Source organism: Rattus norvegicus, chromosome 4 (genome assembly GCF_021556685.1).
Source record: "Rattus norvegicus strain SHRSP/BbbUtx chromosome 4, alternate assembly SHRSP_T2T, whole genome shotgun sequence".
NCBI classification, from domain to species: Eukaryota; Metazoa; Chordata; class Mammalia; order Rodentia; family Muridae; genus Rattus; species Rattus norvegicus.
The window spans coordinates 53,539,714-53,611,802 of NC_141537.1; the positions used below are offsets into that span (position 1 = coordinate 53,539,714).

General features: G+C 39.3%; 1 pseudogene; it reads left to right on the forward strand.

Moving 5' to 3' along the window:
- Positions 1-19,406: 19,406 nt before the first annotated feature.
- Impdh2-ps1 (inosine monophosphate dehydrogenase 2, pseudogene 1) lies at positions 19,407-20,956 on the forward strand (annotated as a pseudogene).
- Positions 20,957-72,089: the final 51,133 nt, after the last annotated feature.

Consider the following 72,089-nt stretch of genomic DNA (forward strand, 5'->3'; position numbering starts at 1 on the left):
CTCCATTTTCTAGCCCACAACTCTGCCTGCATTTCCAGATGCCCGCCAACACTAGAGACAACCAGATGGCTAAAGGCTAGTTTAAGAAACTGTCAACAAAAGCAGGAGCAATGTGTATCACTAAAATAGAGAAACTTACTACAGCAAACCCTGGATATGCTAACAAGGTGAAAACACAAGAAAATGACCTTAAATCCAATCTTTTTATTTTTTTCGGAGCTGGGGACCGAACCCAGGGCCTTGCGCTTGCTGGGCAAGTGCTCTACCACTGAGCCAAGACCCCACCCCTTAAATCCAATCTTTTAAAGATGATACAGGCCTTTAAAGAAAAAAAATAAAGCCCTGAAAGAAATACAGGAAAATACAATCAATAGGAGAAGAAAATGAATGAAACTGTTCAAGACCCGAAAAGGAAAATAGAAGCAATGAAGAAAATGCAAAATGAAGGAATTCTGGAGATAGAAAACCTAGATAAGAGAACAAAAACTGTAGATGCAGGCATCGCCAACAGAAGATAGAGAGAGAGAATCTTAGACTTAGAAGCTACAAGAGAAAAAAATGATATATCTGTCAAAGAAAATGTTACATCTAAAAAGTTTCTGACACAAACATATAGGAAATTTGGAACATCATGTAAAGGCCAAAACTAAGAATAATAGAAATAGAAAATATTTTCATCGAAATCATAGAAGAAAATTTTCCTAACCTAAAGAGATTATGATAAATGTACAAGAAACCTAGAAAACACCAAAGAGGTTGAACCAAAAAAGAAAATCTTCTCATTACATAATAATCAAAACAACTAAATGTAGAGAACAAAGAAAGAATATTAAAAGCCACAAGGGGAAAGGCCAAGTAACACATAAAGGCTGAACAATTAGAATTTCACCTGACTCCCCAACAAACTTTAAAAACAAGAAGAGCCTGAACAGGTGTCTTGTGGTTTCTAAGAGACCACAGATGGCAGCCCAGACTACTATAACCAGGAAAACCTTTGATCAGTAGATGAAGAAAACAAGATATCCCATGACAAAATCAAATTTAAACAATATCTTTCCACATCAGAGAATACTAGAATAAAACATTCAACACAAGAAGGTTAACTACACCCAAGGAAACTCAGGAAATAAAAAACTTCACACCAGCAAAATAAAAAATGAAGGGAAGCACACACATACACACCATCATCAAACCACCACCACCAAACAAGGAGGATAAATGCACCCAAGGAAACAGGAAATAAAAAACTTCACACCAGCAAAACCAAAAGAAGGGACACACACACACACACACACACACACACACACACACACACACATCACTACTACCAACAACAACAGCATCAAAATAAGAGGAATATACAATCATTGATCATTAATGTCTCTCAATATCAATGGACTCAATTCATTCAATAAAATAATACAGACTAGTAGACAGATTGCAAAAACAGGAAAAATGATTCTGCTGCATATAAGAAACATACTTCAACAACAAAGATATATATTACCTCAGAGTAAAGAGATACAGAAGGATTTTCCAAATAAATGGACCAAAGAAGTAAGCTGGAGTAGCCATTCTAATATCTAATGAAATAGACTTTCAACCAAAAGTAATCAAAAAAGATGGGAAAGGACACTTCATACTCATCAACGAAAGTATGCACCGAGATGATATCTCAGGTCTGAAGTCTGTGCCCCAAATGCAAGGGTGCACACATTCACAAAAGAAACATTACTGAAGCTTAAATCACACATCAAACCACACACATTAATAGTGGAAGACTTCAACACCCCACTCTCGCCAACGGAGATAGAAACTAAACAGAGAAATAATGAAACTAACAAACCTTTATGCCTTCATAAAGAAGTTGGAGAGATCTCATAGTAGCAACTTAAAAGCACACCTGAAAGCTCTAGAAGAAGAAAAAAAAAAGAAAGCAAGCACACCAAAGAGAAATAAACTGCAGGAAATAATCACACTTAGGGCTGAAGTCAATCAACTAGAAACAAGGAGAACAATACAAAGAATAAAAATACCAAAAGCTGGTGCTTTGAGAAAACCAACAAAATAGGCAAAACCTTAGCAAACCTAACTAAAAGGCAGATAGACAGTATCCAAGTAAACAAAATCAGAAATGAAAAGGGAGACATAGCAGTAGAAACTGAGAAAATCTAAAGAATCATTAGGTCTTACTTCAAAAGCCTGTATTCCATAAAATTGGAAAAATCTAAATGAAATATATGATTATCTTGATAGATACCACTTATAAAAGTTAAATCCAGATCAAGCAAACTATCTAAATAGTTCTATAACCCCTAAAGAAATAGAAGCACTCATTAAAAGTCTAACAACAACAACAAAGCCCAGGGCCAGATGGTTTTAGTCCAGAATTCCTTCAGTCTTTCAAGGAAGAGCTGATATCAATACTTCTTAAACTATACACAAAATAGAAGCAAAAGGAACATTGCCAAATTCATTCTATGAGGTCACTCTGATACCCAAGCCACACAACGACTGAACAAAGAAAGAGAATATCAGACCATTTTCTCTTACACACACTGATGCAAAATTACTCAATAATATACTTGCAAACAGAATCCAAGAACACATCAAAAACATCATCCACCATGATCAAGTAGGTTACATCCCATGCATTCAGGGTTTGTTCAATATATAAAAATTCATTTGTGTAATCCACCATATTAAACAAAACTACATGATCATCTCATTAGATGCTGAAAATGCCATTGACAAGATCCAACACCTCTCCACGTTAAAAGCCTTGGAGAGATTAAGGCTATAAGATGCATACCTGAACATAATAAAGGCATTATACAGCGAGCCAATAGCCAATATATGGAGAGAAATTTAAATTAAAGCAATTCCACTAATATCAAGGCTGCTCAGTCTCCCTGTATCTATTCAACATAGTACTTGAAAGTTCTACCTAGAGCAATAAAACAACTAAAGAAAATCAAGGGATACAAGTTAGGAAGGAAGAAGTCAATGTACTGCTCACTATTCATAGATGGTATGACTGTATACGTAAGTGACTCCAAAAATTCTATCAGAGAACTTCTACAGCTGATAGACTTTCAGCAAAGTGACTGGATACAAAATGAACTAAAAAAAGATCAGTAGACTCCTTGTACAAATGATAAAAAAGATAAATGGGCTCAGAAAGAAGTTAGAGAAACAACATCCTTCATAATAGCCAAAAATAATGTAAAATACCTTGGTGTAACTCTAACCAAGCAAGTGGATCATCTGTATGACAAGAGCTTTTAGTCCCTCAAAAGAAACTAAGGAACATATCAGAAGTTGAAAACAACTCCCATGTTCATGACTCAGTAGTGTTAACAAAGTGAAGATGACCACCTTACCAAAAGCAATCTACAGATTCAGTGCAATTCCAATGAAAATTCCGACACAATTCTTTACAGACCTTGAAAGTGTAATTCTCAAGTTCTTATGAAAAAACAAAAAACAAAAAAAAAACCAGGATAGGCAAAACAATCCTGCACAATAACAACCTTCTGGAGGTGTCGTCACCCCTGATTTCAAGGTGTACTACAGAGCAATAGTAATAAAAACCACATGGTATTGGTATATGAACCAACAGGTTGATCAATAGAATAAAATCAAAGTCCCAAAAATAAACTCACACACCTACAAACACTTGGATTTTGACAAAGAAGGCAAAAACCATACAGTGGGAAAATGAAAGTAACAAATGATGCTAGTCTAACTGGATGTCTACATGTTGAAGACTGAAAATAGACCTGTGTTTATCACCCTGCACAAAACTCAAGTCTAAGTATATCAAAGGCCTCAACATAAAACCAGACAGAGTAAATCTAATCAATGAGAAAGTGGGGAATAGCCTGGGAGACAATGTCCTGAACAAAAGACCAGTAGTTTAGGCACTAAGATCAACAATTAATAAATGGGACCTGATGAAACTGAAAAGCTTCTGTAAGGCAAAGGAAACTTGTTAATAGAACAAAATATCATCCTTCAGAATTTGAAAAGATCTTCTTCACCAGCTCTGTGTCTGACAGAGGATTAATAGACAAAATAGAAAAAGAACTCAAGATATTAGACACCAACAAACCAAAATAAATAAATAAATAAATAAATAAAAATAAATAAGTAAATAAATAAATAAATAAAAACAATTAAAATGTGGGATACAGAGCTAAACAGAATTCTCAATAGAGAAATCTTAATGGCCCAGAAGCATTTAAGGAAATGTTCAACATCCATAGCCATCAAGAAAATGCAAACTAAAACAACTCTGGGGTTCCATCTTACCTCCATCAAAATGGCTAAGGTAAAAAACCAAAGGGACAGTCCATGCTGCCGAGGATGTAGAGCCAGGGGAACACTCCTCCATTGCTGGCTGGAGTACAAACTTGTACAACCACTCTGGAATTCAATTTGGCAGTTTCTCAGAAAATTGGCAATAGTTCTACCTCATGAACCAGTTATACCTGGGCATATATCCAAAAGATGCCTCACTATACCATAAGGACACTTGCTCAACTATGTTCATATCTGCTTTATTCATAACATCCTGAAACTGGAAACAACCTAGATACCCCTCAACTAAAGAAGATATAAACAAAATATGATACATTTACACAATGCAGTATTACTTAGCTACTAAAAACAAGGACACTGTGAAATTTGCAGGCAAATGCGTGGAATTAGAAAATATCATCCTGAGTGAGTTAACCTAGACCCAGAAGAACATACATGTTATGTATTAACTTATAAGCAGACATTAGCCATAGTGTACAGGATACCATGCTACAATCCACAGACCCAAAGAAACTAAGCAATAAAGAAGTCCCAAGGGAGGATGCATGACTCCAGAAGGAAAAATAAAATAAACACTGGAGATGGAGTGAGGGAGGGAACAGCAGGCTGGGAGAAGGGGATCAGGTATGGGGAAAGGAAGCTCAGGAGAGAGGGGTGGGGGAGGGAGGGATGGAGGGAGGGAGGGTGGGAGAGAGAAAATTGGTAGATGCTGTCTGTCTCTGGGGCTTGTGGGAAACCTGGGATTGGGAGGCGCCCCGCAATCTTTGGGGTGATCTACCTGAGACTTCTACCAGTAGTGGCTATGAAAACTGAAGTGGCCACCTCTGTCGCCAAGTGGAACTTCCAATGGAAGGATGGGGACATGAACCCACCCGCAAAACCTCCAAATCAAAAATTGTCCTGCCTACAAGATACTCACAAATAAAGAGCAGCACAGAGTGAGGGAACAGCCAACCAATGATTGCCCCATCTTGAGACCCATCCCATGAAAGAAAGAGAGCAAACCCCTGACACAAAGATACTCTGCTATGCTTACAGACAGGAGCCTAGTGTAACTGTCTCCTGGGAGGCTTCACACATAAGCAGGGGAAACAGTTACAGCCAAACATCAAGTGGAGCTCTGAGAGTCTTGTGAAAGAGTGGAGGACAGTATCGAGAGAACTGGAGAAGTCAAGAACACAACAAGAAAATCTACAGAATCAAATAACCTGGGCCCCTGGGGGTTCACAGAAACCGAACCACCACCCAAGAGTATACACGGGCTGTACATAGGCCCCTTACACATTTGTAGCAGATGTGAAGTTTGGTTGTCATGTGGGTCCCCTAGCAATTGGAATGAGGGCTGTCTCTGACTCTCTCACTTCGCACTGGATCCCCTTCCCCTAACTAGACTGCCTGGTTGGGCTTCAGAGGGAGAGTATGTGTTTAGTCTTGAAATCCCAGGGTGGAGTGGTAACCAAGTAGGGGTTCCCCTTCTCCGAGGAGAAGGGAAAAGGATAAAGAGGCAGGGATCTGTGAGGGTGGGACAGGGAAGTGAAGGAGGGGGACTGTGAAATAAAAAAATCTTCAGGGGTCCTATTTCATCAATAAGCTGTTCGTTGACAGGGGATGTCCTGAGATACCTTTAAACACTTGTGCAATTAAAGCAAAGCAATCAGGGCAACAATTTTGGACAACTGTAAATATTTGTGATATTAAACACTGGAGGCATCAGAAAGCAGAAAATGTACTGTAAAAGGCAAGAAGAAACCAATGCATTTGAAACACAGTAATGATCAATGTAAAAGGGAGGAGCAAAGACTGCAGTGCTCGGGGGACCTGCCTAGGACATAGGGCCTGGCTTCACTTCTCTGTTAATAGAACTAAATCTACAGACCGACTCTGGCCATTTCAATAAACAAACAGATAAAGCACTGTTAACAAAGTCCTAGGCAACAGCTGACTAGATAATTACCTCTTTAACCATGAAGTGTAAGTGGTGGTGTGGTTACTGTGGTCAAAACCATATTGGTACGCAGCTGACCTGAGATTTCAGATTCATGGGAAACTAGAAAATGTGCCTTTTCTCTCTCACAGAAGAAGCCAAACTATACAAAACGGTACTGTGGTATTTAGGAAATGTCCATGAAATTAATTCAAGTAAGACAATTTCCCGAAGAACCATCCAGAGTGGGTGTCCTGGGTTGTCCACCCTATTGCTTACTGTGGATAGATTATACATAATATTGATGAGTATTCATTAATGGCCTCTAGATTTCCACACAGCAGGGGAAAGAGCAGGGTTCACTGCACATGAATGCAGGGTGCTTCTTGACACCAAAGACTAGATAGAAGCAAGAGGAGAGGTTGTGGGGGCACAGAATTGTCCTGGGAGATGCGTTCTACTAATGTTAGCTTTAAGGTAAACACCACAGAAATCCTTTCTAACCTCAGTCAATTCCCTTCCTCGTGAGAAGGCACAAATCCTTACTAATGTAATCTGTATTTACCAGCTGCTCTTCCATTTTGCAAAATCTGCCATGTTGAACTGCAACAGCAGGGAGAGAATATTGAGGCAAGTGCGATCACTTAATAGTCAGTGTTTTCTTATGAAATTCACAGTCTGTAAGGGTTAGAGGAAGATGTAAAAACGGATGCTATTGTAAGAATAATACTACACAACGATCCGAAGGTGCTACTAGAGAGTTCGGTAATTTTGGCATTAGCGATAGTGGAAGAGAATAGTAATTCCAGGGCTGAAAACCACTCAGAAACAAGAGTATAAATTTCTGTCTTCTTAGCTATAAAATGTTTAGCATGAAGTGTTGATCTGCTCCCTTTTGTTTCTCCTCTAGTTATGAACCTAAGAGGAACCATTCCTATGAGAATATGCTAATGGAAGTTATATATGTAATGTAGTCTCCCATCTGTAGTTTAAGTGGGACATTAAAATATGAGTATGCAAAGAGCTTACCTTTAATAATTAAGGCCTCACTCCTCCAGGTCTGACTTTGATAGAAAGGAGTGCTTTGCAGAGTCAAATCCTCTTTAATTCACTGTTAGGTTGAATGAGAAAACTGTTGCCATTTGACCACTTTACATCTATGAGAACAGAAGTTCCTTGTGGTCACATCCATGTAAAAGCTAAGGAAAAACTTTAAAGAAATTCTGGTTTAAATAGAAAATTTCGGAAGTCTAATATGAATATAATTGCTCATTCTGAAAACCCTCAAATGCCTTTCCAAATCCTGCGTCTCTTTCTATTTTCTTTCTTGAGTGCATAGTGGGAAGCGTTTGTGTACTGGAGGAGATAGACAGCTTGTGGACATGGATTCGAGGTGTGTATTTCCTTCCTACGGTGTTGTCTATCTTGCCATAAGTACATGAACTTCCACAGCACAGCCAAATGCATTTTTTTTCTATGCGTATCGAATCCGTTAACCAGAGGTTTTCATATCAAACCTGATATTTTTAAAAAATCTGAATGAATGTGGAAAAGGAAAACAATGAATTAATTAAAAGGAACAATTAAATGTATAATCCATATGTGTTTCATGCCATGGTAATATATGCATTGAAAATGAGCACAATAATGCAATTAAAAGTCATGAGCTTTCTTCTGTACACTTGGATGATTGGACATGTTACAATATTGTTTTGTTTTAAATAGCATTTCCTTGGGTAGCCCTGGATATCCTGAAACTTACTCTGTAGACCAGGCTGGCCTCTAACTCAGAAACTCAGAGATCCTCCTGCCTCTGCCTCCTCAGTGCTGGGATGAAAGGCATGCACCACCACCTGGCTCACGATATTCTTAGAAGGCTGGTACCTAGCCTTGAGGTAGTTAAGAACCTAGTGTCCCAGGTACAGACACAGAGATGGCCTGATAAAGAAGCTGTTGAGAATTTAAATTTTGTATTGTTCAATTTGTAATTGGAAACCATACCGACATGTAATTTAAAAACATACTGACTCTTGGAATTGCCAACTCTCCAAAAGCACTGCTTTCTTGGGCAGCAGGGATCCTCACGTCAAAGTATCAGAAAACAGAAATAAGGCATAATTAACTGGCTGGGCTGTCTAGAGAAGATGTTAGATGTCAGGAGCCATGAGTTCGTATCATCGCTCTGAATAATTATACGTGTAACTTTCAAAGGCCACTGTCCAGCTTTGAATCACTCCACTGCTGAAATAAACATTATATGACTAGATAAATCCTTAGCACATCTTTGTTTTAGACTTGGCATTTTTGTGTCATAATCGCATGACAAGAGATTACTTATTATATCTGACAAGGTGACAGGATTAAAAAATGGACTACAAATCTCTAGTAAGTTTAGTGTGAAGGAAAAGAAACAAGGTTAAGGCATAGCTGGCCTTTAAAAATATTTCTTTTATTTTTTTGAGGTTATTATATAATATCATCATTTCCTCCTGTCACATCCTCCCTTCAAAGCCTCCCATGTACCCCTTCTTGTTCTTGTTCATATGCATGGCCTCTTTTTTTCACTAACAGTTTATATATATATATGATATATATAAACATATATATTCTTATTATATATAAACAATTATATATATTATATATATATATATATATTATGTTCCTAAATACCTAAGTAAACCTGCTTAGCCTGTGTAATGTTATTTGTATGTTTTCAGCAGGCATCTTGGGGCTGTGTTGTTCACACCAATGAACTGAATCTTAAATTTAAGTCAGCTTCTACCTCATAGGTTCCTCCATGCACAGAGGACTCTCACTCTAGTCCAAGCCTCCCTCAGCAACGCTGTCTTAAAACAAAAAATCTTGACCCAAAAGGACATCTCTGTATTCAAGAACAGACATACATAATTGTCAGCAGCCAGAAAGGCAATGAAATGTTCTCACACAAAATGTGAATGCAGAGTGGAAATTATAAGATTGTATTAAGGAATGTGGTTTCTAACCATGTAGAGCGTCTTTGCAAAACAGATACTTCTAAGGCTCTAAAAATAACCCCTAGTAACCCTGTTGCTCCTAAACAGAAAACTCTCTGGCTGGACAGTAGTCAACATAGCTTCTAGTATATTTGGAACTGGAAGAGATGGAGATAGATACATAGATAGATAGATAGATAGATAGATAGATAGATAGATAGATAGATATTTAGATAGATAGATAGATAGATAGATAGATAGATAGATAGACGCATGAATACATAATACATAATACATACATACATACACACATACACAGATAAATAACATTGTTGGATGAAAATCTGATATTTGAAAAGTAGTAAATATAATATATATGGTCATATTTATTAAAAAGTCTGGGAAAAATGTGGCCAACTATGAAAAGAAATTATCTTTCCATGAAGAGACTGTGGTGGCTCTCATTCTGTCCATTATAAATGTGTCTTCAAGGTTATTCTTAAGGTTATTCGGAATGTTGTGAATTCATTTTATAATGGGTAAATGTATATTTTCCCGTTTTACAAAACAAGTGTTCTCACATCCTCATGGAATCTTGTAGTGAATATCTCAAGCATTATTAAAGTGATGCATACTGAATAGTCAATTTCTTGTAAAAATACTAATCACTATCCTCTCATTTTTCTTTACTTGGAGGGTCTGTCCTTAATCACTAGAATCTCTAGTGTATGGATTACATTTGAGGCAGTGAAACTAGCCAAATGAAATAAAGACCACAAGTAAAAATTGCTCTTGGTCATATAAAGTAGCTCTATGTTCTAAGGTTATACACATACTAAAAGGTGATTCTTCCGTGTTAAGCAGGTAGCTAACAGGCCATTAGCTATCAAGGTCTCAGTTCCAATCTTCTCATGAGCCTTGACCCTCAGGTTCATTCTGAATGAATGTTATGGTTGTAATTAAGAAAATTTCCCTATTTTACTGCTGAAAAGCCCATACACTTTGCTTCTAAGACAAACATAAACCAAGTTAGAACTGAGCTGAACACTCCCCCCCTTCCTCCTGCCTGGCACTGCCAAAAGATGCTATGCAGACTACATGGAGAAAGTCATCAATGGTCGCACCCAATTTTGTGAACTTTATGAGCTGTGATAATACTCACCTGTCAAACAAGGTACGCCCATTAGTACTGTAGTGGCCTGACTGATATTGGTGAAACTGACTGCTTTCTCACCAAATTTGAAGCCCATTCCACAGGAAGAAATTATGCCTGATCAAAAGCTCATAGCTAAGGCCTGAAGATGACCCTAAGAGATGGATCAATTTGTAAAGTGCTTTCCAAGAAAAGTTGGATCACTAGAACCCATCTATAAGAGATGGGCACAGGGCACAAGCCTGAGAGTTCAGTGCTGGGAACAATGGGAAGCTCTATGAGTTTCTGAAATATTTCTGAACTGTATTGGCCAGCCAATCTAGCCAAACTAATGATCTTCAGGTTCACTGGGTTTCCCTGTCTTAAAAATATGTGAAGGTGGAGAGCAACCAAGGAATCCATTAAATGTCAGCTTCTGACCCCTGCACACATGCACATATGTGTGCATACCTACTTCAGTACATATCCACACACTCACCCTAACGATTCCATATACCACGTATTTACCAAATATAACACATGCCAACATCAAAGATACACATGTAGCCTATAACTTTGGAGGTCAGAGACTCTCTGAGGAATCTACTAGTGTTGTTTTACTACATAGATGTGTCAAATTGTCTCCTGAATATTTATGTTCATACCCTGAGTTAATACTACCCTCTGTCTTCATCAGAGAAACTTCCTTTTGCATTGGACAGTAGTTAATATGCAGATTCATGGGGAAAATATTGTGAATATATCACTATTGGGTGTACAGCCCTAAATGGAACCTTTGTATCATCCCTACTCGGTTCCAGGAGCATCTCGGAAGCATGGGCAGAGAACCAGAGGAAGAGGAGGAGTGCTGTGTAATGCTGTGTTCTGGACATGACATGGCTGCTGCTCTCCTAAACTCAGAGCAATGTTGGTTCCCCACACAAAACCTAGAGAAGATTGAGCTTGTCAATACTTTATCCTGGGTGAGGAGACCTCAAGGGGCCCGGCCTCTCTTTGAGGAACTATTTTCAGTTAATGCTTGCTTAGGGATGGGGACTCATTTTACACCAGTAGCACAGCCACTGGTGACTCACTCTTGCTCCACACCTATGCTCGTACAAGTCACCCTGATTAACCTCATTGGGTTAAACAAAAAAATAAAGAAATAAATGGCGTGGAAATAGAAGAACTGTTGGGGAGAAGGAAATCAGCAGGAATAAGAGATCAATAAGAGATTAATGAGATCAATAAGAGGTTAATGAAGAGATGAATACAATCAAAAATACATGTATACTGTGAGAAATTGTCAAATAATAAATTCTAAATAGCTTTTTTTTTAATTTAAAAATAGAGATTCCCTTTTAAGACAGAGGTGAGACAATAATGAGGTCAGAACCTTCAGATTACAGCACAGCTTCAGAAAGGAACAAAACTTTACACGTCCTTGCTTGGACATGGAACTTAGCCAATAATATAAATATAGATGTAAACAAATTTACAAATGGGCTTAGTGGAGCCTGCAGGGAGGGGAACAGGAAAGAGTGTATATGAGGGGATAAGAAAGGACCAAATGGAGGTAAGGGACACAAGTTGGGAAAGAGGATATAAAGCTAATTGAGTTGTTTACAAAAATAAATAACCTTCTGTCAGTTTTGTGCGTAAAAATGTATTTCATAGTTAAGGTGTGAAGTCCAACGTGAAGCTCCAAAGCTTCAGAGAAACCATTCTAGCTGTACACTTGTTCACCGAGAGATATAGACTTGGGTCTGACTTGTTTTGGTGCGTGGTATTTCCTATTTGCAATTTTTACAACAAGGTTTAAAAATATAAATTAAAAAAATAGAGACTCCTTTCCTAATATGAACGAGTCAGCCATGAGCTCATACTCTCTAGCATACTCCACTTCCTAACTGGCATTATACGAAGAGCAATTGTTCTGCAGCAATCGACTGTCACAGGGCTTCCAGCTTAGCTGTCTGCAAATTCAAGTTTCTCAGAAGGGTCTAGAAACAAGCCTGTGACTGTTACAGTCCACACTTTTAACCACTACTTCCGCAGGACCACGGTTTGCTCCTATGGTAAAGGCCCACCTGCAGCTTCACATTCAAACAATAGGATTCGTAGGGTGGGATCTGAACATGGAGAACTTGCTCTACGTTCCCGACTTCAGCAGATCATCTAAACCAGTGATTTTCAACCTTCCTGATGCTGCAACTTTTTAATACAGTTCCTTGTCTTGTGGTGACCCCCATCATAAAGCTATTTTTGTTGCTATGCCATAACTCTAATTTTGCTGCTGTTATGAATTATAGTTCAAATATCTATGCTTACTGATGGTCTTAGCTGTCCTCTGCAAAAGGCTCGTTCAACAGTTCTCCAACCACAGGTTGAGAACCACTGATCTAAAGGCCGCCCAAAGCAATTCTGTGGCCCAGCACCTGGAGCAACTACATCAAAGAAGAAAAGCAAAGTGACTCTGTGAATTTAAGGTTTTCAATGTAAACCCTCACTTCAAAGTTAAGGGGATTTTGGAGGTGATAGGTAAACATGGAGAAGAAGAACAAAAGAGGAGAATGGGGTTCTGTATAAGCAATTGAAGAGGCAGATGGTCACTGTTTAATGTGTTAGTGTTCATTCTCACTATCTATGGAAGGTATCTACTTGTCTGACTTTAATGTTCTCACAGGTATCCATGACTTGTGAGAAAAGAGGCAGGAGAAAACCCTTTAAATTGGAAATATTTAACGATGATGCATTAAAGGACTGCTACTGTTTTCTATAGAAGCACTTATTGATCTTCTTATTTTCACCAACTGTGACACACGACAAACTTTCAAACTCTATAGCATTTCCTGACATTCTCCTCTAAGTGAGAGCTTTTACCTTGTTCCCCAAATAAGCTGTGTGTGTGTGACCATGAAAAGTGCATTGTGAGAGGTGAGGGCGAGGCTATGGCTAGAGTTATCTCAGTATTTTTATAGCATCTAAGGTTAAAGGTCATGAATGATCCCTTCGATATGCCAATTATAGCATAAGTCTACCAGATGGAATAGGAGGTAATTGTGTGTATATTGATAATTAAGCTCAAAGTCTCTGCCAATAGACTCAATTTATGGTGTGGTGCCATCCTTGAATAAGGTTCTTATTTAGAAAGCAAAATAATATATATGGTTTACTGAAAATTACTTGAATAACACACTACCTGTTCAGAAGAATTATAACATTTTGAATCATTAATGCAAAACTCAGAATAATGTAGTGTTTGGTAAATTGCTTAATAAGCAAAATATTATCTTTATCAATAAGTTTAAATTTTCAGTATGAAATAGTTCAAGCCACAGAGTAAGATGAGTCCCCACTCTCACAAATCTGATTTAATAATCATCAACCAATTTCCATTTCTATTTTGAAATTACCCTTTTCCAACATTGAAGGAAAACTCAGGTGTCTCATTTGGGAATGTTTGATATGTAATCCTGAAAAATTTTATTCATATGGCCACAATATTGACATATTAAATATTTAGAGCACTGGAGACATATTCCATTGGTTAAAAGCATATACCCAAGTTTGGTTCCTAGTGGCCACACTGGTGGCTCAGAACTGTCTGAAACTTCAGCTCCAAAACTCCAGCATCTTCTTCTGGGTCTCTGTGGGCACCTAAACTCATGTGTACATACACACACTCATCCATACATGTAATGATTAACAATAAAGTAAAATCTTTAAAACATTTAGGTTACAATATTTTAACATTAAAAGAATGTCTAAGCAACAAAGAGTCAATTTTTCATTATTATCAGATGTGATATATTTTAGTTTCACACTTATATGTGGTAATTATACAATATATGTTTCCCCAGTCGTTAATTTGAGTTTTGGTCCGATAGAAAACACATTGGTTTATTACTTAAATTTCTGTTAACTTGTGAGCGCTTTACCCCATTTTTTTTCCTCTTTCAAACTTAATTACTAAAGAAGCTAAGATGTGTTTGCATTTGTGGTCTGGACTTTGTCATTGACTCATCTGTAGCCACTTGGCACCCTTCAAGTCTGGATTAATAAGTAGTCTACCTCGTTTAAATTGGCAGTTGGTTTTAAAAGCCTGAACCAAATCAGGATTCCTTTTTCCTCAGAGTATTTCACAGGTGTGGTTGTGCTATAGCATTTAAAGGCACATACTGTACAATATTACTTTTTCTATGATATAGTCATTGATTAATTGATTAATTCCAGGAAATTATTAAAAGTTGAATGATAACCCTTTAACTTCTGTCATTTCTTGTTAATTTATGATGTGAACTTCCCGTACAAGAAGAAACATTTCTTCTATCAATAACTTTAAAAGGAAATGTGGAATAAATGATTTTCTCACTGCTTTATTTACTGATTTCCAACTGCTACAAATTAAGAGGCATTTGGTTGAAAATCTGTGTGGAGCACAAAGTTGGTACTTTATGAATTGTCTCTTTTGTTTGTTTGTTTGTTTGTTTGTTTGTTTGAGTTTCTCTGTGCAATCCTAGCTGTCTTGGAACATTCTCTGCAGAGGAAGTTGGCCTCAAACTCAGATATCCACCTGCCTCTGTCTCCCGAGTGCTGGAATTAAAGGTCTGCACCACCACTGCCAGGCTGTGTACTGTCTCTTTATAAGTTTTCTTTTTTGTTGGTTTTGTTTTGTTTTCTTTTCTTTTTTTTCCCAGAGCTGGGGACCAAACCCAGGGCCTTGGGCTTGCTAGGCAAGCGCTCTACCCCTGAGCTAAATCCCCAACCTCTTTATAAGTTTTCAATTCTTCACCAACTGCATAGAGAAATGCAGTTCTGTGACTCTTTGGTGAACTACATATTAATGGCCTTTGCTGTTTTTTTTCCAGTAGTGCTCTTTGGTCTGAATAATTTTTTGTTTCTTATATATATATATATTTAAAAGATTGAGAGTAATTATGCTATATTTATATATAAACGTATGATGTATTAACAATATAGACATACATGCATACACCATATATATATATATATATACACACAACCTATTCAGTCTGTATAATGATAATATGTAAATAATATATGACTATTAGATAGCCAATTGGGAGGCTCTTCCTTGAGGAATACTATTTCCCCTTAGTTCTTTGTCTAGGGTTGAGGCACCGTGAGTGTTTCCTTCTTCGTGTTAGCATGTGTATGTCCTAATTGTTCAGATCTAGTTTAGGAAACCATGTTGATGTGACTTCATGGGCGTAGCCTCACTGACTAACCTAGGAGACGCAACCTTACAGCAAACTTCCTGTCCCTCTGTCTCTTACAATGTTTCTGCATGTGATAGATCCTGAGCCTTAGGTGAAAGAACTGTATTGTAGATGTATGCATTGGTACTCGGCACAATACCATCTCTTATTCCCAGCATTTGACCATGTGGTTTCCTTAATAGTCTCTGCTTGTTGAGAAGAGACGTTTCTTTGATGTGCGGTAAGAGCAGTTTTATGAGTGTGTTAATCCTTTTACTGTTCAATTCAGTATTCATTGTGGTTAATAGATTTTGCTTTTTGCTTTTACTTAGCTGCTTTTTTCAGCCTTCCATAACACTTTTATGAAAATGATCCTGTATTTTTTTCCTTTAGTTTTCCTTTTCATGGCATTGAAAATACAATCTGGGAATTGAATTCAGTAAACTAGTAAGTACTCACTTTAATATTTTTAATTTTAAGATATATTTTATTATATTAAAATTATTATCGGATTACTTTAGGTGCATGCCCACTTAGTGTCCCATCCACTATTGTGTGATTTCCATAATTTAGTCTGCTCCAAATTAATAAAAGGTAATCAAAGCCAAATGCAGACAAGCCAGATGTTATAGACAGAAGTGATTTTGTGTGTTTATTTTATTTTGATTAATAGTGGGTCATTCTAAGGAGCTGAGCCTGTAACAAAAGTAAAAGTTTTCTGACAGGGAGTTGAAAATGAGAGAAATAATTCTTTTATTTTTTTAACCTATAACAGAATATGTGATGATTCTTTTAAAACAAACAAACAAAAAACCCTTGTTCATCTTAAAGTTGAAACATGAGAGATACTATGGTTCAACCAAGAGGAGAATTCCATATACCCAGCACTGATTCTGTGGGGACCATGTCTGCTGCTTCACTGCCTCCCAGGTTGCCAACAAGGGCATGCTTCTCAGAATCCCTCTGCTTGGTATTCTGCCTGAGAAACATATAAACACAGTTTAGTGAGTCACAAAGGAGAACATCTCTTCATCTACAGCTCTCTGACATGGAATTAACCACACCTCTGTTATAAGCTCACCTATGTTATCCTAATAAGTACTGACCATATTTCTCTCATTATCTTCCAGGTAGAACAACTGAAACCTGGAATAAAACCAATCAAGCTTTATTCCTGTCTAGTCATACTTGAACTCCCGTCTCATATCTCTCCTGGGCTGCTCTCTTACCAACCTTCTTCTCACCAAATGCTGTTGAGACGCCTTTACCTCTGAGACACAGCAAATACCTCCCTATGGTTAGTATCTACAGAGAGAATTGATCTTTGAAGAGCCCACGTTCGTAACCCTGGAACTAATGCATATGGTTCCACACATGACTGAGGGGAAGCAAGACTGAAGATGGAGATAATGTATTTAAACATGTCCCCTTAAACTGAAAAGATTTGTATGGGCTATCCAGTTTAGCTGAGTAACATCAAAAGTGCCATAACGAATGGAAATAAGTGTGTAGGGGGCAGAAAGATGGCTCCGTGGATATCCGATCCATCCACAACCCAATTCTTTCACCTAAAGCTCAGGATCCATTACATGCAGAAATGTTGTAAGAGACAGAGGGACAGAAAGTTTGCCATGAGGTCTCTCCTAGGAAAGTCAGAGAAACTACGCCCATGAAGTCACATCAACATGGTTTCCTAAACTAGATTTGAACAATTGGGACACATACATGCTAACACGAAGAAGGAAACACTCATGGTGCTTCAACCCTAGACAAAGAACTAAGGGCAAATGGAGAGTCAGAGAGCAGGAGAAACAGTGTTCCTCAAGAAAGAGCCTCCTAATTGATTATCTATTAGTTAGTCATAGAGTATTTCCATACTGGTATTGTTATACAAATGAAATGGGTTGTATTAATAGATGTATGCATTTTTATTTGATGTGTTTATGTACATATATATTATCAATAAATTATGCTACTGCCAAGTTTGATAACCTGAGGGCAGTCCCTGGCACTCTCATGGTAAAAGGAAAGGTTGTCTTCTTACCTGCAGCAGGGCATTGAGGGGTGGTGTTCTCTCTCTCTCTCTCTCTCTCTCTCTCTCTCTCTCTCTCTCTCTCTCTCTCTCACACACACACACAAACATACTCACACATGCACACATATAGACACACTTATGCACAAACATGCATGTGTACACACATGCACACATCTATGTACACACACGCACCACAGCTCAAACACTAATAAAATAAAATGTGAAAATATTAAACAGAAAATGGAACACAGAATCCGGAGAGTAGGTCAGGGTGGTGAACCATGAAGAAGTACTCACAGACCACTGCCCTAAGTTGAAGGAAGAAGACAGTGTGCCAAAGAAAGAAATCAGACGCATACAGCTCAGTGGCAAAGGCAAAGAGAATGTTCCTCACAGACCCCAGAGGAGACACAGACTTAACAGCACGGTTTTAAGCTAGTGAGGTCTCTGCTAGGCTTCTGTTGAGCTGTAAGGAAAGCCATTCCTGATGGTTATGTCACTGACATTGCAAACTGTAGTGATTGGTTATTGTCTCTATAGGAAATCCAATGCACCCCTTTCTCGTTTCTCCTCACATGGTGCTTTGTGCCAATACTGGATTTGTGTAGTTGGAAGCAAGAAATGAGAGGAGGTGCTAGGACTGCACCTGGCTTCAGGCGTCTGCTGGGTTGATTGGTCTTTATGACCTTGGGAAGTTAAACTTCTCAGAACCACACTTCCCCTGGACCCGTCGATTGCACATAGTAATCTCCTTTTGAATATTTATCCCAATTATAATTGCATAACCAATTGAGTGCTTAATTAAACCTATGTCTTTCATTTAAGTAATTGCCTCCTGGGAAGAAGGAGCTCTTGCCAGCTACTTGTCTCCCTAATATTAAGCCGCATTAAAAACCTTTGTCAGTCAAATGGATTTGAGTCAATTCACCACTTTAGTTGTGATAAAGACAATGAAATACCAGTGTGCTCAGAGGGTAACAAAGCTTTGCTTCCTAAGGATTGGGGGCCTGAATCCTCAACAGATTGCCAAACCACCTCCTGTTCTCAACACACATTCTGCTATCTGGTTTTATTGTGTTGTTTCCTTGACTTTCCTGATAAGGAAGCATTTTCCTACTAGGTGTGTCAAGTTGCATAGGGATGCTCTCTACCAAATCTCTGCTTCGGTAGGGTCCCCAGAAGTCCTGAGTTGGATACCTGTGGTAAAGAAAATACAAATTTAATGCAAACAGCTCTATGGATCTGATGTCGGCTGGGCCAGCAAATGACCACTTTTTAATTTGCAGTAAAAATTATATCAGGAGGAATGATTGCAATTTTTTTCCAAAATGGATCACACTTTCACAGGCAGGAAAAATACCTTCTTTAGGTACAAAACTTAGAGAACAGTTAAAGATTATATAGTAATTTATAACAATAGAACACGTGCAAAAAGGTAGTTTTACAATCAAATAGCACAAAAATAAATAAGTCTCCTTTTGGGCGCATCTTGAGCTGATATTCTTCGTACAGTGATTTAGTTCAAGTAATTTATACATGCTATACATCATTATATCTACTAAGACTCTAATCTCAAGCTGAAGATGGTGCTATGCCTATAATCTTAGCATTTAGACAGCTGAGACAGGGGAACTGCAGATTTTAAGTCAACCTGGGGTACCCATCTCAAGGCCAGCCCATACTACAAACTCCAATGCATCTAAATAACTTCTGTTTAAAACTAGTGTAATGGAGTTCATATCGGTGCGGTCCAGATGGCAGAGGCCTGTGCGTGGCCATCCTTGGAGGTGCGTGTCCGTGTTGCTCGTTGGTCATGGTGGATTACTTGATTCGCGGAAGCACTTCTTATGTGCGAGTACGGGCTCACAGCACAGCAGCTCTACAACTGCAAGGAAGGCCTCACCTACAATGATTTTCTCACTCTTCCTGGGTATATCGACTCCACTGCAGATCAGGTGGACTTGACCTCTGCTGTAAGAAGATTACACTGAAGACCCCATTGGTTTCCTCACGTATGCACGCTGTCACAGAGGCTGGAATGGCCATCGCAATGGTGCTTACAGGAGGTATTGGCTTCATCCATCACAACAGCACACCTGAATTCCAGGCCAACGAAGTTCGGAAAGTGAAGAAATACGAACAGGGATTCATCACTGACCCTGTGTCCTTAGTCCTATGGACCGTGTGCACGATGTTTTTGAGGTCAAAGCCAAGCACGGCTTCTGTGGTAACCCCATCACAGATACAGGTCAGATTGAGAGTCAATTGGTGGGCATAATCTCCTCGAGGGACATTGATTTCCTCAAGGAGGAAGAGCATTATTGCTTCTCAGAAGAGACCATGACCATCTTCAGAGAGAAGATTTGGTGGTAGCCCCTACCGGCGCCACTCCGAAAGAGGCAAATGAAATTCTGCAGTGCCATAAAAAGGGAATGAATTGTGAATGAGAAGGATGAGCTGGTAGCCATCATTGCCTGGGCAATGAGGAAGAATCGTGACTATCCGCTGGCTTCCAAAGATGCCAAAAAGCAACTACTGTATGGGGCAGCCATTGGCACCCATGAGGATGACAAAGATCGGCTGGACTTATTGGCCCTTGCTGGTGTGGATGTGGCGGTTTTGTACTCTTCCCAGGGAAATTCCATTTTTCAAATCAATATGATCAATACATCGAGGAAAAATACCCCAATCTCCAGGTCATTGGAGGTAATGTAGTCACTGCTGCTCAAGCCAAGAATTTCATACATGCAGGTGTGGACGCTCTGTGAGTAGGCATGGGAAGTGGTTCCATCTGCCTCACCCAGGAAGTGTTGGCCTGTGGTCAGCCCCAAGCAACAGCCATGAACAAGTCTCTGAGTATGCACGTCACTTTGGTGTTCTGGTTAATCCTAATGGAGGAACCCAAAATGTGGGTCATATTGCCAAAGCTTTGGCTCTTGGGGCTTCTACAGTCATGATGGGCTCCCTCTTGGCTCCTGGTGAGTACTTCTTATCAGATGGGATCCAGCTGAAGAGGTATAGCGGTATGGGGTCTCTTGATGCCATGGACAAGCATCTCGGCAGCCAGAACTGGTATTTCAGTGAAGCTGACAAAATCAAAGTGGCCGTTTCGGGGGCAGTGCAAGACAAAGGGTCTATCCCCAAGTTTGTTCCTTACTTGATTGCTGGCATCCAGCATCCTGTCAGGATATAGGTGCCAAGAGCTTAACCCAAGTCAGAGCCATGATATACTCTGAGAAACTTAAATTTGAGGAGAGAACATCCTCAGCTCAGATGCAAGGTGGCGTCCACAGTCTCCATTCGTTCGAGAAGCGGCTTTTCTGGAAACAGATCCAGTATATGCCTTGAAGTTTTCAATAAAAGTTTGGGGGAAAAAAAAACCCAAAAAACCTAGCGTAATGGTGTCAATTTTCACCCTATCCCCACCTGACCTTATTTGCATATATGTCTTAAGGATCATTTTCTTTTCAACGAGTAAATGCTTTCTTTGGAGTAGCTTCCAAGGTGTTCTGTCACAAGCAGATCCCTACAGAGCTCTTGACCTCACACCCTCAGATCATAAGGATTTGAAAAATAGTCTATAAAAGCACATGCTTGGCTTTTGAAATTCTGTCCTCTATTAAAATAGACCCAGCTTTCAAAAAGCTGCAGATTTCCACCAGGGAACTCCAAGTTCCATAGAAGCATTTTGCTTTCTCTCTGCTCGGTCCTAACCTATTGGAAAGGTGTGTACAGGAACCAACTACACACGATGTGTCAGCATCCTCGCAAAGAAAATTGGATGTGCTGTAGCTTATGGTGTTTATTATCTTATCTCTGCAGCGCAAAGACCTGACTTATGAAGCAATTATCTTCTTCATGCTCAGATTTATTAAAGATCCACAAAAAAATTCAAAACAATAATGCTAAGAACTTCTCTATGCATAAGGCCCTAAAACAACATCAGGTGCGGTTTTCAGAGAGGATTTTTGTTTCACTGTTATATAATCAAATGTCAGTCAGACTATCACTGCGCAACTGAGTTTGGGATGTATTTTAATTAAGTGCCTCATTAATCACACAAGCCTGTTCTGGTAACATAGCTGAATCCTACTCTTTAATCAAAGTAGCAGAACAAAATCCTATAATTTCAGGTTACTTGTGACAATTAATGTAGACAAAGGGTGTGTGCCTTCCATGTAAGTATTGCCATAAGGCCTCCATCTATCTACCTTTTCATACTGCTTCAGGCAATGTTTGCGAGGTTCAAGACAATCTTACCTCAGGCATCCTGGAGGAGGAAGGAGATTCATAATCAACTCATTATGAATTTTCCCATTTCCCATGTAGGATCCTGGAAGTAAATAAACTACTAAAAACGGTATAGTACAAATAGATAGTCTTTCGCAAATGCCACTGTATTTATTTTTATTTAAGTTTAGCTTTATTTGAGACAGGGTCTTACTGTGTAACCCTGACTAGTCTCAGGGTTCTGCCTGCTGAGTTCATACACCAAGTTGTGATTACTTTTGTCTGGAAAGGAGAAGTCTATAACATTGGGCTTTGCATCTTTCTTTGCATGTTTGTATTTTTGTGTGTGTGTTAGCTTCTACAAAGTCGTGCTGAAATGAATATATAAGCTTTGTATATATACAGTGAATATTTAATTATATACGTGAGTACATACACAATGAATAAATAAATGAACAATTACATATTCAAACATGTTTATATAAATATGAACAAATAAAATCATAGTAAAATTAATCTGTAATATTTCATGTGTACATACATGACAGTTTTCTAAAATCACAATGAAAGAAAAAGTTTCTTAAGTAATATTTTTCACTTATTTTTCTGAAAAAATTCAAACATTTACAGTATATTTTAACTACTTGGATCTGCTACTACCTACTTACCTATCTCATACGACCCCTAGTACCTAACAGCCCATCTCCCTCCCAAATTCACACCTTCCTTCTTGTTTTGAATCAGTAACCTCTGAGTCCAATTAGTGTTACCTATATGCACAATACAAACATGTGAGAAACATTAATATTTAGATGGCAAGTTGACAGTATGACTACTTAGCAAACAACAACAGTAGGTTTACCTCCAGGGATTACAATCTCCCCCAGTCCAGGACATTTGACCAGATTTATAGCACAAAGCATGAAATCCCCCTGGCGGGACAGGAAATTAGAACATGCTTGGTTAACCTCATAAACATCACACCATGTTACCAGGGGGAACTGTCTTAGTTAGAGTTTCACTGCTGTGGAGAGACACCATGACCAAGGCAACTCTTAGAAGGACAACATTTAACTGGGGCTGGCTCACAGGCTCAGAGGTTCAGTCCATTATCATCAAGGAACACAGCAGGGAACAGGGCAGCATCCAGGCAGGCCTGGTGCAGGCAGAGCTGAGAGTTCTTTATCTTCATCTGAAGGCTGTTAGTGGAAGACTGACTTCCAGGCACCTAGGCAAACCCACAGCGACACACCTACTCCAGCAAGCCCACACCTCCAAATAGTGTTACTCCCTGGGTCCAGCATGTACAAATCGTAAGAGGGAACCTTACCGGGCAGGTCAGTATTATAACATACAAGGTCCAGTGCTGGGTAGGACCTTTGTTGTCTTTTTTTTTGTCTCCTCCAGCTGCCTGCACAGCACTTTCTGTTACTGTGTAAGCTAGCCCATCGGGGAGAGTCTGCTGTGATCAGTCCAGTTTGATTTCTCTACATCTTACATTCAACGGAGTGAGTGTGGTCAGCAATTGATACACAAACTCTCTTTTTAATTAATTACTTTATTCACTTTACATCCCAATATCAGTGCCCCCTCTCAGTCCAGCCTCCTTCTCACAGTTTCTCTCCCATTTTTCCCTCCCCTATGAGAAAGAGAAGTTCACTTTAAGTATGGTCCCCCAAAACCCCGTGGCCCTGAGCACAGTCACTGCAGGATTAGTCATATCATTTCTCAATGACGAAAGACAAGGCAGCCCAGTGCAACAGATTCAGGGATAGCCTATGCCTCTGCTATATACGTGTGGCATGAGGGGTCAGGGACCTTTGGTTAGTGGTTCAGTCTCTTGGAGCCCCTCAGGGTCCAGGTTAGTTGACTCAGTGGGTCTTCCTGTGGAGTCCCTATCCTCTTCCAGTCTCTCAGTCCTCTCTTCAGCTCTTTCACAAATGACCATTTCCTGTAGCCATGCAGGAGTCTGAGTGGAGGAATAAGGACAGCAAGCCACCCACAAAAATCTTTGATCTAAAGTGTGTCCTGCCTACAAGATGTGCAGTAGCAAAAGCAGAACAGTGACAGAGGGAATGGCCAACCAATGACTGGCTCAATTTGAGACCCATTCCATTGGCAAGAACCAATCCCTGACACTATTAATGATATTCTACTATGCTTGCAGACAGGATCCTAGCATAACTGTCCTCTAAGAGGCTCCACCCAACAGGTGGCCAAAACAGACATGGAGACCCACAGTCAAACTTTTGATGGTACACAAACCCTGACTATCTAATCATGGTGGACAACAAAGAAGAGTGGCAATGGCCTATGTTATTTGGGGAGGAAAAACAGTTGTTTTATTAACAGTTTGGGAGAAAGGATATAGGGCCATCAGACAGTTGATATTGCTTAGCATGTCATGGCACATCATATCACAGTGCTGAGAACAAGTGCAGAGAGAGATTACACTGAAAGACAGGTAGCCAAAGAGCAACCAAAGACCAAGAGTTCAAAAGAGCTTGTTAATTCCTTATAAAGGCAAACTACTATCACCACCACATCTTAGAGTGTTCACCACTACTCCCTAGCATTAATTTGTGGAATACCCCATTAATTGTTGGGCTTTTTGAAGAGTAGAACTGTATAGTGTTGTTAGTAAAGCAACTTTATAGATACTGTTATCCAACTTCTTACTTCAAAATCATTTAATCTTAAATTAGAGAGGGAAAAGTTACTATAGAGAAAAACAAAAATATTTTCTTTTCCTCATCAAGGTTATTTTTCTCTTAAACTTACTCACATTTATTTGGCCTGCAAAATTGGGAGGCTGTCAATTAATCATGTTTTAACAAGTCATAATTATGAAAATTTTCACTGTTTCCAACTTGTAGAGGTATTTACTTCTATAATTTATTCATTTTTGTACTGTTCCAGTAAGTATGAGGTGCTGTTCTTGTCTTTTACTTTTATTTATCTTTTACTTAGAAAAAAGATTTATTTTATTTATTTGTATGGATGTGTGAATATTTGTTCTTGAGTGTCATTGTCCACAGGAGCCAAAGGAAAGCCTGGGACCCTCTGGGGCTGGTGGTAGCAAGTAACCTAAAATGAGTGCTGGGAATCAAAGTCTGCTCTTAGAGGAGCTTATTTAGAGATGAGCAGCAAAAACTGTGAGCGAACTCTCCAGCCCCAAGTTCTATTTTTTCCAATATCTTTACCCCAGTGATTAATGAAGCAGAAATGATCATACCTACACAGGTCTACTCTGCTCCTTTGGTCTGTTGGTCTATTTCTGTGCAATTCACAATATTTACCTTTGAGTACATTGTATTTTGATGTATATTTCTGTAGTCCTGTATTACCTTGAGTAGAGTTAACATTCCTATGATATTAATTTATCCTTCCTAAGAACACTGAATGCCTTTCCATCTGTTTCCATGCATGTTTTACGTTTGAGTGCCTACTCCATACTGGTTACATTTGTTCTCCTTTCTTGATCTTTGCTTGTGCTATTTCTGTTTGTTAGTGTTTCTAACATTTGAATTCTAATCTCACTTCTGGTCTCCTATTTGTTTTAGCTAAAGATAGACAACTAACTACGTGGATGCCGCTTTCCAGTGCTTCTTCCATTAAAAGCACATCCATAAGATACAGACAGTCCTCTTAGAGACAGGAACCCTGAGGACAACTTGCCATCACAGTACTCCAGAAGTGGCAGAAGCTGGTTCTCTAGCGCCGTGAAAACTGAACGTCAGTCTGTAAAGCTGTGACTCACACGCTCTTCACTGAATTTGTCAGGAGCATTAAGCATTAACTTTTATCCCTTCTCAGTGCAGGCAGTGAGTTTCTGATCTTCAACATTTCTGATTTGCAGCACTTTTCAACACTGTTTCACAATTTTTACTTCACTCATGGCTGCTTCTCGGGGCCATGTTATTATCAGTATCCTATAGAAGCTTTCCATTTTCTTTTCTCATCTGTGCAGGATGAGAGTGGTTTCAATATGAAAGTAAGAATTGCCACCATCCCCTTTATTACTGTATGGGGGCACTTTGCTTCTGCAACTTGATTTTCTCTCCCTGGGACTTAGATGTCTCTTTGCTATCAAACAGACCCTCTGGCTGAGTGTCCATTACTCATTTTCAATTATTCTTTCTAACGCTGCTGTCTTCAGTATCGGAACAAAATGAGAAAATGAGCATTTTCCCCTTGGAGAATGTAGGTTGGTCCTATCTTGCAAGATATCGCTACATACCCCAAATCAATAACCTAAGTTTCTTCCCATGTTCTCTAAGATTTAAAGACGAATTAGAAAGCTGTAAATAAACGTGGTACCAGATGTACTCCAGCAAATGATAGCTCTTGGAATAGCATCTGAAATGACAATGTGTACTCGCTTGGAATTCAAAAATGAAAATGTCCCTGTGCCTTGCTTCATTACTGAAGGGAATCAGCCTTCCACCACGGCAATTGCCTGTCCCCACCAGCTGACAATGAAATGAATACTCTGTAGGAGCTGAGATGATTGTGGCATTAAACTTAGCAGTCTCTCCATGATCCTGCAAGACTGCCACTGAATCTAAACTAAATCAGTTCTGAGACGGGTCTCTGTAGAACTTGTTCATCATTTAAAATCTGGAGGGGAAAATGAGCAGAAGCAAATGAGTTAGGAGAGACATTATCAGCTAAGAGAAAGCTTAGGGATCTGTTTCAGACCAGGCTGAGAAAACATCAGAAACAGCCAGACAGCTTGAGAAGTGCCAACATTATCTGTGAAATCTAAGGTTGTTTTATCATCATCATCAGCCACAGTCTCCATGATAATAATAGTGATCTAGTGTTCGATGAACAAAAAATATCATTTTAGCATTTCCCTAAAAAGAAAATAACAATACCGATTCCTTGGCTTGTTAGGTAGAAGTCTAAGTCACCCAGACTGAGATCAAAACAAGAACATGGAGGATTTTAAGAGGTGGTGTCTGACACAGAAAAAACAACTGAACTTATTATATGCTTAGGTAGAGGTTGTAATTCTTAGTCCCCTTATTTAATCTTTTCCTTGGTAGTGATTAGTGAAAGATCAATCTCGGCGAGTAGGAATAGACTCAGATAAGGGGAATATTAATATACATGCATAGAGCTTTCTCAGTGGGGTATCTCACTTAATATTCAAGCCATGCAATCAGTGAGATACTAGGATTTCTGTTCTATGTATGAGGTAGTTGAGGTTTGGAGAAATTAAGGAAAATGTCCAAATGCTAGGTGAATCCAGAACCCAGCGAGCATGGATGTCCTTAAACACAGATGGTAAAATGAAATCACAGGTGATGAGATGGAGGAGCCCAAGGATGTGTTCTCACAGAAGGATCACATGCTCATGACCAGGGTGTCACTCTTTCTTATCATAAATAAATCAACACACAAACAAACAAATAAAAGCAAGAAGATTGTGCATTGCCTATAAATAGGTAAGAGAAGTCCTGGTTCATAGTTCTTCTATATACAAAATGAATAGGAATAGGAAGATGTCAGAGACCGGATGCCAGAATGCACATCAAAATTTGACTCGTTAAGACCAAGTTTGGCTCTAGTAACTAGCCTTATATCTAGACGATAAACTGTTTAAGAATCATGAAGAAACATACAGTCATCATTGTACATGTCGTGTCTGTTATATTTAACCTCTGTATGATTGATTGATTGATTTATAAACCACGTTAAACTCCACTTAACTTTAAGAGAATTATGTCAGAAATGTCAGTGTCTTGTCTGAATCTTGTTACTTTTGTCCAGTACAAACTGCAAAGAGAAAGTCTTTGTAGTTAGTTAAGTTTTCCGAAAGCAGAATAACACAGTGACATGCGAGCTCAGGACAATTAGTCAACATTTTAAATTAATCTGTGTGAATGCAATTCACAGACCACATGAAGTTCAAGAAGAAGGAAGACCAAAGTGTGGATGCTCACGTCATTCTTTGAAGGGGAACAAAATTACTCACAGGAGGAAATACAGAGACAACGATTGAAGCAGAGACTGAGGGAAAGGCCACCCAGAGACTGCCCCACCTGGGGATCCATCCCACACACAACCACCAAACCTAGACAATATTGTGAATGCCAAGAAGTGCATGTTGACAGGAGCCTGGTAGAGTTGTCTCCTCAGAGGCTCTGCCAGAGCCTGACAAATATAGAGGCGAATGCTTGCAGCCAACCATTGGCCTAAGCATTTGGGTCCCCAGTGGACAAGTTAGAGAAAGGACTGAAGGAGCTGAAGGGATTTGAAACCTCATAAGAAGAACAGCAATATCAAACAACCAGACCCCCAGAGCTCCGAGGGACAAAACCACTACCCAAAGAGTGTACAGGGATGGATCACGCTCTGCCTTATATGTAGTAGAGGGTGGCCTTGTCAGGCATCAATGGGAAGAGGCTCTTGGTCCTGTCAAGGCTGGGTGCCCCAGTACAGGGGAATGTCAGGGTGGGGAGTTGGGAGGGAGTGGGGGAGCACCCTCATAGAAGCAGGGGGAGGGAGGATGAGATAGCAGGTTTCTGGAGGGAAAACCAGGAAAGGGGATAACATTTAAAATGTAAATAAAAAGTTCAATAAAAGAAAAAAGTAGACTAAATATTTTAAAGGCGTTAACAGCAGTGATTGATTTTACTTGTTTTAGCAACTAATGAAAATGTAAACATCTCGTTATGTTTTAGAGTTCTCTATTTCTTTTGTATATATACTAGTGAGTGTTTTAATTCTTGTGAATGTTGAAGTCTTATTTAATACATCTAAATTTAGAATAATTGAACTAATACTTTTAAAAATAGTATCGTGTTCATCTTCAAATCTATACTTTTTAACGTAAATGATTCCTTTGAATGATACTTGTATAAATTTACTTGTGTTTCATTAGTAACATGCTTTATCCCTTAAGTTTTCTATTTTTTACATGGTATTAATATAGTTACTTCTGATTTTGTTTGGTTAGGTAATTTGGGGTGCAGTCTTGAAATATGGTTTCATTATGTATGTTGAGGCTGGCCTTGAAGTAACTATTTAACCCCAGCTATTCTCAAACTTTCAACAGTGCTCCTGCCTTCTAGTCCTGGGATTAAAGGTATTTCACTATACATAGCTAGTCATAGTTTTCCCTACTTTGCTTTTAACGGGTGCTGTAGTTTAGAACTGTACTGTTCCATGAATCCCATATGTGCAGGGTGAACTCCAGCTTTGTGTTACTTGGAGGTAATGGAAACTTTTAAGAAGTGGATCCTAACGAGAAGTGCTCGAAAAGGGCAGAGTGGGATCAACGGCTTCTATCTTGCTCCGTGACTCATAAGAGGTAAGGGTTTTTGCTTTTCCACATTCTCTTTCTGTCATGAGATGCTGAAGACACAAAACTACTGGGACAGACAATAGAGTAAAACACCTGCACTTGTGAGTCCAAACTAAGTCCATTGCTCTTTTGCAGTTGTCTCTTGGTATGTGTTGCAGTAACACATAGCTGAGTACCGTGTTGGATCTTCCTCGTCTCAGTAAGTCTTGGTTGTATAATCAGACTTTTCTGAATGGATCCTTGACATTTTAGTGGACAGTGGTACTTAGAAAGCAAATGTGTGAAGGGCAAATACACAGGGATTTTAGAACCGTGACATCACGCTACATACTGGGATGATAATGAGTACATCTCACTATTCATTTATCTGAACCATTATGATGTGCATAACTGAGGATGAACCCTAACGCAAACTTTGGGGACGATAATACATCATTCTATCAGTTGCACCTCTGATATGTGAGGTCCAAATGGGATGTTGGAAATGTCTGTGAGCACAGTCCTTTATTTACTGTATTTACTATAATGTACTTAATTACAACGGTTTGATTACAGTTTGTCTACAGCATGAAAATGATACACATTTTTGATAATTCTTCATTGTCAGCTAGGCGGAAGTTGAAATTACATAAAAGGTACCTCTGAGAGCATCAATGAGAGTATTTCCAAAGAGTTTTAACTGAAAAGAAAACACCCAGTCTGAATCGGGTGGCACCATCTATGGGCTGGAGTCACTGCCTAGAGAAAGCCTGGGAAGGAAGGACACAGAGAAAGCTGAGGGCCAGCATTCCTCTCCCTTGTATCCTGACTACAGGTACAATGAGGCCAGCCACCTCTCCAATTTGCTACTGTGTCTTCCCTGTCATGCGCGAAACACCCTGTATCAAACTATGAGCACCAAGAAATATATCTATCCTGAAGATGCTTTTGTCATATCTTCTGCAGCAGAGATTAGAAAAAGCAAGAAACAAAACATTTAAGGCAAAGCAGACTCATTTTTTTTTCATTTTGATCTTTGGGCTGGTGCTGCATATGACAGGAGGGTTTCTCATGATAATGGAGAAGGGCAGTGAGCCCAAGCTTGCAGTTGGCTGCGTGATCGTGAGGAGGAAGCCACAGTGTTCTCTGTGTGTGAAGCTCTGGTGTTCGTTGGGTTAAATGTTCTAACATCATTTTTTATTAAAAATATTTTAATATAGTATATGCTGATCATATTTCTCTCTCTCAACTCCTCCTATATCCTTCCTACCTTCTTATCTCCCCAGTGTCATGTTCTTTTGTTCGGGGATCACACACACACACACACACACACACACACACACACACACTCATGCATGCATGCGTGTCACAAATCCACAATCAACTTACAAACAGCTTGTCAGGACATCATTACATTATAAGCTGGAGGTCACCTGCACTCTTCGGTAAATGTGAAATCTATTTTGTAAAGAAAACAACACCTGCACCTTAGGAGTCTTCATTACAAATGGGTGTTATCCAAGGTTCTAGACCCTCAGAAATTGAGACTGAGGAATTCCAAACACTCATTCATTTCACCTTCCTATCATTCCCAGTTCCATTTCTGCCAGGACATTTTCGTATCTTTTTTCTCTAATAATTCCAGTGAGTTAATGCACTAGGATTTTATAGTGCTAACTATGGTGATAGGGAAGAGTCACAAAATAGTACAGGACTCTTGCCCCATAGGAGCTCTTATTTTACAGGTCTCTTAATCCATGATTATTCTGGTTTGGTGTGCTTTGGATTTGACTCAAGATTTTTCTGTGTAGGCCTGGCTATCCTAGAAATCACTCTGTAGATCAGGATATCAAAAGATCATCCCAACTTTGCCTCTAGAATGCTGGGACCAAAGGCTTGCACTACCTTCTGGTTGGTACTTCTTTTAATATTACTGTAAGCTAATCTTCAGTAACTCATGGTATCTGTTATCATGCCTATGAGAAATACTTATTAAAATACAAATTATGTAACAATGTTCATCTGTATTGTTAAATTATTTATCAATTATGCAAAACTATTATTTTTGTCTGAGTAAAATTTTTTCCTTAGTACATCAAAAGGAACAACTCAGATTTTAATTAAAGGCTAATCCCCCTTTCCCCTACAGTGGTAAAATATAACTCTAAAATATTTTGGAAGTATTGTTAGTTTGTAAAGTAGAAAAGTATATATTTAACAGTTGAAACAAATTGATAGGGAGGATTTCTTTATATATAGCTTTAAGGTTATTTGGTTAAAAAATGATGTAGTATTTTAAGAGAATGGTAGAGAATTCACAGCAGTCCCTCTAAAAGACAAAAACTTGGTCTTCGTCTTGATGGTTTACAGAGTACAGGGCCCTCTGGAAATCTACATTAAAGATGTAATATTGTTTTGGTTTTTATCATGTTTTTCCACTATTCTGTTCATGTGTTAGAGATTATTTTCCACAAACTACAAACTTTCAAGCTGAATGTTTGCTCAGTTGTTTTCTATATTTAAAATCATATAAAATGTTATAAAAATTATATAAAATTTCACCATTTCATTAGCTTCTATATTTCGCAAACCTTCAGTTCATATACAGGTTATATTTTTCTTGTTTCTGAAGCATTGTTTTCATGATTTTCCTGATCTTGTCTCATTTTGATCTTTCTTGAAGTGTTGGTCAGCTGTCACTTTGGATAATTTTTTAATCAGTTACTTTCATTGTTTTGTATCTTGGTTTATTTTTTTATCATTCTCTCTCTCTCACTCCCTCTCTCTCTCCCTCTCTCTCTCTCTCTCTCTCTCTCTCTCTCTCTCTCTGTATTTGTGCACACACATGCGAGTGTGTGTGTACATATTGTGTGGTGCACACACGTGAGGGGTGTGCTATGGTGTGCATGTGGAGGTCAGAGGACAATTTTATAAAGTTGGTTTTCTCTTTCACCTTTATGTTGGTTCTGGCATTCAAACTAGAGTCATCTGGCTTCCTTGTAGATAGTAAGCATCTGTACCTGGAAGCCATACTGGGGTCTTTTTTTTCTTTTTCTCCAAATTTATGTAGACTTTGTTCCCCCTGCTATTTAGACAATTTTGTTATAAAAGTGCACAACAAAAAGTTAATAACACTTGTTGGTATGTGTATCAAATTCTCTCCCTTGACTTTATGTGTTTGTCTCATTTGTTTGTTTTTCCCCCACAAATGGTAATGAGCCAAAACTCGTATACACTGTAGAGAGGGGCTCCTTGGCTTAAGACATTGGACCACTATTTATGTGGCCTTGGTCAAAGTACCTTCCTGAGTCATTCAGTCCTGTATCAAAATAATTGAGAATAGTAATGGTATTTGCCTCCTAGATTTTGTGTGAGAATTAAATGTTTAGGCAACACACTTGAGAACATACATGCATGCAAGTATTAGCGGTTTTGGCTGTTTTGCTTTAAGGTCCACTTGAATGGTACGTTTATTTTCCTGTTTTTCTTATTCATTGACAGCTTAGTTTTCTGTTTATTAATGCAATGCTTTTATTTAAGTCTGGATTTGAATGCAAGATACTATTTTTGATAAGTGACTTAGACCTTGTCATTTACACAGGTGCTGTCATTGGGCAGTCTGTACTTGCTCGATTTCTAAATGACAGCATTTATGGAGTGCATCATCTAATTTCTTTTGTTAGAGATGGTTTGCTTCATTTCCTGACATTCAAACTTTCATAATGCTCTTTTGAAAATGCATTTTAAAATTATATGAATACTTTCCAAGTTGATAATTATTAATTTTTTGTTCCACAATCTTTCTCAACCACTTTGGTTTTTTTCATAGTAGAGGAAGCTATCATGTTTTTGGTTTTTCCTCCTTTCATATGGTGAAGTTTAATCTGCAGACACATTTAACGGGGAAATGGGAGGGAGTTAATTGAGTAGTGATTTTGGCCTGCCAATTTATCTGGAATAATTAGCTACATTTCTTCCTTTTCTTAATCATTAACTTCTTATTCTCCCATCATCATCTTCTCTACCAGTTCCATGTTTTCTTGTAATTAACTTAAATTTCTTCAGCAAGACAGCAAAATAGTGCTTTTAAATGATGACAGGCTTTATTCGCTTGTTTGTTTTGTTCTCATTAACAGACTGTGTAGAATCTATAGTTTTGCTTAGGACATGTGCTTATGTGCCTAGTTCATGCAAGACACTTACTTCAAATCCCAGATTCCTAGAAAAAGAAAGAAAAAAGAAAGAAAGAAAAAAGAAAATAGAGAGACGAGAGAATAAAACATGAGCACGTCAAAGCAAGATTTCTGGAAGGAGAATGGAAATTTTGACTAAACAAAACACTGAACAGAGAAACAGAAGGGACAATCTTTTCGTATGCTGATTGACAGCTGCACAAAGGTATGACTTACAACTGCTGGAGGCCTATCTATGCTGGCAACGCTTCTGTATACGTGTAAATGAGTCTCAAAAGTCACTTGACTTTTGACAAGAATTGTGGCAACCACAAATGCCACAAAATGGCACAGTACAAGAAGAGCAAAAGTTCTCTCTGTTCCCAGTAAAAGTAACATTGTGACCAGAAGCAAAGTGGCCCTGGAAGGCAGACCAAGACTATGTTCTACAAAATAAAAAGTAAAGAGTAAAGAGGAGGTGGAGGTGGAGGAGAAGAAAGAGGAAGGGGAGAAGGAGGAGGAGGGAGAAAATGGGGAGGGGTAGTAGAAACAGAGATAGTTGTGCTAAAGCTTGAAGTGTGTTGAGCTCAGTTGTAGATCTAAGAAATGTGGGCTACAAAAAGATGTGAGCATTTTGAATTCGGAAATAAGAAGAGACGGGGCCAGGTACTCTACTTCTGGTTTTCTTATAAAGGCAATAAAATCATGATGTTATATTATGATGTTATATTTAGAAATAGACAGACAGACAGACACACACACACACAGACAGAGAGACAGAGACACGGAGACAGAGGCAGAGAGAAAGAGACAGAGGAAGAGGGACAGAGACAGAGAGACAGAGGCAGAGAGAAAGAGACAGAGGAAGAGAGACAGAGCAAGTAAATAATCACATGCTTTGGGAAAGACCCAGGGAAGAATGATATCAAAGAATGAAAGTGCTTATAGGACCAATGTCTCCCCAAACCCTTGAGATTGAATATTTTTATGCAAGAACAGAGGTGTTAATACTAGGTTGTGACACCTACTTGTTGGGCAGGTGGAAAGTGTCATCAAACAGAAGAACTAGAAGGTTGAACAGGCTCAGAACCTGGGAAATCTCAGAATTGAAAACGGCAAGAGTGGAGTGAGCTCCCTGACAAGTTCTACTTGTTCTGGAACACATAACCAGGACACCCCACTGAGAAGACCATGGCAATCAGTCAAGTAGCATAAAAACCTGCAGTTCTCCATGCTGATAAGTTATCTAGATAGGCCCCAAGCATTCAGTCAGTGAGCTTTCCTTCCTAGGCACCTTCCCCAAAAAGGTATTTAATCCCTGGTTCACCCTGAGTAAGATATATGTATTCACATCCACAATCAAAACAAAACAGTTTGGACAAGCAAGGACTGTCTCTTCATCAAGGATTGCTTGGCGGTGTGTGTGTGTGTGTGTGTGTGTGTGTGTGTGTGTGTGTGTGTGGTGTGGTGTGCAAGGGCCTTCATAATGAAGAGCAGTGCCTAAATCTCCCTCCCCTGAGGAGGACTTACCTTCCCAGCCCCTCCTTAGCTACTCTAGAGGATGCAAGGACCAGGACTCCATGCTCAGCTCCCAGTGGTACCCCAGCGACTCTGAAAGTTGCTATAGTGGACAGTACTCACTGTAGCCTGGCGAAGGATGAGACCCAGAGGAAGGTGGAGTTCCTGGGAAGTTAACCAGTAGCTCCACAGGAGCGGTGGAGCCATACTAGTAAAAACCTGAACATGGATCCCAGAACACCAGGAGAACAGATCTCTAGTTGTGTGTCCTCTGTCCTCGCTAATACTATGGAAAATAGGACTGCATTCCTAGACTCCCTCATAATTCAGAGGAGATGATAAGAGAAATCATGACAGTGGAGACTATAAAAGCATGGTGTTTTTTGAGGGAGGATCTCTCATTGAGCTAGCATTTGCTGAGTACACTGGGCGGGATGGCCAGTGAGCCCAGAGGTCTTCTGTCTCCGTCTGTACAGGTCTGATATTGCAAGCACACACCACTGAGTCCAGGTTTCTGTTTTGCTAACAGTTTGCTGCTTAGTTTTTGCTGTTGTGGGTTCCCAGGGGTATTAGTCAAGCCTTCATGGTTTCAAGACAAGCAGTCTACTGACTGAACTATCATTCCAACTTTAAAATCAATTATTATTTCTCTGAATTTTGGGTTTATAATATAATTACACCATCAAGTAACATATAAAGGCAGACCTATCAGAATCACACCAGACTTTTCGCCAGAAACTATGAAGGCCAGAAGATCCTGGACAGATGTCATACAGACCCTAAGAGAACACAAATGCCAGCCCAGGTTACTGTATCCTGCAAAACTCTCAATTAACATAGATGGAGAAACCAAGATATTCCATGACAAAACCAAATTTACACAATATCTTTCTACAAATCCAGCACTACAAAGGATAATAAAGGGTAAAGCCCAACATAAGGAGGCAAGCTATACCCTAGAAGAAGCAAGAAACTAATCATCTTGGCAACAAAACAAAGAGAAGAAAAGCACACAAACATAACCTCACATCCAAATATGAATATAACAGGAAGCAATAATCACTATTCCTTAATATCTCTCAACATCAATGGCCTCAACTCCCCAATAAAAAGACATAGATTAACAAACTGGATACGCAATGAGGACCCTGCATTCTGCTGCCTACAGGAAACACACCTCAGAGACAAAGACAGACACTACCTCAGAGTGAAAGGCTGGAAAACAACTTTCCAAGCAAATGGTCAGAAGAAGCAAGCTGGAGTAGCCATTCTAATATCAAATAAAATCAATTTTCAATTAAAAGTCATCAAAAAAGATAAGGAAGGACACTTCCTATTCATCAAAGGAAAAATCCACCAAGATGAACTCTCAATCCTCATCTTCGGTTGGTTTATATACAAGTGTGCAATTTCTAGGCTTGAAAGTAAAATGATGCTATCTGGTGCTGGATAGAGGAGCCTTATTTTAATTATGGCAGCTTGCTATTTTTATAACATGGTGATTTGGTTGAACACAATAAAGTACAGTAGTAACTGAAAAAAAAAAAAAGAACATCCTATTTCAGAGATGGAGTCTAGAGAGGTAGCGCCTAGGTTTAGGGGACTGGCTGCTCTTCCGATTCCCAGCACCCACAAGGCTGCTCGTGCCGTCTGTAACTCCATTTCTAGGTGATGCAACAGATGATGCAGTTCAAGAAAAAAATGCATGTAAAATCTGAAAAAGAAATCATTTTTATAAAGGTCATATCGAGTCCCACACCCACGGATCCCGGCCTGCAGCAGCTCTCTGCTCCCAGACCCCGTGAGAGAGACCCAACCGCCTGGTCAGGTGGGCACTCCTGAGGCTGCAGAGCGGAAGAGACCACCAACACTGCTCACCCCTGCCCACATCCCTGGCACAAGAGGAAACTGTATAAGGCCTCTGGGCTCCCGTGGGGGAGGGCCCAGGAGCGGCAGGACCCCTGCCTGAGACACCCCCGGAACCTGAAGGAAACAGACCGGATAAACAGTTCTGTGCACCCAAATCCCGTGGGAGGGAGAGCTAAACCTTCAGAGAGGCAGACAAGCCTGGGAAACCAGAAGAGACTGCTCTCTGCACACACATCTCGGACGCCAGAGGAAAAAGCCAAAGACCATCTGGAACCCTGGTGCACTGAGGCTCCCGGAAGGGGCGGCACAGGTCTTCCTGGTTGCTGCCGCTGCAGAGAGCCCGTGGGCAGCACCCCACGAGCGAACTTGAGCCCCGGGACCACAGGTAAGACCAACTTTTCTGCTGCAAGAAAGCTGCCTGGTGAGCTTGGGATACACGGAAGCAGAATTCCTCTAGGACCGGGCACATTCTGTGTTTACCGGAAGTCCCACACCCGAGGATCCCAGCCCGCAGCAGCTCTCTGCTCCCAGACCCCGAGAGAGAGAGACCCAACCGCCTGGTCAGGTGGGCACTCCTGAGGCTGCAGAGCAGAAGAGGCCACCAACACTGCTCACCCCTGCCCACATCCCTGGCCCAAGAGGAAACTGTATAAGGCCTCTGGGCTCCCGTGGGGGAGGGCCCAGGAGCGGCAGGACCCCTGCCTGAGACACCCCCGGAACCTGAAGGAAACAGACCGGATAAACAGTTCTGTGCACCCAAATCCCATGGGAGGGAGAGCTAAACCTTCAGAGAGGCAGACAAGCCTGGGAAACCAGAAGAGACTGCTCTCTGCACACACATCTCGGTTGCCAGAGGAAAAAGCCAAAGACCATCTGGAACCCTGGTGCACTGAAGCTCCCGGAAACGGCGGCACAGGTCTTCCTGGTTGCTGCCGCTGCAGAGAGCCCGTGGGCAGCACCCCACGAGCGAACTTGAGCCTCGGGACCACAGGTAAGACCAACTTTTCTGCTGCAAGAAAGCTGCCTGGTGAACTCAAGACACAGGCCCACAGGAACAGCTGAAGACCTGTAGAGAGGAAAAACTACACGCCCGAAAGCAGAACACTCTGTCCCCATAACTGACTGAAAGAGAGGAAAACAGGTCTACAGCACTCCTGACACACAGGCTTATAGGACAGTCTAGCCACTGTCAGAAATAGCAGAACAAAGTAACACTAGAGATAATCTGATGGCGAGAGGCAAGCGCAGGAACCCAAGCAACAGAAACCAAGACTACATGGCACCATCGGAGCCCAATTCTCCCATCAAAACAAACATGGAATATCCAAACACACCAGAAAAGCAAGATCTATTTTCAAAATCATATTTGATCATGATGCTGGAGGACTTCAAGAAAGACGTGAAGAACTCCCTTAGAGAACAAGTAGAAGCCTACAGAGAGGAATCGTAAAAATGCCTGAAAGAACTCCAGGAAAACATAAATAAACAAGTAGAAGCCCATAGAGAGGAGACACAAAAATCCCTGAAAGAATTCCAGGAAAACATAAATAAACAAGTAGAAGCCCATAGAGAGGAGACACAAAAATCCCTGAAAGAATTCCAGGAAAACACAATCAAACAGTTGAAGGAATGAAAAATGGACATAAAAGCAATCAAGAAAGAACACATGGAAACAACCCTGGATATAGAAAACCAAAAGAAGAGACAAGGAGCTGTAGATACAAGCTTCACCAACAGAATACAAGAGATGGAAGAGAGAATCTCAGGAGAAGAAGATTCCATAGAAATCATTGACTCAACTGTCAAAGATAATGTAAAGCAGAAAAAGCTACTGGTCCAAAACATACAGGAAATCCAGGACTCAATGAGAAGATCAAACCTAAGGATAATAGGTATAGAAGAGAGTGAAGACTCCCAGCTCAAAGGACCAGTAAATATCTTCAACAAAATCATAGAAGAAAACTTCCCTAACCTAAAAAAAGAGATACCCATAGGCATACAAGAAGCCTACAGAACTCCAAATAGATTGGACCAGAAAAGAAACACCTCCCGTCACATAATTGTCAAAACACCAAACGCACAAAATAAAGAAAGAATATTAAAAGCAGTAAGGGAAAAAGGTCAAGTAACATTTAAAGGCAGACCTATCAGAATCACACCAGACTTTTCGCCAGAAACTATGAAGGCCAGAAGATCCTGGACAGATGTCATACAGACCCTAAGAGAACACAAATGCCAGCCCAGGTTACTGTATCCTGCAAAACTCTCAATTAACATAGATGGAGAAACCAAAATATTCCATGACAAAACCAAATTTACACAATATCTTTCTACAAATCCAGCACTACAAAGGATAATAAATGGTAAAGCCCAACATAAGGAGGCAAGCTATACCCTAGAAGAAGCAAGAAACTAATCATCTTGGCAACAAAACAAAGAGAAGAAAAGCACACAAACATAACCTCACTTCCAAATATGAATATAACGGGAAGTAATAATCACTATTCCTTAATATCTCTCAATATCAATGGCCTCAACTCCCCAATAAAAAGACATAGATTAACAAACTGGATACGCAACGAGGACCCTGCATTCTGCTGCCTACAGGAAACACACCTCAGAGACAAAGACAGACACTACCTCAGAGTGAAAGGCTGGAAAACAACTTTCCAAGCAAATGGTCAGAAGAAGCAAGCTGGAGTAGCCATTCTAATATCAAATAAAATCAATTTTCAACTAAAAGTCATCAAAAAAGATAAGGAAGGACACTTCCTATTCATCAAAGGAAAAATCCACCAAGATGAAGTCTCAATCCTAAATATCTATGCCCCAAATACAAGGGCACCTACATATGTAAAAGAAACCTTACTAAAGCTCAAAACACACATTGCACCTCACACAATAATAGTGGGAGATTTCAACACCCCACTCTCATCAATGGACAGATCGTGGAAACAGAAATTAAACAGAGATGTAGACAGACTAAGAGAAGTCATGAGCCAAATGGACTTAACGGATATTTATAGAACATTCTATCCTAAAGCAAAAGGATATACCTTCTTCTCAGCTCCTCATCGTACTTTCTCCAAAATTGACCATATAATTGGTCAAAAAACGGGCCTCAACAGGTACAGAAAGATAGAAATAATCCCATGCGTGCTATCGGACCACCACGGCCTAAAACTGGTCTTCAATAACAATAAGGGAAGAATGCCCACATATACGTGGAAATTGAACAATGCTCTACTCAATGATAACCTGGTCAAGGAAGAAATAAAGAAAGAAATTAAAAACTTTTTAGAATTTAATGAAAATGAAGATACAACATACCCAAACTTATGGGACACAATGAAAGCTGTGCTAAGAGGAAAACTCATAGCGCTGAGTGCCTGCAGAAAGAAACAGGAAAGAGCATATGTCAGCAGCTTGACAGCACACCTAAAAGCTCTAGAACAAAAAGAAGCAAATACACCCAGGAGGAGTAGAAGGCAGGAAATAATCAAACTCAGAGCTGAAATCAACCAAGTAGAAACAAAAAGGACCATAGAAAGAATCAACAGGACCAAAAGTTGGTTCTTTGAGAAAATCAACAAGATAGATAAACCCTTAACCAGACTAACGAGAGGACACAGAGAGTGCGTCCAAATTAACAAAATCAGAAATGAAAAGGGAGACATAACTACAGATTCAGAGGAAATTCAAAAAATCATCAGATCTTACTATAAAAACCTATATTCAACAAAACTTGAAAATCTTCAGGAAATGGACAATTTCCTAGACAGATACCAGGTATCAAAGTTTAATCAGGAACAAATAAACCAGTTAAACAACCCCATAACTCCTAAGGAAATAGAAGCAGTCATTAAAGGTCTCCCAACCAAAAAGAGCCCAGGTCCAGACGGGTTTAGTGCAGAATTCTATCAAACCTTCATAGAAGACCTCATACCAATATTATCCAAACTATTCCACAAAATTGAAACAGATGGAGCACTACCGAATTCCTTCTACGAAGCCACAATTACTCTTATACCTAAACCACACAAAGACCCAACAAAGAAAGAGAACTTCAGACCAATTTCCCTTATGAATATCGACGCAAAAATACTCAATAAAATTCTGGCAAACCGAATTCAAGAGCACATCAAAACAATCATCCACCATGATCAAGTAGGCTTCATCCCAGGCATGCAGGGATGGTTTACTATACGGAAAACCATCAACGTGATCCATCATATAAACAAACTGAAAGAACAGAACCACATGATCATTTCATTAGATGCTGAGAAAGCATTTGACAAAATTCAACACCCTTCATGATAAAAGTCCTGGAAAGAATAGGAATTCAAGGCCCATACCAAAACATAGTAAAAGCCATATACAGCAAACCAGTTGCTAACATTAAACTAAATGGAGAGAAACTTGAAGCAATCCCACTAAAATCAGGGACTAGACAAGGCTGCCCACTCTCTCCCTACTTATTCAATATAGTTCTTGAAGTTCTAGCCAGAGTAATCAGACAACAAAAGGAGATCAAGGGGATACAGATCGGAAAAGAAGAGGTCAAAATATCACTATTTGCAGATGACATGATAGTATATTTACGTGATCCCAAAAGTTCCACCAGAGAACTACTAAAGCTGATAAACAACTTCAGCAAAGTGGCTGGGGATAAAATTAACTCAAATAAATCAGTTGCCTTCCTCTATACAAAAGAGAAACAAGCCGAGAAAGAAATTAGGGAAACGACACCCTTCATAATAGACCCAAATAATATAAAGTACCTCGGTGTGACTTTAACCAAGCAAGTAAAAGATCTGTACAATAAGAACTTCAAGACACTGAGGAAAGAAATTGAAGAAGACCTCAGAAGATGGAAAGATCTCCCATGCTCATGGATTGGCAGGATTAATATAGTAAAAATGGCCATTTTACCAAAAGCAATCTACAGATTCAATGCAATCCCCATCAAAATACCAATCCAATTCTTCAAAGAGTTAGACAGAACAATTTGCAAATTCATCTGGAATAACAAAAAACCCAGGATAGCTAAAGCTATCCTCAACAATAAAAGGACTTCAGGGGGAATCACTATCCCTGAACTCAAGCAGTATTACAGAGCAATAGTGATAAAAACTGCATGGTATTGGTACAGAGACAGACAGATAGACCAATGGAATAGAATTGAAGACCCAGAAATGAACCCACACACCTATGGTCACTTGATTTTTGACAAAGGAGCCAAAACCATCCAATGGAAAAAAGATAGCATTTTCAGCAAATGGTGCTGGTTCAACTGGAGGGCAACATGTAGAAGAATGCAGATCGATCCATGCTTATCACCCTGTACAAAGCTTAAGTCCAAGTGGATCAAGGACCTCCACATCAAACCAGACACACTCAAACTAATAGAAGAAAAACTAGGGAAGCATCTGGAACACATGGGCACTGGAAAAAATTTCCTGAACAAAACACCAATGGCTTATGCTCTAAGATCAAGAATCGACAAATGGGATCTCATAAAACTGCAAAGCTTCTGTAAGGCAAAGGACACTGTGGTTAGGACAAAACGGCAACCAACAGATTGGGAAAAGATCTTTACCAATCCTACAACTGATAGAGGCCTTATATCCAAAATATACAAAGAACTCAAGTAGTTAGACCGTAGGGAGACAAATAACCCTATTAAAAAATGGGGTTGAGAGCTAAACAAAGAATTCACAGCTGAGGAATGCCGAATGGCTGAGAAACACCTAAAGAAATGTTCAACATCTTTAGTCATAAGGGAAATGCAAATCAAAACAACCCTGAGATTTCACCTCACACCAGTGAGAATGACTAAGATCAAAAACTCAGGTGACAGCAGATGCTGGCGAGGATGTGGAGAAAGAGGAACACTCCTCCATTGTTGGTGGGATTGCAGACTGGTAAAACCATTCTGGAAATCAGTCTGGAGGTTCCTCAGAAAATTGGACATTGAACTGCCTGAGGATCCAGCTATACCTCTCTTGGGCATATACCCAAAAGATGCCCCAACATACAAAAGAGACACGTGCTCCATTATGTTCATAGCAGCCTTATTTATAATAGCCAGAAACTGGAAAGAACCCAGATCCCCTTCAACAGAGGAATGGATACAGAAAATGTGGTACATCTACACAATGGAATATTACTCAGCTATCAAAAACAACGAGTTTATGAAATTCGTAGGCAAATGGTTGGAACTGGAAAATATCATCCTGAGTGAGCTAACCCAATCACAGAAAGACATACATGGTATGCACTCATTGATAAGTGGCTATTAGCCCAAATGCTTGAATTACCCTAGATCCCTAGAACAAACGAAACTCAAGACGGATGATCAAAATGTGAATGCTTCACTCCTTCTTTAAATGAGGAAAAAGAATACCCTTGGCAGGGAAGGGAGAGGCAAAGATTAAAACAGAGACTGAAGGAACACCCATTCAGAGCCTGTCCCACATTTGGCCCATACATATACAGCCACCCAATTAGACAAGATGGATGAAGCAAAGAAGTGCAGACCGACAGGAGCCGGATGTAGATCGCTCCTGAGAGACACAGCCAGAATACAGCAAATACAGAGGCGAATGCCAGCAGCAAACCACTGAACTGAGAATAGGTCCCCTATTGAAGGAATCAGAGAAAGAACTGGAAGAGCTTGAAGGGGCTCGAGACCCCAAAAGTACAACAATGCCAAGCAACCAGAGCTTCCAGGGACTAAGCCACTACCTAAAGACTATACATGGACTGACCCTGGACTCTGACCCCATAGGTAGCAATGAATATCCTAGTAAGAGCACCAGTGGAAGGGGAAGCCCTGGGTCCTGCTAAGACTGAACCCCCAGTGAACTAGACTATGGGGGGAGGGCGGCAATGGGGGGAGGGTTGGGAGGGGAACACCCATAAGGAAGGGGAGGGGGGAGGGGGATGTTTGTCCGGAAACCGGGAAAGGGAATAACACTTGAAATGTATATAAGAAATACTCAAGTTAATTTAAAAAAAATAAAGGTCATATCGATTATTTTGTGATAAACGTAATAAAACATTTTTTAAAAATGAAAAAAAAAAGGCGGACAGAAACAAACAGGTAGATCAACCCATTTGTTTTTGGGGTTTTTTTTTGTTTGTTTGGTTTTTTGTTTTTTTTGTTTTTTTAAGTCACTCATTTGTCTATGCCTAAATTTAAGTCTCCCCGCCGCAACCCCAAAACCTGAGGGGGTTATTTCTTATCAAACATGGCCTGGGGATATCCTGATAAACAGGCTGAGCCTGCTCAGTTTGCAATGCATTTTGCTACAAATTATAGAAGCCTAGCCAACTGTGGCAGCCTAGACAGATGATTGTTCTTGTGTAAGAAGGAAGCCATTTTAAAACATGGTCTGTGATTCTTCTGCCTTTGCCTCTTGGCCATTTGGAGGCTGCAATGTCTTCCCACCGAACTTCCGGGTGAGTTCTTCGCTGAGACCTGCTTTAAGTTCTGGGGAAAGGAGAGAGAAGAGATCCAAACTAGGCAGTCGCTGGAGTCTTTGATATCTGGGAGCTCCTGGCCCGTTGCTCCTGGTTAGACTATAATCCCTTTCCGTGTAACTATTAAAGAGTTAAGTGATCGTCCAACTCGGTGTCCTGAAGAGATTTGTATGTGAATATACAAGCTGGACCATTCAGAAACCTGGAATTTATCTTTGGGCAAAGAACTGGCTCTGCCCTTACTATTGAGGTTTCAGACACGAATGTAGAACTACGATCGAGAAATATGGGTTTCACCTACGAGGATTTTCTGGCCATTTCTGAAACCTCACAACCTCCTCCTCCCACCCATAAATCTTGAAGCATATCCAGTTTCTTATTGGAAGCAGGCTTTCCAGGGGTTGCCACCTCTAGTGAGTGACTTAAGGTCTAAGTGCTCTGGGCATCTGTGGAATCTAAAACGGATGAATGGGCTAAGGAAGGGAGAGTAATTAAAACGCTATAGATGGAAGGTGGCCACCCGACTTCAGAGGAGTCACCTAGCTATTTTGAATTCCTCTAATCTTGCTTATCTAAATAAAAATCATAGCTAGAAAAAAAAAAGTTCTATACCAGTCTATTTGTCCAGACAGAAGAAACTCAGTGTCCCCCTAAGGTTATGCAGTAAAAAAATGAAATAAAATAAAATGAATGAAGGAGAAAAAAATATAATTACACCATTTCTTCCCTCCAAACCTTTCCATATAGTCCTTTATATCTTTCATATTCATAACCTTTTTGTCATTAATGGTTCACATATGCAATACATATACATCATACACATGTACGTATACATCCCTAAATTTGACCTGCTCTGTCTGTTTATTGCTACTTGTATGTTTTCAGAGCTGACCTTTTATTATTAAATAATCAATTGGTGGGCTCTTCTCTGGAGAAGATGATTTCTCTCACTCTCAATATTCCTTAGTTGACTGTAACTCTTTGTGTAAGGTTGAAGCCTGGGGTCTTTCCCCTATCAAAATACAGGACTGAAGAGACGACTCAGTATTTAAGAGCCCAGACTGCTCTTCCAGAGGTCCTGAGTTAATTCCCAGCAACCACATGGTGGCTCACAACCATCTGTAATGGAACCCGATGCCCTCTTCTGGTGCGTCTGAAGACAGCTACAATGTAATCATATACATAAAATAAGTAAATAAATGATTAAAAGAAAAAAAACAGAGTTGTGGATGCCTGTGCCAATGGATACATCTATAAAACAATTCCTGCACCTAAGGCTCAGGAAACATAGCAGAAGGGGGGAGAGGAAGATGCTAAGAGCCAGAGGATAGGAGTTCCTGTGAGACTGTCCCCTGGGAATGTCAGGAACTACACTGTAAAGCCTCACCAAAATAGTTTCTATCTGTAGGTTACACTTTACCTCTTAACAGACTTTCAATGTGAGAGTTTTGTTTTAAAATGTAATCTTAAACATTGTGTAAAATGTCCTCTGCTAGAACTATGGTTCGTTCCAATTTTGAATCAAAGAGATCCTTGAGAATGATAAAAAAACAAAATGAATTGATAATTTTCCCATCACAGAAACAAGCTTGCTTTTTTATACAGAAAATTTTGTCGAAAATTTAATTTCTGTTTAAAATAGAAAATCTTTCTCATTTCTTATTAAAACTTTGTGTGTGAGGTGAGGGCAGGTGCCCTTAGGAAGCCAGAAAGCAGCAGATACCCAGTTAAGAGTCACGTAAGTGATATGAACTGAATTCTGGCCCTCTGAAACAACAGTGATGTGGTCTTCACAACGGAACCGTCTCTACAGTGCCTACTTTTAATGTTTAATTTGCCTTTTTTTTTTAATTTATGTGGCACATATGTGACTGATTGTTCCAAGGAGCACAGTAGAGGTCACACTGTGACTTCTAGGTGTCAGTTTATTAACTTGTACCATGTCAGCTCCAGGGATCAAACTCAGATCACCGGGCTTAGCAGCAAGCATCTTTACTTACTGAGTCCATCTTCCCAATCCTCTTTTAAAAATGTGATTATAAATGATTATTATTTTCCACTTTTTTCATATTGTAATTTGGCCCTAAATTTTAACTTAAGTTGTACTCTTCGAGTATCCATTTGGTGATTTACTGTTTCTTTTACTTTATTTTCAGGGAATTCTACCATTTATGTTAGTGTCTTCTTATGTGTCATTTTCTCTTATATTTTGCTTATGTTAGTTATATTTATTTGAGCTGTACAGAAACTCCACAACAGTTGGGAATTTGTGTTCAGCTGCAACATCTTCAACAGCAGGTGCAGAGCTGAAAATAAATAATAAAATTAAAATTATTATTTTAATTTATTATGTATTTCGATTTCACTGCCTCATCATTGTTAAAAATTATTCAATATACTTAGATTTAATCTGTCTGTAGCTGATAAATAATGGCTAATAGTTCTTTCATAAAAATATACATAGGTTTTTGTAAATAAAGTGACCATGAATTTGTCATCCAAACAAGATTAGCTTAGAGAGTGAGATGCAGGTCTCTTGAGTTCATGATGAAATACCACATATGAAAATACATTGTTCTGGGCAAGCCACAACATATGCTCACCTTATTTATATATGCAATTATAGTTGATGTTACAGAATGAATGGTCTACCAGCAAATTTTTACATTGAAATCCTGATCCTCAGTTTCTCTGAATGTAACACACCTAAAAATCAATAATATGACCTTGTGCATGGATCCTGATCCAGTATAACTTGTATCCACATAAAACAGTAACTGGTGGGATATGGACTAAAGGTCAAACAGAAACAGTTAAATAAGTCAGATATCTACAAACCAAAGAGAGAAGACTCCGTTGGAAAAGAAGTCTGCCAATATCTTTATCTGGGACGTTCTCTCCTTCAGAACTGCCATCAAATCAACTCCTCTTCCATTTATTTTTATCTGACGTAATAAAGCACGGTTGCTGGGCCTGTTACTGGTGCACCATTTAACTCTGGACACACATACATGACATAGTCTTAAAATCAGATTCAATATAATGACCTAGTTTGTTTTCAAGTGCTATGGTAAACATCATGACCAAAAGCGACTTATGGAGGAAAGGTTTTGTTTTGTCTTACACTTTTATGTCACCATCTCTGACTGGATCAGGTTAGGGTAGAAGCTCAGGCAGAAACTGAAGGCAGGAACTGAATCCGAAACCATGTAGGAACACCGCTTACTGGCTTGCATTCCATGGCTTGTTCAGTCCACTCTCTAATACCATCCAAGACCACCTGCTGAGGGGCGGGCCCTTCCACATCAATCATTCATCAAGAAAACGCCCCCCATAGACTTGCCTACAGGCCGATCTTATAGAAGCATTTTCTCACTTAAGGTTCCCTCTTCCCAGACTCTAGCTTGTGTCAAGTATACAAAAAAACTAACCAGAACACATATTTATCTCCTCAGACTTGTATTATATTTTTGTGGTTAAAGTTTTCAGCTTTTGGAAATGGGCAGCACATCATTGCCTACTTACTGTACAATAGTATCAACTTTCTAATGTGTAAGCTATGCATTATTAATATGTCGTTTTGGAAATCTCAACAAATACAGTTAATTTCTATAAAATTTAGTATTTACTTTTTTAAAGTTACAAAATGATGGATCATCAACCATTTCACCTTTTGTAAGAATGCATATCTATGTTTGACCTAGATAGCACTTCAAAAAATATTAAATTAGCTTCCAACAAATAACTTAAAAAGCAGATTCCTCTCCTTGGTATCTCAGGAAAACAGACAGCATTCTCCACACAACAATGCCTGTTTTATTTCTTGAAGGCAGTTATGCGGACTATTGGCTTTTAAGCCAGGTTCTGGAGAAAATTGCTGAATTATTTTACTGAGTAATGCTATTACTCTGTTGCCCCTTTGGGCCTATGTTTTTGCCATTGGTTAATCTTTGGAAAGCAAGTTAGAAGAAAGGCTGATTTGACATCTCCTCTCTTATTCACACTTAACTTCTAAGTCACGATTATAGATTTGAGGAAGGGGTGCATCGCTCAGTACTGTAATCAAATTCATTCTGTTCAAATTCATGGCTTACTCAGGAGTTATTTCCTCTTGATTCAGTTTCAGTTCCCTCTGTGTGGGAGTGCTCTGCCTGACCCAGATGGTCTCCTTTGTCATCTGATCCTTGTGGTCAAAGGGTAGAGATGACTGTGGAGGTTGGGCAAATCTTCTTTCTTTTTCCTGTGTCTGGAACTTGCTAACAGTCTACTTTTTCTTACAATTTACCTGCCGTGGAAGCCATGGGTAGAGAACCCAGACTTATTTCTAACTGGTTTTCATTCTGCTCTTTCCCACAAAGAATAATGTGACTAGTACTTAGAATTGTTGGAATCCTTATCATACAAATGTAGCATCCTTTCTCACAGTTGCTACATGAAATTTGTGAATTATTACTCGAAGGCTCACATGTGAACACTCAGTCGTCAACGGATTGTACTGTTTTGACAGGTCTGAAATGCTTTAGAAGTGGAACTGAGCTTAAAGAAATAGATCACTGCACAGAAGTCATCTGGGGTAACTTCTCAGTGACCCTTTCTTGCTCATTTTCTTCTCCTGTCACCATGTGACAAAATCCTTCTCTGCCACAAACTCTTGACACCATGATGTTCTGCCCAACTGAATGAGTCTAGGAAGTCATAGGTGGAGGCTTTGGAAACTGAGCTAAGGCGAATATTTACTACTTAAAGTTGATTGTGCCGGTTGTTTTGTCGGAATGATGAAAAATTAACTAATACAAAAAGAAACTTCAAATTTCAAATATAGACTTTCATGCAGAAAGTCCCCAGTCTAGCTTATGTAGGTAATAAGCTTATGTAAGTAAGATCAAGAAGATCACAATGTCTATTTGAGAAAACTCCCTCCCTCCATCACTCAAATAAAGGTCAAGTTCTACACTCTTTTATTATCTTCAACCTCCTTATCTTGTGCCAGCACTAATATTATAAAGGAGACAACACCCTTGTCCATATTTCTTATATAAGCACTATACCAAATTACAGTGCTCACTCTGGACTTAGAATACCTGGGCTTTTACTTCAGATAATGATTTCACAATTGTCAAGAAGGAAAACACTGAGCTCAAAAAAAAGTAGAGAATAAAATTATGGTTTTCAGAGGATGCATGGTTTGAAGCTGGAGATTGAGAGATATTGATCACAAGTAGAAGGAACACTTTTAAAAGCTCTTTTATTAAGATTCCCTAGAGGAACAGAACCAAACAAGACCTACACACACACACACACACACACACACACACACACACACACACATGCATGTAAGGGGGGCTGTATTTTGTATTTGTAGTATAGTATATGGAGATTTATTTGATTGAGATATACTACTGTAATATTAGAAAATGGTTAATACAATGACTGTGTGAAATATGGAAAGGTAGAGAGCCCTGCAGGTACGCAGTCTAAGAATTTAAAAATATCAGAGGAAGAGGAGACCAACTGTGTAAGCCCCGGCTGATCTGAAGGCCTGGAAGTCTCCAGGAGGGTCGATAGTAAGAATCTGCTTTCAAGGACTACAGAAGCTGGGGTCTGATGTACATGGGGTTAAAAACAGTGGCAATAACATACTTACAATGTGTACATAGAGCATGGACGTATCTGCTGGCTTCCTCTTGTACTGTTATCCCATCTGAGTTCCTGGATGGGAGAAGAGCTGCTGGTTTCTTGGGTGAGTCTTGCTCCTTAACCGCCATTCCTCATGCCAGCATTCACTGGGCATGTCCTCACAGACTCACTGAAAATTGTGTTTTACTGATCCTAGGATCTCTTGATCCACTCAAGATGACAAGGAAGATTAACCGCCACAGATCTACCATACCGCGTAGTGGCTACAGTTAGTGACAAGGTCATCCTAGAGAAATGCTGAGAACATATTTAAAGCATGAGAGTAGCATGTATGTTCATGGCTTTCATAGTCCTTCTGCTGTATCCACACATGTGAACACATCAGGTCACCTATGGAAAGTGCGCATAATATTTACATACTCATTAAAATAATTAATTAAAATAATAATAAAAATAATTATTGATGAAAGAACAATACTTGGTTTTAAAATTAGTCTTAAAATTTATGCTCCAAAATTACTCTTTGTTAGAGACAAAGAGTACAAATCGTAGGCTGTCTAATAGGCAGGGAATTTTGTCGATATTTACAGAGGAGAATAGAAGTCAGCATCCATGTTGCTTTCACCTTCATTTCTCTTCTGCTCTTTGGTTTTTTTTTTCCTAACAGAGACAAAATATGCAATAAACTGAGTAATGGACTCTGAGCAAGTGGTGAGATTATAAACTTATATTAGCTTAAAAATGGACATTGTACCTAAATGCATAGCTGACAGTAAATGAAATATGGAGAAATGTGAACCTCCTCAGAACTCCTTATTGGATCTGCAGTCATAGGACAGTTTTTCCTGCACACCAATTCATAGATTTTTAATTTATTCTTCTGGACCAATATTTTATTTATGCTAAGGAACTCTTTAGTTACAAAAGTGTTGTCTGAGTAATAGAATTTTCCAAACACAGGTTGACAGTTGAATATTTCATCCCCAAGGAGCTTGTTCACTTGTGAATTATCTTCTAGCACACTCTTTCAGGCAGCAGAAACTGACAGCCCAGAACTCTCAGGACCAAGCTGCTAGCATTGCTCCTGAACCTTTCTACCAAGTTCATGCCTTCCAGGCTGACCCTCGATGCTTACATCTCATATTAAAACAAAACCCCCAAATGCCTGCAAAAAAAAAATACACAATGCAATGTAAGCCACTAAGATACACTTACGACAATTTCACACCAACATTTATTTAGAAACTGGGGCTAAACTATTTGGAGTTCTTATTCTAGCTACCTCAGACCTAGGTCTTTAGTCTAGAAACGTACAATCTGACTAGGTAGCCAGGCTGTGTTATGTAGTGATACAAGGACATAACAGTTTACCAGCTAGGTTGAATGGTGATTAAATGCTCAAGGAACTCTGAATTGTATAAAAGCTCATGACAGCATTTAAAAGACCATTTTCCAACATCATTCATTAACAATTCAAAGGAGTTTATCAGCCTGAAGTAAATTATTTTTGTCATTTTTTTCGTACTGCTTCACAGAAACATGATCATTCCCCATAATTTTACCCACTTCATTCATGTACATTAAATATTGAATTTTTAATGTTGTATAACTTACTTTTTATGGGAAGAAATATCAGATGGTCAACCGTAGCGACCTAAATCATTTGCTGTGCTAAGCACCTATTCCTAAAGACAGACTCGCAGTTTATAATGGTCAAGGGCTGTGATTAATCTTAATTGACAATTGGGTTGGTTTGAGAAGCCCCTGAGAGGTTATTAAAGGACAGTTTTTGATGTGTCTATGAGGATGTTTCCAGAATTCATTGGTGATAAGCAGGGGAATCGGCCTGATTTTAAGCCTCACCAGCCAAGAATGTGGAGTCCAGCTAGAATAGAAGATAAAGGAGGGATCCCTCAATACAGTCCCTCTCTCTCTTCCTCCTTTCTGACTGCTACAATGTAAGCAGCTCTGTTCCATCATGCTTTCTCCACCTTGCTGGACTCTTGTTCCCTGAAACTAGCAGTCCAAATAAATATCTCTTCCCTAGTCATCAACAACATGCTGGCAGTACTCCGGGAAACATTGTTGTGTTGCAATCCTTTCCAGTAGCTGAAGTGATCTTTGTGCAGGTGTCTGGTAAAAAAGTAACAGCCATGCTTCAAGCCAAATTAAGCTTTTGGCCCAACTTCATTTGGCAACCCTTGGAGATTTCTCTCATTAGTAATGATTCTCAAGCACTCACATTTCCCAGTCATCTAAGAAGTTTGCACATAAGCAGATTCCAAAGTCCTAAGGCATTGATCAACCTTGGCAGTTCAGAAACCACCTAGCTGAATTTGATGGCTCATAGAAACATCACTGACCTTCCACAGGGATGAAAGCAATGTGAGAGCAGGCAACAGGGAGGAGTAACTCAACCCAGGAAAGGACTCCTTGTGGCTAATATAGCACATGTCTTTAATTTTAAAGGCCCTTACAGACAACTTTCTCGAGATGAGAATATCAGAAGTGGTATGTTTCACTCTGATCAAGGTATAGGATACCTGACAAGGTATTGGCTGTTTAGCTAGTAGCCTGTGTCCATTTGGATTCTCCTTTGCTTTAGTTTTCCACTCATCTACCAGAATCAGTTTTATTTACACTTCTTACATTAAATGTGTGATGTGATGTGAGGATTGTTGTTGTTATTTTTCTAACATATACTGTTCTAGTCAGGTTTTATGTCAACTTGAAGTTGGCCAGAAACATTTGGGAAGAAGGTATCTTAATTGAGAAACTGAACACACCCAAGATCAGCCTGTGATCTCTCCTTGGTCTCTCTGTGGTCTCTCTCTCTCTCTCTCTCTCTCTCTCTCTCTCTCTCTCTCTCTCTCTCTCTCTCCTCTCTATCTGTAGAGATATATCTTGTTAGATAATTTTTTCATGTTTTCATTAACCCAAAAACTCTCTAAACCATCTCATTTGAAAGTTTTTAACAATTTATTTTAATGTTTGTCTCTGTTTGTATGACCCACATGGAGGTCAGAAGAGGGAATGGGATCTTCTGGAACTATAAGTGGTTGTAAGCTGCCCATATGGGTGTTGGGAGATCAATCCTGGTCTCTGGAAGAGCAGAAGAGTTTAGGGCTCAGAAAGATGCTGAGCCCTCTCTCTCCATTTCCTCACTTGAAATTTTTGCTGACAGACCTTGTGAAGAATTCATTACTTGTACATAACTGATTGAATTATTTGTTATTTGTGATTAGATGAATCTCTAGCCACTTACTACCTGTAGAAGCAACTTTTATCGACCTGATGGAACTGTTGTCTTGGAGACTTACTGTTGAATAAGCTCACCGTTTCTAGTTCTTTTTGGCTGGTTCAACTCAACTGTTCAGCTCAAATTCCTTTCTAAGTTGACTGACTCAATCTGGCTTCTCTCAGCTTCTGACTGAATTATTCTGCTTAGCTTCAAACTAACTATAGCAATCTGTTCTAATCTTCAAGATTCCTTCTTTCTGCATGAACTCATGAAGGAACTCTGCTCCACTCCCAACTGACTAACTGCTAACTCACTCTGTACTGTTCTTAAATACCTTCCCGTTTCCTGTCTTTCTCCTGTGAGTTGGGTGTATCCTATCTATTACTCATTCTGTCCAATATTTCTCTGATTTGTTATTTTTGTCTGGCCCTCAATATAGATGTAATTATTTGAGATTAAAGATGTATACTAAAGGCATGTCTGTATTCTAGCCAGAATAATTAAAGTTGTGCGGTGTGTCTGTATTCCAGCCAATCACTTAGACCCTAGAAGGTCTTTGGATGTGATCAGAGCAGCCATGTTGTTGGGGTGAAATTCCTCTACACTTACCTAAGATCAAGGGAAGCACTGACAATTACAGTGCTTCTAACATACATGGTTCATTTCTCTTGCAACAAGCTCCAACATTGATCCCAACAAGATCCCACATACATTTGATCCACCAAGAATTATGTTACTGGCATAAACTCAGATACAATTGAAAGAAGATTTATATAAATAACTACCACAGAACCCTTAAAGAAAAGTTCCAAGCAAAGGGGCAGTCACAATGCCAGTCTGCTTCTGGGTCACCTTGCCATCATCACTTTTCTTTCCTCATTTTATCTTTCTAGTTCTTTCTCTTACTATCTCCAGGAACCTATTTAATTGACTTTCATCCTGACTTTTCCTATTCTTGTATCTCAGGCAGAGATCAATAACCCACTGAAACATTTATACAATGATGTTGGATCAAGACCGGGTGGATTGATTCTGTGCATAGTACCTGAGCGAGGATACTGTGTGGGCACCTGTGGGCACACTGGGGCTGTCACACTTCCCTCTTATCATCTATCAATTCTTGTCCAGGGCTTTACTTTCAGGAAAGTTTTTTAAATGCAGAGCATTGCTCCAAATGACATCTGATGTAGTAAATACAGTATTTACCAAAAAGTGCTTAATTCGAGCAGTACACAGTAGTAGAGCTATTCTGAAGATAATACTCTCTGCAAGCTGTGATAGAGCTTAATTTCTACATTTATCTAAATTAAAGTGCCTCTAAGGAGTGTTTTAACAGACTTTTATAAACCAAGATGTGTCTGACAAAAATCAACTTTCATCTCAGGTCAAGCGAGGTTGGGTACATTCAGGGTGGTTTGATGGCAGAGCAATTTGCAAAGCCTACAGTTGAAAGTGATTGAGGTACATTATTCAATTCTTTTTGAAATTGCTTGCTGCTAGATTCTAGTGTATTTTGTTCATGTCTAACTGGATTTTATAAACACCCAAAGACAGGGATTTATAATGCCAACACTGACAGAACAATAGCTCTGTTGGGCCCAACTATTCATTCTTCAAACTGAATTTCTTATTTTTCCCTCTCACTTTCTTCTACCTTTTGACGCTGTAACTCACAAAAGACATAGAAGCTCTCTTGCCTTCTTTTACTGGACCTAGAAATAGTATTTTATACTGGGACTCCTTTCTCTAAAAGCAAAGCAAGACCCCTGAGTTTGCCGTCTTTACAGATGTGCACCTCCCTTAACAAGGTCCATGCTCTTCTAAGCATTGACAACTAGGTCATCTGCATTCCTCACACCTCTGTCCTAACCTAGGGGTCTTGGGACTGCTTGTGGTAGATAGAATGGGTTTATGACCCCTTCTCTCAAAGTATGTTTCCGTGTTTTACAACAAGAGAACTATGTGAAATACAGAAAATCTCAGATTATGGTGATACTATGCAAATCTCTTACTTAGTCTGACTGCCTTTTCATATTACGCAAGTAGTTATTTGTTTCAAAGTACTGCTGTGCACTTCTGGATCCTTCCTGCTGGAATACCAGCCTGCCAGGAAAAACAACCCTACTGGTGCGACAGGGACAAGCTTATTCATAGTGGTAAGATTTGCTCTATAGAAGGGAGTTCCTGCCTCGTGCTATAAACATGGCCAAAACCCATGTCTACAGAAGTCATAGGCCCAGGCGAAAGCCTATTGATTTTGTGTTTCTAAATAGTCATGTTGTCAATGAACAAATACAAATTAAGATTCAAATAAAATAGAAAAACCTGTAAAAATGATCAAATAGCTAAAGGAGGTAAAAAAACAGTTCTCATCCATAATTCATAACATAAGTTATGAAATAGCTGACTTTTCATCTTCAGTGCGTCATATTTCCTAATACAGAGGAAACCCAGGGATGCAGTTGTATGACAGGGAAGTGCATGATAGCCCCGGTTATCTGAGATGGCTAAACATTCCTTCAGCATTTTACCTAACCTATTAACTTTCTTTTCTATCCTTGTTTCCTGTGATCTAAAAAGTTCATAATTGAAGAATTCTAGAAAAAGTTTACTTTAGATAAGCAGTTAGAAGAGCAAGATTTGCCAAAATTCATTGAAATCGAGCTGGGCTGAGTCTGAGCTTGACTTCCTGAGCCAGCAGCGAGTGTCTAGTTTACCATTAAGGGGCAAACCATGAGGAACCCCAACTGAGACCTGGGTTCCTCATTAGCCCTTGCCTCCCTGACTATGCTTTACGAGAAGAGAAAGTGCTGGGCATTAACACCCGTTTATCTTCTTTTCCTTCTTTCAGGCAATCTGACCCTCTAGTCTTTCCCACCGTCATCTCTCTGATGTTCTCAAAAATGTGTGATTATAATGTGTTTTCGGTAGTTTTAGGTTTTGTTTTTGTGGGCTTTTTTTTTCTTGAGTCATTAATGTGCTATTAGCTTGTCTGCTATAGCTGTAAGTCATGATGGGCATTTTTAAACTGAGGCAGCTCTCTCTGACTCTGTCTCTGTCTGTCTCTGTTTTTCTCCCTCTGTCTCTCTCTGTCTCTCTATTTCTCTCTCTGTTTCTCTCTCTCTCTCTCTCTCTCACACACACACACACACACACACATACACACAGCTGCATAAGAGGAAAGACAAAATAGACTTCTTTTTTTTCTTTTTGACTTATGACTTCTGTTTTGATTCTTCTGTGAAATTTTCTTCCTTATGATGCCACCACCTTGAACTTCCCCGCTATGGGCAGTCTTTCAGAACATCACAGTTACTCTGATGTCTCTTTCATTGTATGAATTAGTGACCTTTACAAATCTGTCATTCTTCTTGGTTTGTGGCCCCTGGCATTCTCATTGAAGAAATACATGCGGTTCTACTGATTTTTAACAACTAAACTTTTATAAGTAGTTATTCTTCCACAATCTTGAAAAATTACCCAACCCATGCAACTGGGAAAGAACCTATAGTCCAGTCTCTCACAAAGCTACCAGAGTCTGTACTTTTTGCTTTTCAAAGCTCTTGCCTGCCATACATCCATCAGTTTATGAGAGACCTTGGAATAGCTATAATATTCTTATTATGACCAACCAGTGACCTATGCTGAGGAATTAAAGTCAATTCCAGATTCAGCAGAACCTGGGGACTCTAGGCAATACTGATCAGGAACCTTTACTGGACCTCTCTGAAGCTTTTATTACAAGATAGCTCAGAGGTCAAAGTGACAGAGAAGTAATGATATATAAATATATGAAGTCATTCTCATCACTTTGACTAGATGTGCTCAGGGGCAGAAAGGCCCACTGGCCAATGAAGGCTGTTAGCACGATGTCCTTGAACATGCTAAGCTGGAGAAAGGAAGCATCTTGCTTGAGGCAGCAATTCCATGGGCAGTGGAGGCATTCCTCTCCGAGGGGAAAAAAAAAGATCTAAGGGAGCAGAATTCACACAGCAGGATGGTAGAGGGAAGTCTCTATTATATGCAGGCCACATGTTCTCTTTAAGAGAAAAAAATTATAATCAGTGTTTTCTATGAGCCTTATTCTGCCTCATAACATACAAATATTTCTCAAAATACCCAGGTAACCAGTTCTCAAACTTACACATTAATGCTTGTCAAGAAACAAGTATTTGAAAACAAAAATCTTATTAGAAAAATTTCTGGGGGAATATTTGGGCAGAAGCAAGGGCTAAGCTAAGGGAGTCCTGAGAAACTACTTTAAGGCTGTCCCTTTGTTAGACAGTAAAGTTGGATGATTATGCCCCTATCTAGATAACTAGGTTGACCCCAGAAGGGTGTGGCTAGACTAGATGGCTCTCTTTGGCTCAAGGTGTTTCTTCGAGGACTCTAGGCTAAAAGTCATCAAATAATAAATCCATATGTCCTATTCTTGGAATAATACATATTCACTACAGGTACTAAATTAAGCCAGAATCTAAAACAAGGAAAGGTAAAATGAAATAAGTAAAATCAAAATCCAAGTAGCTGAAATTTATCTGATTTTTGTTGTGGCTGTTTTAAAATAAACAACAGATAGCGACAATATGTTAGACAATGAGAATATCCTCAGGGCTTCATTCATGAAGATGTGCACTTGTTATTTAAAGTAACAAGACCTCAAGAAGGCAAGCAAGTTTCACACTCATTCTTTCCCTCTTAGAAAATGGTGAAGGTTATCTGAGTTCAAGCAATTACTTTGTAAAGAGTAACTTTGCTGCTCTGCTATTTCTTGTGTATGTTTTACTGAGAGGCTTTAATAGAATAATGATCTTGAAGTGGGAAGAAGGAAAGAGCAGACTTTCCCCCTGGTCTGACTCTTCCCTAGGTGTGGAGGTGAATGAATATTCTTTACGACTAGAGTAAAAGAGGGTGCTAGCAGTTGCCTTTGTAATGACTGCAGGTCCTTATGAATACATCTTATGAACAGAGTAAGGCTCTTCGACTGAAGAGCTATTGTTTTCAAAATATTTGTGGGGTTAGTTTAAGGAAAATAAGCTGTTAATGTCTAAAATTGTCAGATTTCAAATTTTAAAGATGCTATTTACATGATAAAGAGGGCACGTTTTCTCAAAATGATGTATGTGCATACATTACATCTCTTGGTCGAAGCCAAATTAAAAATGAAAGTAAGAATTTATTGCTCTCTTGATATTCTAAAGTATAGCTACCACTAACTAGCCTTTAAGTTCCCTCTCAGTTGGGTGTGGGTGGGTGTGTTGCTATTCTTAGAAATCAGAAAGAACAACTTATGTATTTGAGGACATAGAGTTCTTAAACAGAAAGGAGAAGAACTATTTCTATGTAAAAGCATCAAATAAAAAATATCAAGGTTCTAGCTTCACAGAGACTCAATGTGCCACGGTGGGGGATACTTAGAGGCCCCCACCTGCTCAGAGGAAAAGTGGAGGGAGGATAGGGAGAAGGATTGTGTTGGCCTGGAGTGGGGGGTGTTAGTGGGAGGGGCAGTGAATGGGATATAAAGTGAATAAGTAAAAAAAGTAAGAAGAGAGAGGGGGGAGAAAGGAAGGAAGGAAGGAAGAAAGAAAGACAGACAGACAGACAGACAGACAGGAAGGAAGGAAGATAGGAAGGAAGGAAGGAAGGAAGGAAGGAAGGAAGGAAGGAAGGAAGGAAGAAAGAAACCAAGGCTCAATTCAAAGGATAAAAAGTATCGTCTCTTGATATTATTTTCCATGCACTTTCCAATGCTACAGAAATAAACATTGACAATCTGATGACTACAAGATTACTTGATCTTGGTTTTCAAATTCAGATTCATAAAAGACACTACATATCGGTTTGGCAACTAGGTATGGTGTGATTTAAGGAAGATCTCAAGTCCTTCCTCCTTTCAACAAGTTTCCCAAAATGCTGCCTGTTCAGTGTATCCCAAACTCCTGGCCCTTGGAGAGACGACTGGGAATGATGTTTGTTGACTTCATGCAATGCGTGTAAGGAAGCTCAGGTCGAATGGAAATGTTTATGCACTCAGTACTCGCACATATTTGGTGTTTAGACATTCCTCTGCTGTTAACACAGAGACCAATTTAGCAGATTACCTATAGGTGTGCTCCTTAGAGATAATGCAGTACTGGAAGAAAAAACTATAAAAGTTTGTGAGGTGGGGGGTGAGACATGCAGTATGCTAATGAGTCCTCAGTGGAGGAAACTCTAACATGCATAGCTAGGGGTTGCAAGGAAAACCAAAGACTGTGGCTTTCTCAGCCTTTCTATATCAGCCATGTTAGCTCACTTTCTAGCCTCTGATATTCTGTCAAGTAACAGCTGTTTCTGACTGACAATGTCTGATCCAAATACTCTGTCCTATTTTTACGTCTGAAAGTGATAACCTACCTCTAGTTCCTGCTTCTTCTGGGCTCTGAAGACAGATTCTTCTCAGTCAAAGCCAAGAGCCGTACTAAGAAGAATAAAGTCAAAATGCTACTTGCAAGCAAAATACTGTGTTTTCTGTCAGCTAAAAAAAAAAAAAAAAGAAAGAAAGAAACAATTATAAGAAAAAAGGAATAATTTGCTGGTTTTATTTCTAATAAAAATATATTACATTTTATCATTTATTCTTGGTATGGATCACTAGGAACGAGTGAATGTGATTTCTTATTATTACCACTTGTAGTATAACACTTTTCTGGTGCACCCAATAATGAAGTATTCTTTTCACTAAGGTCCTTTAGTTCTAATTATCTGATAAACCCTGTATAAACCTTTCATGACTTTTGGTGAAGAAGTGGAATGATATTTTTGTGATAAGGAGTCAGAAAACTCAAAGATAGATTTTAAAGTAGTAATTACTTCCATGAGTATTTTGACATTGGAGTTCATAGTGTATCTCAATCTAGATGTAGGTAATTTCATGCTGGAGTGGTAGCCATCTTAAGACCTGTTGACAGGATAACTGATGATATCAAAGCAGTTAAACCAATCTATATTATTTAAGACATTTTATGTACATTCTAGATGTATGTAATACATGATGGAATTGTGTCTGTGTGTGTGCAATAGATTAATAAGAAAAGGCTACACACAAATATTATATATATGTATATGTATGTATGTATGTATGTATGTATATATGTATGTATGTATGTGGCTGAAGGAACCTACTTAGGTAGATATTATAAAGAATATTTGGTGAGTATAATTGGACAATTTCTAAACCTTATCTGAGCTAGCAATATATAGAAACATGAATTCATACCATGAATCACCAAAGCACACTAGTGCCTAAATCCTAAAACAAAAATTTGTGTGCTTGCACGTATTTTCACAGTATTGCTGCTTTCTGGGCTCTATGCATTTGAGTAGAAAAGGCTGGTATATATAGTGTTCATCTAAACTCCAGAGGCTCACTAGAAGTTTGATTCTTCTGAAACTTAATGTGAAGCATTTTCTTGTCCTTTTGATTACCTGGTAAACCATTTCATCTAGCACACAAAATTCTTCTTTTAAAAAAGTCTTTTTGGTGAAAAAAAAAAAAAAGGTTTAGACTGGAGTTGAAAAATCGAACTCTATGTACTTGCTCCAGAAATAAGCCTACTGAAATAGAAAGTGGTTGGCTTTTCGCACAGAAGAACCAGTAGGAAAATGAGTCCTAAGTAAGAAGGGGGTACTTTAAAATCATTTCTAGCAGCTAAGAAATGTAAGTCCATATTACTGGATAGGCAATGTGTAAGCTTTGGAAGGAATTGAAATGGACATATGTGTGTGCTGTTTTCAGACCTGGAAGGTTTTGGTCTAAAGTGAAATACTCTACCTACACACTTCCACCCCTATGCTGCAACCACAGCAGTCCTAAGAGGATCAGACAGTCCTGAATCTGAGTTACAAGCATTCAAACAAAACCCCACATTTCCTCTTCAGAACAGGAAGGGGAAATGTGTCTCAGGACTAAAGCCAAAACCAAGGAAGAGATATTACTCCTAAACTATAAATTATTATGTAACTTGATATTTTCTTTATATTTCAAAAGAAGCTAAGGGTTTAGCCAGGAGCCTCATTCCGGGTAGGAAGGTGCTCTATCCTGAAGCTACACCCTCTCTCACTTTGTACTTTTTATCTGAAGACACGGTCACTAGGTCAGGAATTTCCCTGGGTTGGCATTGAAGTGGCAGTGTAGCAGCTCTTAAACTTGTGATTCTTCTGCCCCAGCCTCCCTAGCAGCCGGGATTATATAGGTCAGGCTTCCATTCCAACCTTTCTTTGTAGATCTTTTAGTAACTATGAATATCATACGTCATAGGTTTACTAAAGAGAGAAAAAGAAAGGTCATGGAGTTGGGTGGGTGGGAGGTGGGAAGGATCTGAGAGGCATTGAGGGAGGGGAAACTATGAACAAAATATGCTGTATGAAAAATTTTCAGCAAAAAGTTGTTGTTGTAAAAATATAAAAATAAAACAGTAATGTTGGTCTTTTACCCCGCTGGGTCTACACCTCAGTGCCCAAGGTATCTGCTAGATATCTTGGCGGAAACACATCCCAGCCGCACACTTTCTTACACTCAAACCCTCACATAAAAGAACACACAACACAATATTCTTAGATCCAATTGGTAAGATATAATTGCCCACTTAAACATACAAAGCCCGGTAACATCCATGCCTTAAGAACATTGATAACAACCTGTAAATACACAGAGCAGAATCTTAACATCACCTGCCATGGCTTGTCCCCTCTCTCCGTCTTCTCCTTCTCTCTCTCCCTCTCTGTCCTAGTCTCCTCCTCCTCCTTCAAACTTCTCTCCCACCCATCCTTCCTTCTCCAATGATAGGCCTCCTTCTATCCTGTACTTTACAAATTCAATGGGGAGAAGGTTCTGGTGAAGTCACCTGATTCCTGAGTAAGTGACAGGGCAGCTGTCCTTGGGGCAGTGGAATTAGCATCAAAATACAGATAACTCCAGGGCAAACCACAACAAAAAGTTCATACTATATGTGCTGATGTTTTATTCTTCATGTATTCTTATTTTCTATTATATTTCTCTATATATGATTTGCCATGAGCAGCCATCAAACCTTTACTATGAGAGTATTAGAATATATAGAAAGAAATAAAGTAGGTGTAGAAGTAGTTTAGAACTGATTTTGGAGTTAGTGATAAATGGACCTGGGGATATGCATCAGTGATTCTGTAAAAGTATGCAATGGGCAAACCTGATAACCTCAGTTCAATCCCTAGGACTTAAGTAAAATTAAGCCAGAAAAATGCAGTAGCATCTACAGTTCCAGCATCTCATTGAGAGAGAAGAGGCAGAACTAGGAGAATCAGATTCAATGCAGCAGCAGAAATACCAAGAGACCCTGTGTCAGAAATCAAGGTGAAAGGAGATTAAAAATGTATCCTCTAACTTTTACTATGCACAGGTGTTACTCTGTGTGCCCCCCGCCCCGCACACATGCACTTACCCAGGTTTTTAAAAACAAGAATTGCTAACAAAAATAAGGCTCAACCTTTCATGATCCCAATAAAATATGGGAACTAAATGAATTATACATGACAATCAGGTGAGGTTTAGATCACCAGTCAAAAATTAATCATTAAACATTACTATATTAACACGGAAAATGAACCCATTACAATGGAAATATCCATCAAAGAGGTATTTGATGGTATCTAACATGTATTTTTAATAAATCACTAAAATTAACTTCATATTAAGAGAATCTTTAATAAATGAAGATATAACATTGTATACATAGTGACAAATTTACAAGCATTTCTCCTAACTTAAAGGGCAAACTGCTTTTAATTAGCATATGTGAAGAAATGTGGAGCAAAGGCAGTTTTTACCACCAGGCAAACTGGGAAACAGAGGACCAGTGAATAAATAGAGAGAGTAGGAAAAGAGGCAAGGGAGGAGAGATCAGCAGAAGAGTTCAGGTGGAAGACCACAGAAGTTAGGCATAAATGTGCTGATCAAAGACCTATCAATCATAGAACTGTGGTTGCTTTCTTTGAACTGTATTAGTTGCTTTTCCTAGTGGTGGGACAAAATCCTTAAAAAAGGCAATTTAAAGGAGGAAGGGTTGGGCTGGGATGAGATCATACCAGACAAATTAATATTAGCATCAGAGGTCTCAAATGTAAAGGCTAGGAGTTGGGAGTGCTTCTCAGTAAGGAGTGCATGTCTGAGACCTGCTGGGTTCCATCTCCAGCAATGATAAATGAAAACGTCTAGAGACGTATATGTAGGTCTACGGTTTTACAGTATTTTAAAGTAATGGGTAAAAATTCACATACTGTTATGCAAATTGCCTTTATCTATCTATTAGACTATTTTTTATAACAATAAGCATAGACATACCACAATCCCTCTTTTGGTCATTCCAACAGATGGCTGCATTGGGAGCTATTTCATCAACAGTCAATTTTCATTATCATGAAGTATACTGTAAATGAGTGGTGATGTGTTAGTATTATTATTTTTGTTCTGATTTGCATTATATCAAGAAAACAGTGTCTCTAAACCAGGAAGATGAACAAATTTAAGTCTAGGAAACACACTAATATGTACTGCTACGAGCTATGACTATCCTCTTTCTTTAGGAAAAGAGTTTCTTTTTTTTTTCCTTTTCTCCATCTTTATTAAATTGGTTATTTCTTATTTAGATTTCAATTGTTATTACCTTTCCCGGTTTCCAATCAAACATCCCCCTAACCCTCTCCCTCCCCTTCTATATGGGTGTTCCCCTCCCCATTCTCCTCTCCTTACCGCCCTCCCCCCAACAATCCTGTTCACTGGGGGTTCAGTCTTGGCAAGACCCAGGGCTTCCCCTTCCACTGGTGCTCTTACTAGGATATTCATTGCTACCTATGAGGTCAGAGTCCAGGGTCAGTCCATGTATAGTCTTTGGGTAGTGGCTTAGTCCCTGGAAGCTCTGGTTGCTTGGCATTGTTGTACATATGGGGTCTCAAGCCCCTTCAAACTCTTTCAGTCCTTTCTCTGACTCCTTCAACGGGGGTCCCGTTCTCAGTTCAGTGGTTTGCTGCTGGCATTCGCCTCTGTATTTGCTGTATTCTGGCTGTGTCTCTCAGGAGAGAACTACATCCGGTTCCTGTCAGCCTGCACTTCTTTGCTTCATCCATCTTATCTAGTTTGGTGGCTGTATATGTATGGGTCACATGTGGGGCAGGCTCTGAATGGGTGTTCCTTCAGCCTCTGTTCTAAACTTTGCCTCTCTATTCCCTCCCAAGGGTATTCTTGTTCCCCTTTTGAAGGAGTGAAGAATTTGCATTTTGGTCATCCTTCTTGAGTTTCCCGTGTTCTATGCATCTACTGTAATTCGAGCATTTGGGCTAATATTCACTTATCAATGAGTGCACCATGTGTGTTTTTCTGTGATTGGGTTACCTCACTCAGGATAATATTTTCCAGTTCCATCCATTTGCCTATGAATTTCATAAAGTCATTGTTTTTGATAGCAGATTAGTATTCCATTGTGTAGATGTACCACATTTTCTGTATCCATTCCTCTGTTGAAGGACATCTGGGTTCTTTCCAGCTTCTGGCTATTATAAGGAAGGTTGCTATGAACATAGTGGAGCCTGTGCCTTTGTTATATGTTGGAGCATCTTTTGGGTATATGCCCAAGAGAGGTATAGCTGGGTCCTCAGGTAATTCAATGTCCAATTTTCTGAGGAACCTCCAGACTGATTTCCAGATTTTCTTAACCTTCTACTTGTCCACACGTGGGTTATGGTGACAGTTGAAATGCAGTCCTTGCAAGGTGGCTCCTTGAAATCCTAGTACACCTTCTTGACGTTCACTCATCTGATATTGATGAGGAAAGGCTGGTGCCCGTGGACCACTCTTTGTCTTCTCCTCCTCACAGTTTTGAACTCTAAGAGTCATTCTAAGTCACTCTAAGTGACTATTTGGCAATGCCAGTTTTCTGTTTTACTGCTTTATTTTCTGTGAAATTCAACTGATCTTGTGAACCACACACACATAAGGTTTGGCAGGAGAGGAAAAAGTACCCTGATACTCAAAGTTGTTTTTTTTTCTTTGTCTGGGTTTGTTTGTTTGTTTTGTTTTGTTTGTTTTTGCCATTTCCCTCACCTTGGTTTTCTCCAAACCATTCTGTAGAACATTTAGCTAACCTGTAGTAATTTCCAAAATGATTTTATGTGATTTTGCTACTTGATTTTCTACTGGCTTATGAGAAATGCAACACCACCACCCCCTCCTCCGCCACTGCCTCAATAAAACCCAGATCTATTGTTTTCCAATGCCAGCAAGGTTGTGGGCAAACATATTTCTGACTCTATTGATTAATGGGAAAAAGTACAATTCTTTTCAAAAATACTTCGGTAAAATTGAACATGAGCTATAAATACTTATACATTTAGGAGTCAGAAATCACATTCTAGAAGGACAATCTAAAATATGAATATGGGAAGACATGCTCATAAGCGTGGTCACTTTAGTATTTTTACAGAATTCACTCCAGGGCTTATATTTGTTTCCTAGAGTTGCCTTAACAAAGATGGCTCTTTCTGATCAGAGAAGCAGAATGTGTCCTCTGCTTCTCTCCTGGCCTAGCAATCCTTAGGGTTCCTTAGTTTCTAGATACATCACTCATTGCTTTTCATCTCCAAGTGCTATCTTTAAGCACTCTGGCCAATGACATTGGATGCCAATGGAATAAGTTAACCTTTGGGCTGGTTCTACTCTATTGGATATGCTGACTTGAGGCATCATTAGAAAGTTAACAGAGTTACTATCATCAAGACTTTATTTTCAGAGTGGCCATCTTGTCACTGCCTGCTTAGAGTGGATTTTCACTCCTCCCCTTAAGCTGTCCATCAGCATTGTCTTGGTTCTGTGTCCAAACTAAGTTTAAACTCAAGTTCTAAGAGTTGCCTAACCTGACGGCTTCAACCAAGGCAACATTCAGCAGTTTCCTGTTAGTGCTACCCAACAAGATTTCAAAAGATGTGATTGATGACTTAATTTCCAAGTTCTGAAGGGGGAAGAACTTTACTGCCCATGTAACGTAATTCCCTGATTTACTTACTGTGACATTTATGTGTAACTTTTTCAATTAGACATGATCTAGAATCACCTAAGAAAGAAACCCATGGGGATGCCTGTAATGGATTGACTAGGTTAGATTAACTGATGTGGAAGATCCATGCTATGTGTTCAAGACTGAACGACAAAGAGAAAGCAAGCTAAGCCCCAGCATTGATCTCCCTCTGCTTCCTAATAGGAATACAGTGTGACCAGCCTCTTAATGCATCTGCTGCTATGACCCCCCCCCATCGTGTGTATATTATCCAGAAGCTGTAAGCCAAACGAACACTCTTCCTCCCTTAATTAACTTTCCTCGGGGTATTTTGTTACAACAAAACAAATAAATGATATACTAGCTTATGGAAAATGTCTCACTTATGAAACGATTTCACTTCTGGTGAAATAAGGAGTATTTTAATACACAAAGTAACTTTTGTGACTACCCATGTTATTGAGGAGAATAGAGGGGAAAAAACCTTCAGGAGTCCTCACTGAAGTATGTGAAGGAAAAATAAGGAACAATTGAGAGGGCATGAAGGATGGACAGTCATCATTTCAGGTATTATATACGACTGAGCCAGTCATAGATGAAAGACTAAGCAACAGTAGAAAACATCACTTTAGCAAAGGCATCAGTCACAAATGAGGCCACATCATTTATATGCACTTCAAAGCAGTCATTTAAAACTACTCCTGCCAGCTCTGGGTACGTTCAGAATGATAATCAGGAAGTAAGTAGCAAGTAGGTGTTTGGAAATAAAACTTTGCCCTAAGCCTTGAGGAGTCGAAGGACAAAGCTAACCACCCTTAGCGACAATTAACCTGAGAACAGAATTATCAATACAGCCACAGTCTACCCATCTGCCGAGCATTGATGAACATTAGCCATGGCACACGAATATGGATTGCCTAGAGAAGGAAATTCTGTGATGTGCGATCCTTCTTGCCCTTCTCCTGTAGATCTATCCCTACTCTGATTATCCTACTACAGCAACTCGGCATCCGCTCATAAGAAAAGGAGAAACAGGCTAAATAAAAACTGTATTACATGCTCACAGCAAGAAATATGCCCTCCTAATGGGATTTATTCTTCCTTATTGCTGTTGGAATGGACACTTAATTTTCTCCCTAAAATGAAATGAAGCTTTTAGAAAATTTATGGCTGCTGAGAGAGTAGTTTCTCACATGCCAAGTTATGCTAGCAAAGCTAGGAATAAATCTTCAAAGAAATCTGACTAGTGCTACACTGTAGCTCAAGCAAGGTAATATTTAACTTCCTACCCACGGGAAACCATTGTAGGGACAAGCAATGTTAATGGGCTCACAGAAATCCAAGAGATGCCATCCTTAAGTCACAGACGGTTAGCATCCTTGCCCCCTTCTCTGTGTAAGCTTCCTCTTCTGCTTTGTTCCTCTTTGTCTTCCTTCCACAGCTACGTTGCTGGAAACATCTACTTCTGCTTTGACATTGTAAGGTGTGTGACACTTTTGTGTCTTAGATCTCCACCCTTCTCATCTTCCCATTGTCACTGGAGTAAAGATCGCTTCCTTGGAAGCCCATCTGGGTGGCAATGACAATACTCACAGGCTTGTCCTCTATCTGCTTATATTGTCAGAATAAATTATTCTATTTAGAAAAAGAACAATGGCTGGTAAGAGACTTAGGTTTCTGCCCTTTTTCTAAAAACACGTGTTTATTAATTCTTTGAGACTTTCGTTCACTTGATTTTTATAATATTCACCTCTGCTTCCCAGTCTACCAGATCTAGCCTCACTTTCTTATACACCCATCTTTGTGTCTTCATTTTTGTTTAACTCATTGACTTCTATGTGTGCTGTCCATATGTTCTTGGTTATGTGAGCATCCACTGGAGCTTGGTTAACCTACGAAGAGCCACACATCTAAAGAAAACCAAGGTTCCCTAGGAAGAAGTTACTAAGTGCTAGTCAGCTAGGTATAGGACTTCATGCCCACCTCCACTCATGCCTCCACTCCATGCAAGCATTCGGTCTGTTTTGAGCCTGTGTATGTCTTATGCATACAACTGTGAGCTATACGTGCCACTGTTATTTTGTGTCTACAAGCACAATTTTGTTGTGATTATCTATCCTATTTGGCTCTTATACTCTTTTTGTCCCCTCTTCTACAATGATCCCTGAGCCTTGGGAGGAGAAGTGACATGCAAATGTCAAATTTGTGTGAAAACTTTGCAGTCTCTCATTCTCTGCACACTGAAGAGACACACTAATGTATGGGTTTAACAGTAGGTCATTAGGAGTTGGTTTTATATTATCTCCAGTTAGCAGAATAATCATAGTAGGTTTCCCCTAGTGGGCATATGGCTCACTTTCTACCATCTTATCTGAATCCATTCTGAAATTTTGATTAAATGAATTGAGAAGTATTGAAATAAAATTGAAAATTTAGGAAGTTTTTAAATGAAGCATTGTCTTTGTCATTTTGTGATTTCTAATAAACAATTCATTATTGTTGGGGAAGAAACTGCTAACTAGAAGGTTAGGAGTCTTCTTTACATATAAAAATTCTCTTAGGCAAGTAAAGTCTTAATATGATACAAGAATATAAAACAATAGCGAGGAGTATTTTGTGGTTACCTACTCTGTAACACTGACTTCTCATTTGTTGTTTAACACACAGAACTCTAGGGCTGACCCTTACCTATTGCTTCTTGTCTCTGCTATAGAAATGAGCATATGCAACCCTGGAGACTACACCACCAACCTGAGTTCGGTTCTCTCTCTTTCCCTTTCACATCCTAAAACATAATGCCCATCTTATTTGATCCCCACACATGGTAATATTTGATTGAGGTGAAGGACATAATTTTGTTTTGCTAGAATATAACCCACTAAATAAATAGTATCTTATAAAAGTGCTTTACCATGATCATTATTAAAATTTATAACTTTTTATTTTTATTTATTCTTTTCACATATATTACATTCCAAACAGTTTCCCATCCCTCCACTATTCCAATTCTTATTTATCTCTAACTTTCCTCTCCCTGAGGTCTGCTCCTCCTTCCTTTCTCTTTAGAAGAAAAGCAGTCCCCATCCCCAGGGATACCAACCAATCATGGCATAACAAGTTTCAATAAGACTAGACACAAACCCTTATGTCAAGACTGAACAAGGCTACCTAGTAGGAAGAAAAGTAGCAGGCAAAAGACTCAAAGAGAGCCCCCACCACCACTGTTAAAAATCTCATAAGAACACCATGCTACACAACCATAGCATAAGACGACCTAATTCAGAGCCATGCAGGCTCCACAATTGGGACTTCAGTCTCTGTGAGTTCCTCTGAGCCCTGCAGAGTTTATTCTGTGGGCTGTGTTCATTGGTGTCTTTGACCACTCTGGTTTCTACAATGATAATCTCCCTTTATAATATATAAGTTGACAATTTCTTTGTTTTTCCTTTGAGTTGGTTAAATCTGTGTTTTTGGATCTTAGTTACTTTGGGGGAAAGCTGGCTTCTCCTTAGAAGCAGGTTTGGACAAATACATTTTGCTAGTGTATACTCAGGAAAAGCCATGAATAGACAAATGGAAGACTGGCTTCCAGGCAGCCTGGATGAGGGTCTTAAATCCCACATCCACAGTGACAAACATACTCCAGCAAGGCCACACCTACTCTAACAGGGCCACACTTTCTAATAGTGCCATTCCCTAGGTCAAGCATATACAAACCATCACATTGTTTCTGTGGGAATTTTGTTTGTAGCAATTTGACTTGTCACAAGACCGTTAGGTGAAAACGGAAGCAAGTTAATTTATCTCCTTCTATGAAAATGGAGATCTGGGCATACTCACTAAACATTAGGACTTAGTGAAATTGGTTTTCTAAACTACCAAGATTTGATAATTAATTTTAAAGGAGGGAAGTGTATTTAAAGCATCCAGGAGTAAGGTTGTGTGAGGAAGAGCAGGGTCCCCATGTCACATGAACTGTGAACCTGTTGGCCTGACTCTCGCATGTATTATCTACACATGGCAGAGATGTGAAAATGACATTTCCACAGAAGAATCCCAAGCCTTTAATACAACGCATCTGATCTCATGAACCTTATCATTGCCAGAGTCCTACACAGAATCAAATTAGAAACAATCTTTAGAAATAAAATTCTATGCGTATATTGAATATTGGGTGCCTAATGCTAATTATGTTCTTAAGTATATTTGATAATTTAAACTTTACAACTGAAGTGCATATTATTTATCCATTTTATATAGATGGGAAAACTGAATCATTTTTTTAATTTATAAGTGATTGTTTCAAGTTACTAGTAATGGACTTAGCTGAGATTTGAACCCTGAATTTTCTTGTCCCGAAGTCCATGTGCCAAAGCCCTGTGCTAACCCAGGCCCAGAGTTTCATGAGAAAATATTTTTCTTAAGACATTGTACTTGTTCATGCCCGCAGGTGTCATTGCTCCTAATTAGGCTGTGAGCTGTGAACCGTTGAACTCTGTCAGGAAAAATCTGAAGTTTATTCACCTTTGAGTTTACCTCAGCAAATACTTGAACATTCTTGATTGCTTGCCTGTGAATAAATGCATTCAAACCAAATCCCCATGGAAAGGAGGAACATCATAGTGGGACTTCCCAGAGGATTAGAAACGTGTGTGGAAATCACACTTTAGTTTTGGATTTTCAAGAAATAGAGCCCCTCATTTATTTATTCATAACTGAAATCTGCTATGAATAAAGAAATAGCAACTACATGACGGTTAACTCTAATTGACAATTTGATGCAATCTAGGATGGCCTGGTGCACTGGCTAGTTTTGTAGGTCAACTTGACACAGCTGTAGTTATCACAGGAAAAGGAGCCTTCTGTGAGGAAATGCCTCCACAAGATCCAGCTATGAGGTGTTTTCTCAATTAGTGATCAAGGGGGGAGGATCCAGCCTATTGTGGGTGGTGCTGTCCCTGGGCTGGTGGTCTTGCGTCTATAAGAGAACAAGCTGAACAAGCCAGGGAAGCAAGCCAGTAAGAAACATCCCTCCATAGCCTCTGCATCAGCTCCTGCTTCCTGACCTGCTTGAGTTCCAGTCCTGACTTCCTTTAGTGATGAACAGCAATGTGGAAGTGTAAGCTGAATAAACCCTTTCCTCCCCAACTTGCTTCTTAGTCATGATGCTTGTGCAGGAATAGAAACCCTGACTAAGACCCCTAGGAAGAGAGTCTCACTTGCTGATGCCTACTCTTTGCTGGTCCGTAAATGTGGCTATGGCTCTGAATATGGAAGGGAAGTTCCTAATTAGTTAATTGATGTGGGAGGATACAGCCTAGTGGAAAGTACACCATTCTCTGCAGGGATTCTGAAGTCTAGATGAATGGAACAATCAAGCTTAGCACAAGCCAGCAAGTGAGTATTCTTCTTGCTTGACTAGATGTGATGTATGATAAGCTGCTTCCTTCAAGTTATTGCAACCTTGCTGTCCTTGAAACAGTAGAGCCTCAAGTAACCTTAGGGTGTGAACTAAAAGGCTTTTTGCCAACGTGTTTTATCTTATCAGTGGAAATGAAACTAGACCAAGGTTCAAATAAGGACCCAGACCAGCTCAAGAAGCCCTGAAATCCTTACAGGAAGTCTGGAGGCACACACAGTTTTCCAGGGTTCAATGGCAACACTCTGAAAAGCCTGTTTGGAGACAAGGCTAATCTCTCAACTTCTGTCAATAGAAAGGTGTGGATTTTTCTGTTTGGATTTCCCATTAACATGTCAATTATTAATTATTGGTTCATACGGTAGTCAGTTGGCATTTTGGGAGTAACATGCAAGATTGAAGGATTGGTGGTAAGAATATAAGAGGCTTAAGAATCATACAGTTTGCAAATGTCTATGAATCTGATAGAGAGGGGGATTCAAGCTGCAACTCTGAGACTCTAGCGAGGTCATGAACAATTCATTTGGTGACACACGGGGTCACTAAAATATT